General features: G+C 50.3%; 1 protein-coding gene across 1 annotated transcript; it reads right to left on the bottom strand.

The window, feature by feature from the left end:
* Positions 1-11,834: 11,834 nt before the first annotated feature.
* gch2 (GTP cyclohydrolase 2) lies at positions 11,835-66,206 on the bottom strand. The gene is made up of 6 exons (XM_038813110.1): positions 65,546-66,206; positions 47,119-47,228; positions 35,315-35,370; positions 21,974-22,005; positions 16,596-16,680; positions 11,835-15,615 (listed from the first exon to the last, which is right to left on the bottom strand). The coding sequence occupies exons 1-6, from the start codon at positions 65,847-65,849 to the stop codon at positions 15,489-15,491; spliced, it is 714 nt and encodes a 237-aa protein (XP_038669038.1). The 5' UTR covers positions 65,850-66,206; the 3' UTR covers positions 11,835-15,488.
* Positions 66,207-72,089: the final 5,883 nt, after the last annotated feature.

Here is a 72,089-nt window from a genome sequence, read left to right as displayed (position 1 = left end):
CAGGGGGTTTGGGTCTTCCGAACCTGATTCATTATTACCGGGCGGCGAATGTGGAGAAGGTACGTAGCTGGGTCAGAGGGGTTGGCTCCCAATGGGTCAGAATGGACGAGAGTTTGTGTGGGGAGTTGGGATTGAAGATGCTAGCAACAGCTCCGCTCCCGACGGCCCCCGGGAGATACTCAGGGAGTCCAGTAGTAATAGCTTTGTTGAGAATTTGGAGGCAGTTTCGCCAGAATTTCGGGCTGGAGGCACGGTCAAGGGAAATGCCGATTCGGGGGAACCATAGATTTGAGCCAGGTAAGTGGGATGGAAATTTTCGGAGATGGGAGGAGAAAGGAATTAGGACACTAAAAGATTTGTTTCTTGGGGTCGGTTTGCAGGATTGAAGGAGCCGGGAGCGAAGCATGGGCTGGAGCAGGGGGAAATATTTAGATAAATGCAGATTCGAGACTTTGCCAGAAAGGAGATACAGAGCTTACCAGTAGAGCCGGCTTCCACATTGCTGGAGGAGGTGCTGACGACAGGGGGACTGGAGAAGGGGGTAGTATCGGCGGTTTATGGGGCTATTTTGGAAGAGGAAAAAGGGCGCTGGAAGGGATCAAGGCAAAGTGGGAGGAAGAGTTCAGAGAGGGTATGGCGGAGCGGTTCTGGTGTGTGGTGCTCCAGAGGATGAATGCCTCCACCTCATGTGCAAGGTTGGGGCTGATACAGCTGAAGGTGATGTATAGAGCACACCTCACAAGGGCGAGGATGAGCCGGCTCTTTGAGGGGGTAGAAGAGGTGTGTGAACGTTGTGCGGGGGGGGGGGGGGGGGCGGGGGAGGGGGGCTAATCATGTTCATATGTTTTGGTCCTGCCCAAAGCTGGAGGATTACTGGAAGGAGGTTTAGTGGTGCACGTGAAACTGGACCCGGGCCCTTGGGAGACCATATTCAGGGTGTCAGACCAGCCGGGGTTGGAAACGGGTGCTGAGGCAGGTGTTCTAGCCATTGCCCCATTGATCATCCCAAGGCAGATCCCGTTAGGGTGGAGATCAACCTCTCCACCCTGTGCCCTGGCGTGGCGGGGGGACCTGCTGGAATTCTTGACTCTTGAGAAGGTCAAATTTGAACTGAGGGGACGGATGGAGGGGTTCTACAATTCATGGGCATTATTCATTATGCACTTTTGAGAATTGGATCACATCGAACATTAGGGGGTTGTGGGCTGGAAGGGTTGGGGGGAGGGGGACTGTATGTGTTAATGGTAACTATGGGTGATTCCTGATTCCTCTTTGTCATTTGTTCATGTTAACACGCGGGCTAATGTGTGGGAGGATGGGATTGTTGTTATTGATATGGGGATTGACATTGCATTCGTTACTGATTATTGTTTATTGTTGGGCGTAAATTTGGGAGAAAATGTGAAAAAGGAGAATAAAAATCTTTTTTAAAAACAAGTAATCACAAGGATAAATATGGGTTGATTATGAAGAGTCATCATGGATTCCTAAAACTGGGTCACTGTCTGTGCGGAGTCTGCACGTTCTCTCTGTGTCTACGTGGGGTTCCTCCGGGTGCTCCGGCTTCCTCCCACAAAGTCCAGAAGACGTGCTTGTTAGGTGAATTGGAAATTCTGAATTCTCCCTCACTATACCCGAACAGGCAGCGGAGTGTGGCGATTAGGGAATTTTCACAGTAACTTCATTTAGGTGTTAATGTAAGCCTATTTGTGATACTAATATGGTTTATTATTAAAAGGAAAATCATGATTTACTAATAGTTTTTTAAGGAAGTAACATTAAGGTTGATGAACAAAATGCTATTGATGTGGTTAACACGGGGCAGCACGGTAGCATGGTGGTTAGCATAAATGCTTCACAGCTCCAGGGTCCCAGGTTCGATTCCCGGCTGGGTCACTGTCTGTGCGGAGTCTGCACGTCCTCCCCGTGTCTGCGTGGGTTTCCTTCGGGTGCTCCGGTTTCCTCCCACAGTCCAAAGATGTGCGGGTTAGGTGGATTGGCCATGATAAATTGCCCGTAGTGTCCTAAAGGTTGGGGGGTGGGGGGTTGCTGGGTTACGGGTAGAGGGTGGATATGTGGGTTTGAGTAGGGTGATCATTGCTCGGCACAACATCGAGGGCCGAAGGGCCTGTTCTGTGCTGTACTGTTCTATGTTCTATGTTCTATGGGGCGGGATTCATTTTCAACAGCAGAGCGTTTTACGATGGCTTCAGCGGGCCGCTGGGATCAGCGATCCTGCGGCGCACAACGGGCCAGCACAGGCACCACGAGAAGCGTGGGGGGAGCGGCCCCAGACCAGCGTCGGATACGCGGACCGCATCATTGACGCCGCGTCGCTTAAGTTGCGCGAGTGGTGTTCACTGCTGACGCTCGCAAGATGGCTGCCTCCCGCCGTGCTGCCCTGAGGTTTAGGGACCATGATCTGGACACGTGTAGTGAACCACTGAGTGCACCTGTATTAGGGGATGTAAGGTAGGACCTGTATTACAGGTTCGCCGGTAGCCCCTGTCGGCTAGCTCCGCCCACAAGGAGCCGTATAAATATGCGCGTCCTCCTTCTGTTCAGCCATTTTGCCAGCTGCAGTAGGAGGCCACGCATCTGACTGTAATAAAGCCACAGTTGTCTGAGTCTTTCGTGCAATTGATCGTTCATCAATTTATTACAGTCAGATTTACTAAGAGATGGATATCAGAATCAAACCAGATCCCCTGCAGCTGGATCCGCACTCACCCGACGCCAGAAAGGACTTTAATCACTGGCTGGCTTGTTTTGAGGCCTACATCAACGCTGCGAACCCCACGCCGACGGAAGCTCAGAAGATTCAGGTTTTATACTCCAGGTTGAGCTCCAACGTGTTCCCGTTGATCCAGGACGCCCCGAGTTACGCGGAAGCGATGGCACTCCTAAAAGAGAACTACGCACAGAAAGCAAACACGCTCTTCGCCAGGCACATACTCGCCACTCGCGCTCAACTCCCTGGTGAGTCTATCGAAGACTTCTGGCGGACTCTAATCCCACTCGTACGGGACTGTGACTGTCAGGCAGTTACGGCCACTGAACATTCCAATCTCCTCATGCGCGACGTGTTTGTAACGGGGATTGCGTCGGACCCCATCCGACAACAACTGCTGGAAGGGGCCACACGCGACCTAACGGAGACGAAAGCTTTAGCGCTCTCCATGACGGTCGCATCTCGTAACGTCCAGGCCTACCCCGTTCGCTACGCAGCCCACCCGTCCTACCCCTCCTGAACCCCGCAAACGACCCCCCCCGGCTGGGGCCCTGCCAACTCAATATGCCTGCGCCGTCCGCCAATCCGTACGCCCCGGGGGTCCCCGCTGCTACTTCTGCGGTCAGCAGAAGCACCCCCGCCAACGCTGCCCGGCCCGTGCCGCCACTTGCAAGTCCTGCGGTAAAGCTGTGTGCCAGGCCTGCGCAGTCGCTGCTATCCCGCCTGCAAGCACTCCCTCCCCCCTGCCGAACGCACAATGGGCGCCGCCATCTTCTGCTCCCGGGGCATGTGAGACCAGTAGGCGCCGCCATCTCCCCCCCCCAGGTCCACGTGCGGCCAGTGGGCTCCGCCATCTTCTCCTCCCAGGGCCCGGTGCGGCCAGTGGGCATCCCCCCCCCTCAGTCCACATGCGGCCCATGGGAGCCGCCATCTTGCCACGCCCCTGCAACGTGCGCTCCATGGCCGCCGCCATTTTGTTCCCTACAAGACCCCTGGACGCCGCCATCTTGTCTCCCCCACGGGGCTGGAACGCCAGATCTGGGTCGCCGACGCTCTCCATCTGAAACCTCGGGTGACCACCCACAGCTCGCCTCGATGACACTGGACCAATCTCGTTCTCACAACCTGGCCACCGCTTCGACGACAGTGAAAATCAACGGCCACGTGACTTCTTGCCTGCTGGACTCCGGGAGCACCGAAAGCTTCATACACCCAGACACGGTAAGGCGCTGCTCCCTCGCGGTCCATCCCGCCAACCAACGGATCTCCCTGGCCTCCGGATCCCACTCTGTCCCGATCCGAGGGTTCTGCATGGTCACCCTCACTGTCTAGGGTGTAGAATTCAGCGGTTTCCGCCTCTACATCCTCCCCAACCTCTGTGCTGCACTATTGCTGGGCTTGGATTTTCAGTGCAATCTCCAGAGCCTCACCCTCAAATTCGGCAAGCCCCTACCTCCACTCACCGTTTGCGGCCTCGCGACCCTCAAGGTTTGACCCCCGCTCCCTCTTTGCCAATCTAACTGCGGATTGCAAGCCCGTCGCCACCAGGAGCACCACCAGGAGCAGACGGTACAGCACCCAGGACAAGACATTCAGCGGCTGCTTCGGGAGGGTATCATCGAGGCCTGGAGAGCTCAAGTGGTAGTAGTAAAAACGGGGGAGAAACACAGAATGGTCATGGACGAAAGCCAGACCATCAATCGGTACACGCAGCTCGACGCGTACCCCCTCCCACGCATATCTGAGATGGTCAACCAGATTGCGCAGTAATGGGACTTCTCGACAATTGACCTGAAATCTGCCTACCACCAGCTCCCCATTCGTAAATCGGACCATCCATACACTGTCTTCGAGGCGGACGGTCGGCTCTATCAATTCCTTAGGGTTCCCTTCGGCGTCACTAACGGGGTCTCGGTCTTCCAAAGGGAGATGGACCGAATGGTCAACCGGTACGGTTTGCGGGCCACGTTTCCGTACCTAGACAATGTCACCATCTGCGGCCATGACCAGCAGGACCACGACGCCAACCTCGTTAAATTCCTCCACACCACCACTCTCCTCAACCTTACGTACAACAAAGAGAAGTGCTTGTTCAGCACGACCCGCCTAGCCATCCTCTGCTATGTGGTCCAGAGTTCTGGGGCCCGATTCCGACTGCATGCGCCCCCCTCATGGAGCTTCCCCTCCCCCACTGCCCCAAGGCCCTCAAACACTGCCTGGGGTTCTTCTCCTACTACGCCCAGTGGGTCCCAAACTATGCGGACAAGGCCCACCCGCTCATACAGTCCACTCAATTCCCCCTTGCGGCCGAGGCGCAACACGCCTTTGCCCAGATCAGAGCAGACATAGCCAAGGCCGGGATGCATGCAGTAGATGAGGCATTCGCCTTTCAAGTTGAAAGCGACGCTTCAGACATCGCCCTCGCCGCCACTCTAAACCAGGCAGGCAGACCCATGGCATTCTTTTCCCGTACCCTTCATGCCTCTGAAATTCGGTACTCCGTCCAAAAAGAGGCCCAAGCCATCATTGAAGCTGTGCGGCATTGGAGGCATTACCTGAACGGCAGGAGATTCACTCTCCTCACTGACCAACGGTCGGTAGCCTTCATGTTCAACAACACGCAGCGGGGCAAAATCAAAAATGATAAAATCTTGCGGTGGAGAACCGAGCTCTCCACCTATAATTACGAGATTTTGTATCGCCCCGGCAAACTCAACGAGCCCCTCGATGCCCTTTCCCGACGTACATGTGCCAGTGCACAAGTAGACCGACTCCGGGCCCGACACGACAGCCTTTGTCACCCGGGAATCACACGACTGTACCATCTTGTCAAGGCTCGCAATTTGCCAAACTCCGTCGAGGACGTACGGGCTATCACCAGAGACTGCCAGGTCTGCGGATAGTGCAAGTCGCACTTCTACCGGCCAGACTGTGCGTACCTGGTGAAAGGCTCCCGTCCCTTTGAACGCCTCAACGTGGATTTCAAAGGGCCCCTCCCCTCCACCGACCGCAACACATATATCCTCAGTGTGGTCGATGAATTCTCCAGATTCCCCTTCGCCATCCTATGCCTCGATATGACGTCTGCCACCGTTATCAAGGCCCTCAACACAATCTTCGCTCTGTTCGGATTCCCCGCCTACATCCACAGTGACAGGGGATCCTCATTCATGAGTGATGAGCTGCATCAGTTCCTGCTCAGCAGGGGTATTGCCTCCAGCAGGAAGACCAGCTACAACCCCTGGGGAAATAGGCAGGTAGAGAGGGAGAACGGGACGGTATGGAGGGCCGTCCAGCTGGCCCTACGGTCCAGGAACCTCCCAGCCTCTCGCTGGCAGGAGGTCCTCCCTGATGCACTACAATCCATGCGGTCACTACTGTGCACCGCATCAAATAACACACCCCATGAACGTATTTTTACCTTTCCTAGGAAGTCCACCCGAAGTGCTCCCGACTTGGCTCGCAGCTCCAGGACCGGTCCTTCTACATAGGCACGTCCGACTCCACAAGGCGGACCCCTTGGTGGACAGGGTACACTTGCTCCACGCCAACCCCCAGTATGCCTACGTGGAGTTCCCCGATGGCCGCCAAGATACTGTCTCCCTCAGAGACCTGGCTCCCTCAGGTTCCACTCCAACACACTCCCCCACCCACACGCCACCCTTCCCTCCCCCGGCGCTCCCAACATTAACCCCACCAGGTCCATCCTTCCTTCCCCTGCCCATGCAAGAGGATGAGGAAGATTTCTGCACGCTCCCGGGGTAATCCAACTACTGGCCAGCACCAACACCGCCAGCACCGACATCGGTGACACCAGTACCGCCAGCACCGACACCATTACGTCGCTCCCAGCGAACCGTCAAAGCACCGGATCGACTGAACCTCTGACGGGCACCGGACCATCACAATCGACATTTTCTTTCCTTCCCGACTGTAAATTATTTGCAAAACTGTATATAGTTCCACGCCACCCCCGCCGGACTCATTTTTAACAGGGTGTGAATGTGGTGAACCACTGTGTGCACCTGTATTAGGGGATGTAAGGTAGGACCTGTATTACAGGTTCGCCGGTAGCCCCTGCCGGCTGGCTCCGCCCATAAGGAGCTGAATAAATATGCGTGTCCTCCACTGATCTGCCATTTCGTCAGCTGCAGTAGGAGGCCACGCATCTGACTGTAATAAAGCCACAGTTGTACCAATCTGAGTCTTTCGTGCAATTGATCATGCATCAACACGCTTCTGGATGGAGTGGAGGACAGGGGTGCTGTCTTGTGTCCAGACCGGGTCACCACAACCCGTGCAGCACCGTCCGGCGTATGTGGAGGGAGGTGGGCCAGGCCGTCAGCGCCATGGGGCACACCCCACGGGCCAGCGAACAGTGCTGCAAAATGCTGCACGACCTAACGAGGGCAGCCAGGGTGAGTACACAGCAACGTGCCCCTAGCACCACCACCTCTACCCCCCACACATCTGAAACCAACCCCCCCCCCCCCACAGGTGGATGACACAACTCCCTCCCTGACCCACATGGGTTGCACCCACCCATGCTAGCCGCATTGGCCGGGTGCCCGTGCTCCTATGCCATCATATACCCAACAGCTGCACTGCATGCATCGGACCGCCTAACACTGATGTTTGCTTTCCCCCCAGGATAAGAGCGGCCACAACCACAGCGAGCAGGAAAAACCGGAGGGGGTCCACCCCCACTGCACCCCCTCACCGTCCATGAGCAGAGGGCACTGGACCTCGCAGGTGGAGCCGAGGAGCGGGCGGTTGCCGGTTGCCAGGTCGGAGGGGCACCACCAAGTGAAACTCCCCTGCCTGACTCCACCCCCTCACCCCAGCCCCCACTCCACCCCCTCACCCTAGCCCCTCACTCCACACCTCACCCTAGCCCCCCACTCCACACCTCACCCTATCCCCCCCTCCACCCTCACCCCAGCCCCACCACACCTCACCCTAGCCCCCCACTCCACCCCCTCACCCCAGCCCCCCACTCCACACCTCACCCCAGCCCCCACTCCACACCCTCACCCCAGCCCCCCACTCCACACCTCACCCTAGCCCCCCACTCCACCTCCTCACCCCAGCCCCCCACTCCACACCTCACCCCAGCCCCCACTCCACACCCTCACCCCAGCCCCCCCACTCCACACCTCACCCTAGCTCCCCCACTCCACCCCCTCACCCCAGCCCCCCACTCCACACCTCACCCCAGCCCACCACTCCACCCCCTCACCCCAGCCCCCCACTCCACACCTCACCCGAGCCCCCCCTCCACCCCCTCACCCCAGCCCCCACTCCACACCCTCACTCCAGCCCCCCCACTCCACACCTCACCCTAGCCCCCCACTCCACACCTCACCCTAGCCCCCCCTCCACCCCCTCACCCCAGCCCCCCCACTCCACACCTCACCCTAGCTCCCCCACTCCACCCCCTCACCCCAGCCCCCCACTCCACACCTCACCCCAGCCCCCCACTCCACCCCCTCACCCTAGCCCCTCACTCCACACCTCACCCTAGCCCCCCACTCCACACCTCACCCTATCCCCCCCTCCACCCTCACCCCAGCCCCACCACACCTCACCCTAGCCCCCCACTCCACCCCCTCACCCCAGCCCCCCACTCCACACCTCACCCCAGCCCCCACTCCACACCCTCACCCCAGCCCCCCACCTCACCCTAGCCCCCCACTCCACCTCCTCACCCCAGCCCCCCACTCCACACCTCACCCCAGCCCCCACTCCACACCCTCACCCCAGCCCCCCCACTCCACACCTCACCCTAGCTCCCCCACTCCACCCCCTCACCCCAGCCCCCCACTCCACACCTCACCCCAGCCCACCACTCCACCCCCTCACCCCAGCCCCCCACTCCACACCTCACCCGAGCCCCCCCTCCACCCCCTCACCCCAGCCCCCACTCCACACCCTCACTCCAGCCCCCCCACTCCACACCTCACCCTAGCCCCCCACTCCACACCTCACCCTAGCCCCCCCTCCACCCCCTCACCCCAGCCCCCCCACTCCACACCTCACCCTAGCTCCCCCACTCCACCCCCTCACCCCAGCCCCCCACTCCACACCTCACCCCAGCCCCCCACTCCACCCCCTCACCCCAGCCCCCCCACTCCACACCTCACCCGAGCCCCCCCTCCACCCCCTCACCCCAGCCCCCACTCCACACCCTCACCACAGCCCCCCCACTCCACACCTCACCCTAGCCCCCCACTCCACACCTCACCCTAGCCCCCCCCCACCCCCTCACCCCAGCCCCCCCAATCTACACCTCACCCTAGCCCCCCCCCCACCCCCTCACCCCAGCCCCCCCACCTCACCCTAGCCCCCACTGCATACCCTCACCCCAATCCCACTCCACCCCTCACTCCTTACCCTAGCCCCCCCTCCACCCCCTCACCCCAGCCCCGCACTCCATCCCCTCACCCCATCCCCTCACCCCAGCCCCCATTCCACCCCCTCACCCCAGCCCCCACTCCATCCCCTCAACCCAGCCCCCACTCCACCCCCTCACCCTAGCCCCCACTCCACCCCCTCACCCCAGCCACCACACTCCATCCCCTAGCCCCAGCACCCCCCACCCTCACCCCAGCCCCCCACTCCACGCACTCACCCCAGCCCCCCCACTCCACCCCCTCACCCCAGCCCCCCCCACTCCACCGTCTCACCCCAGCCCCCCACTCCACCCCCTCACCCCAGCCCCCCACTCCACCCCCTCACCCCAGCCCCCACTCCACCCCCTCACCCCAGCACCCCCCACTCCACCGTCTCAGCCCAGCACCCCCTCTCCACCCCCTCACCCCAGCCACCCACTCCACACCCTCACCCTCGTCTCCCCACTCCACACCCTCACCCTTTTCCCCCTATCTAACGATACGGGCTGTCCTGTGTCTTACAGGACCATCCGCCGGTCGACCAGGGCTGTCTGGCGTACCACGCCCACAGCCAGTGCCTGGTCCAGTGGCCAGTGGCCCCCAGGGACGCAGGGCACGGCGGGGAGGGCAGCCAACGCTGAAGCCCTGCCACCGACTCAGAGACCCAGGACACGGACACCCAGGACACTGACGCACAGAGGATGGACACACAGAGGACGGACACACAGAGGACGGACACACAGAGGACGGACACACAGAGGACGGACACACAGGGGACGGACACACAGGGGACGGACACACAGAGGACGGACACACAGAGGACGGACACACAGAGGACGGAGACACAGAGGACGGACACACAGGGGACGGACACACAGAGGACGGACACACAGAGGACGGACACACAGAGGACGGACACACAGAGGATGGACACAGTCAACAATGCCACTGGGGGTAGCGGCTTGGTTGGGTGACCTGTGTGACTCTCTGCAGTTGGAGAAGATAAAGTATGAGTTAAGGGACTCTGCAGAGGGGTTTGAGAAAAGATTGGGGAATGTTTGTGACCGTGTTTGAGGAGCTGTTCGTCACGGGGGGTGGGGGGAAGAGTGTGAAAAAGTTGTACAGACTGTAAAATTGATTGCTGGGAAGTCTGTTTGCCGGGGTGTTTACTTGCTGTAATCTTTTTTTCTTAAATGTATTACAAATATGTATCAAAACAGGTTACAGCGAATAAACACCCCGGGAAACATGCTTCCCAACAATCAACTATACAGTCTGTACAGATTTTCCCCCTTTTTCACCCTCCCTTCCCCGAGACGAGCAGCTCCCCGAACACGGTCACAAACCGTCCCCCACCTTTCCTCAAGAGAGCCTCCCCCTGAAGAGTCCCTTAACTCATACTTTATTTTCTATAATCGCAGAAAGTCGTACAGGTCACCCAACCAAGCCGCTACCCCTGGTGGCGATGCCGACAGCCACTCCAGCAAAATGTGCCCCGGTGCAGAGAGGCGTAGGCCAAGACATCCGCATTACTTCTCTTCATGAGCTCCAGTTTCTCTGAAACCCCAATATCGCCACCAAAGTGTCCGGTTCCACCTCCTCCTCTATTATTGTGGCTAAGACCGCAAACACGTCCACCCAGAATCTTCCCAATTTTTCACAACACCAAAACATGTGCGTGTGATTCGCTGGCCCCCATCCACACCTCTCACACTCATCTGCTACCCCCTGAAAGAACCCACTCATTCTCGCCCGAGTCATACGGACCCTGTGCACCATCATAAACTGAATCAGGCTCATCCTTGCACAGGAGGAGATCCCGTTTACCCTACGCAGTGCCCCACTCCATACTCCCCAATTGATCTCCCCTTCCAACTCCGCTTCCCATTTCTCCTTGATCTTCACCACCCGCTAGACTCCCTGCTCCCACATCTGGAAGCAGCAGTCACTTTAGCAGGGTGTATCCCGGTAACCTAAGAACCCCCTCCAGACCTTTCGCGCAAACTCCCTAACCTGCAGAACTCACTGCCCCTTGGCAGCGCTACCCTCTCCCTTAGGGGAATCACGCCCCCCCCCGATCGGCGAGCCCCCTGCGGCGATTCTCCAGCCTGCGAGGGGCCGAAGTCCCGCCGCTGAGAGGCCAATCCCGCCGCTGTGGTTTGAACCACCTCTGGTGGCGGCGGGAACGGCGGCGCGAGCGGGTCCCCGGGGGGGGCGGGGGAGGGGGGTGATCGGTCCCCTCCATGGCGGAGGGGGAAGAGAATCCCCCAGCGCGCATGCACAGGTGGTGACGTCAGCAGCAGCTGACGCACCGGCGCATGCGCGAACCGGCGAATGCCTTTCGGCCAGCCCCGGCGCCGGGCGTCAAAGGCCGTTGGCGCTGGTTTTGGCGCCAGTCGGTGTGGTGCCAACCACTCCGGCGCGGGCCTAGCCCCTCAATGTGAGGGCTTGGCCCCTAAAGGTGCGGAGAATTCGGCGCCACTCCGCTACGCCGGGACCCCCCGACCCGCCGGGTAGGGGAGAATCCCGCCCATGACTCCAGATCAGGAATGGCCAATAAATGCTGTCCCGGCCAGTGACTCCCACATCCCATGAATTAATTTTTTTTGAAATTAAATGAAAAAGTACAATTTATAAGTAAGTTCTAATGACCCGTATAACTGAGAAGGACATAAATTATCCTAATTATAATAATCATGAAAAATAACTTGTTAAATTGATGCAACTTTTATTTTGGCATATTTATACAATTGGCACACATACTTTAACAAAGTTAAACAATGAGCAAAAGAATCAATAAAGTTCTGTGTTAAATGTTTTCACAAATGTTCATTGATTATAGCATCCCCAATTCTAAATCTTTTATATTGCACACATTTAAAAAGGCACAACACATTTCCAGAAATATAAATAGTATGGTTAGAATTCTCCAGTCGTCGGGATTCACTTTTCCTGTTGGCAGCACACCCCGCCAGTGTGTTTCATGGCAGTGTAGGGTGGTTAAAATGGGAAATCCCATTGATAAGCAGGAAGATAGAATACCGCTGCCAACGAACGGCGCGTGGCCGAGGAACACAAAGCTGGGGGACCGGAGAATCCCATCCTATGCTTTTCTTAAATAACTAAACTTTTTTTTTCATTTCATATTGATAGGACTATAATATATAGAATGTGGTACAGCAACACATACTGACATCCCGTATCAAATAACTGCAGCAGAAAGACAGCAAATCCTTTAGAAAAATGGTTTAACGACAATGTAAAATGTTTATCACTTAACACAACAAATGGGATCATGAAAAGAACATTTAGCTCATAGTACCTGACAGAACATTGAAGTGCTTATTTCTAACTTCAAGACATTTTACATATTATTAGTAGTTAAGGCCATAGTGTTATTCTGAAATATGAACTAATTGCAAAGCACTAGTTGGCAATATCATTGAAAAGTTTTATTTTAACAGGTGGTGTCTCGGTATAGTGGTGGCACTCTCGCCTGCTTCAGACCCCACTCCAGAGACTTGAGCACATAATCTAGGCTGATACTGGGGAACTGCTTTAGCATCAGAGGTGCTGTCTTATAAATCCCTTCTGGGCGTATGCAAAAGAATCTTGTCATAAAGAATATTTATCCCTTAACTAATGTCTAAAACAGATATCTGATCATGTATTGCACTGCTGTTTGTGTGAGCTTTTGTGTACAAATTGATGGTTGTGCGCTCTACATTACAACAGTCGCACTACACTTCAAATGTACTTCATTAGTTTGAAAGTGCTTTGTACCATCCTGAGATCATGAAAGGTGGGATAATGAATGCAAGTTCTTGCTTTGTATTCAGTCTTGACCATAGATTGTTGATCTCAGTATGGGCTGTGTTGATCATGGTGTTCCTGTTTACTCATAAATGCATGGATTACATCAAAATAATAAATGCCAAGTTCTGCAAAAAACGTGCATGATAAGAATTTTAAAACTTATTGTTAGTAGATAATTCATCCAAGAAAAGAAAATGCTGAGTTTGCTTGATTTTCTGTTTAGTATTGTAATATGCAACATTAAGACAGTGAATCATAGAATCATTACAGGGCAGAAGTAGGCCATTCGGCCCATTGAGTCTGCATTGACCCTCCGAAAGAGCACGCTGACTAGGTCCATGCCCCCATCCTAGGCCCATAACCCCACCTAACCTTTTGGACACTAAGGAATAATTTAGCATGGCCAATCGTCCTAACCGGCACATTTTTGGACTGCGGGTGGAAACCGGAGCACCCGGAGGAAACCCACGCAGGCACGGGGAGAAAGTGCAAATTTCACACAGACTGGGCTGGAATTGAACCCAGTTCCCTGACACTGTGAGGCAGCAGTGCTAACAACTGTGCCACCATGCTGCCCCTTTGAGACAAAAACATCCATGAAAATGTATTTAGCATGCTTGTATCAAATTATTTTATCTGCTTTTTATTGGAGGCAATTACCTATTTTAAATAAACACAGTAACATCCTCATTAAAATTCTGGAATAGAAGAATTGATAAAAACACATTGGGGTAAAATCCATCTTGGATAGGAGGAAAAAACAGGTGATAGCACAAAACACGGAACAGGTGATAAACATGGCCGCCCATTTCACACTGTAAAATCAATAAAGAAACAGAATTGGCCACTGAAAGTATGTGTGGGTTGTAAAATAAGCTGCTAATTTGCCAGCACCTATTTTGCACCATCGCCAAAGCAAATTTCTCCCCCATTTGTATAACATCACAAGTTGCAATTTCTAATATATGGATGCGTTAAAATATGCTCCATGGTAAATTATAAATGAAATTGGAAGTACTGTTGATAATTTTATACACATACGCATATGAAACAACAGCATTTTTATTTCCAATTTGTTCTCTTTTCCTCTCCTGAAGGCACATTTTTTTTTACTAAGCTACATTCCCCTGGAAAACTGCTATTCTCCAATAGTTAATCAATCAACATTTCTTTGTGAGATAATCCAGACTGATTGTTGACAGACTATTCAACAGCGCACAGAACCACAATCAAAGCGAATACTGCCCGTACTTCCTTAGTTAGAATCAGTTGAGTGACCAGTAATAGAAAACCTGACTAATCTTTCCCTTCACTAGCTCAAGATTATGGAGAATGTAGGGTTAAGTGGGGTTATAGGGCTCGGGTGGGGGAGTGGGCATAGGAAAGGTGCTCTTTCAGAGGGTTAGTGCAGACTCAATGGGCCAATTGGCCTCCTTCTGCGCTGTAAGGATTCTATGATTCTATGAAATCATGTTGAGAGCCTTGAAGTCAAGAGACAGCGACGATGTCCAATTCTTCAATCTGGGCTGATTAGTTCCCAGGTTCCTGAAGTTTGAGGCTATTGCCCAACCAGTTTTGATTTTTTTAACAAGCAAAAAAGATTGTTGCATTGAGAGTTGTTGAATATTTCTTGTTTTGTAATTGTCTGAACTTGCTGTCAATCAGTTTTCCCTACCCAGTAAATTAAACAAATCAGCTGCCAATAAACATTAAGGGCTGGATTCTCTGTTCTGGAGTCTAAGTGCTCTTGCCGACAGACGATCACTCCTGGTCTCCGTTGGTGCTAAGAGTGCCTCCCAGGTGTGATTCACTCTCTTTCTCCATGCAAATTTACGCACGGAGGAGAGCTTGCCGGATTCAGTTGGAATTCTGGTATCCGACTACCATTTAAGCGGGCAGACCGATAGGGTGGTCTGATGATGCCCCCCCCCCCTCCCCCCTACTCCGCTGACAAGTAGGGGCATCCTCCTCCCTCACGGGGGAGGATGAAGAATTGGGCTTCCAGCCCGTTAATCTGATGCAAACAGATGCAAAGCACCGATTGGCTGGTTGTCTCCGGCGATGCAGGGCGTGTAATTTGCTGCCGCTGCCTGTGGGGGCTGGAAGTCACCAATCCAGTTTTCCGGTCGATGCTGCAACTTGCAACGGCAATGGAGAATCTACCCCTAGATCTGCCACTATTGGTTAAAGCATTTTTGTATTATTAAAGGTAAGCTTCCATGAAGCCAGAAGATGTTAAATGAAACAGTAAAATTAGATACCAAGTATTTAATTAGTTATTTACAACTACCTACAATTTCACACACAAATAAATACTCATTTCCCCTGCATAAGAACATAAAGGAAATTATTTCTGTATAGAATCCTGACAAGATCCTGGTCCCTACTTGAACCTAATGTGTTGTTCGGTTCAGCATGATACATGAATCAACATTGTTTTTTAAATGTTCGGACAAACAGAAGTTATTGCTTCAATGTAATCCACTTCCCATGGTAGGTCAGCAGGTTTCCCTAATATCGCAGCAAGAGACAGAATGAGAATGATTCTTCTACTCCTTTGCCAGTGTGAGGAATTCTTCCCTTGTCTTTTGGTCCTCACGGAAAACTCCGAGCATTGTGCTAGTCAAGGTCTTGCTATTAATTTTCTGCACACCCCGCATCACCATGCACATGTGCCTGTATGAACAACATTTTAAATTAGTTACTAATCAATTTTAAATATACATTAAAGCTACAGTTATCTCTTCACGTTGGCGCGATAAAGATTGCTGGGTCATTGCCCCTTACTCTTACCTTGCCACTATTAATCTGGTTCACATGAGGCCTCTCGTCGTTATTGTGAAATGGTTTTATAGTTCATTTAGGGGTTAAGGCCACATGAAGCTCTAATCTAATTTAGAGCATGAACTCCATGAACAGACTGGTTAACTGTGTCTACCTGTTTAAGCGTCATTTCTAAACACACTTGAAAAGATTCACTGTCTTTTCCTGCTTCATTTTGCATTTTGTGTGGTTGGTTTCTCCACATATGTACCGTTACTGCTTAGCTGTTCAGCCATCAAACTGTGATGTCCCAGAATTGTTTGCTATTCTGTGCTGTGTTTATCTGATTCGGGCTGGGCTCTTGTTGCAGTTCAACACTTTTCTCAGTAATGGTAAACTAGGGAGGGGAAAGGTCAGCTAAACTTTCTGCACCCGTTGATCTCAGTGCAAAGTCAATGAGGACAAAATCGAACTTTATTGTGATTACTTCCAGGCCACAGGGGGAAGGGCGCGCTTTCGCTGTGAGAATGATATGGGAAAGCTGAGAGTTCAACATTTTAAATTGCAGATGAGTGAAGTTTTGGGGCTGTGAACCATGATTATGTCTACAACTGCATTCACACGAATGAACAAATTTGCAATAGAAGGGGTCACGAACAATGGGAGTTTACTGTCTTTAATCATTCTGTGGAATGCAACTCCGTTTATGATGGATAAGTATATACAAACATTCTTCATCTGACCCATTCTTAAATAGACTAATGTAAAAATCATTTACGTTAGTTTTTTTTTATAGATGCAAAGCCTATGTTACCCTCTGTGCCCCAAAAGGACAAGATAGACAGTATGTAACCAAAAAAAGTAGGCTTAAATAAAATAAAGAGAATGCTTACGTTGCTTCTATGACAACTGCTACTCCAGCTGGCTTCAAAGCTTCTGTAATGGCCACAGCAATTTGCTTGGTCAGTCGTTCTTGAACTATAGTGGACAAAGGTAGGAGAGATTTTCAGTGCCCACCCCCAACAAATAGCTACAGTTCTGGGGAAGGATCATCAACCTGAAATGTTAACTCTGTTTCTCTCTTCACAGATACTGCAGACCTGATAAGTATTTCTGGCAGTTTCTTATTCAGATTCCTAGCATTTGCAGCATTTTGGTTTTGAACTCTAGGAATATGTTGCTATTTACAAAAACATGAATGCATGTCTTGCAACTAAAGGCTAAATTAAGGGGCGGGATTCTCCGATAATGGGGCTAAGTGTTGACGCAAGCATAAATGCCGGAGCGTTTTACGACGGCGTCATCTGGCTCCTAGGAGCAGCGATCCTGCACTGCACAGGGGGCGAGCACGGCACTGGAGCACTTCATGCAGCTCCAGCTGCCAATACGGGCGCCAGCATGGTGGGCGCGGGTCCGCGCATGCGCGTGGGTTGCCTTCTCCGCGCCGGCCCCGGGCAACATGGCGGAGCCCTACAATCCCGGCGCAGAGGAACACAGCCCCGCCCCCACCCCACCCTGGGATTAGCCCGCCCGCGAATTGGTCAGCCCCGATTGCGGGCCTGATCACCGTGGAGGCCCCCACATGGAGTTGGATCCCCCCTCCCCCACACCAGGACGGCCCGCGCAGCATGACCGCCAAGGGTAGGACCACACGCAAACGATGCTGGAGGGAACTCAGCCAGTTGAGCGTTGAGAATTGCCGGCGGGGGTTGGGGGGGGGGGCCGCGTTGAGCGGTCCCCAGCCGGCGCCACGGCGACCGTGCCGGCACCATTGGCGCCGATTCTCCGGTCGCCGGAAAATCGGCAGCCCAGCGTCGGAGCGGCGTCGCGGGATTCGCCACCCCCCCAACCGATTCTCTGACCCACCCGGCGCGGGGGTCGGAGAATCCCGCCCAAGGTGTTTGATACAACAGAGAGGATGAATGAAAGGAGGCATTCAAGTTGAATGTAATGGACAGTTTGGAAGTACATCAAAGTTAGAGGACCACTTGGAAAAATAATGCATATGAATATTATGTTTGAATTATGGATGCAAGGAGAATATTTCCTCTGGTCACTTTGTGTCAATGGCATGCTAAACATAAAAGAAAAACCTTTAAAAGCAAATATGTAAAAATTGTTACGGGGAGGTTTGTTGCGTACATGATCGAGCACGGGATGGAGTGGGTGAAGAGGAATTATCATGGGCAGTAACTCATGTTTCTGTGCTGCAAGTTTTCTATGTAATGTGTAAATTATCCTTGCAAATGAGCCATGCAAGGATAATATGGTCAAACGTTATTAAAGAGCAGGATATGCCCATCATTCAAAGAACATTTCAAAAAGAAGGAATGTCAACTTTTTAGTCGTTATGGAATTGGAAACAGTTTTTAATGAGGAGTTTAGGCATGGCGTTACAAATATCCATTGTGAGGTTTTGGAGTTTACTGAACGTTGTGTTGAATGAGTGCATAATGACTTTTTTAAAAATTGAGTTGTCAATTTTTTTTTCCCAATTAAGGGGCCAATCCACCTAACAAGCATATCTTTTGGGTTGTGGGGGATGAGACCCTTGCAGACAGGAGGAGAATGTGCAAACTCCACACCGACAGTGACCCAGGGCCGGGATCGAACCTGTGAGCTCGGTGCCGTGAAGCAGTAGTGATAACCACTCCACCACCATGCCGAGTGAATAATGACTTAAATTGTGAGATATGAATTTACTAAAATACGTATTGAAGATTCATTCTGGGACCAATGATTAACATTTTTATTTAATTTCCTACACTTTGGAAATTAAGATCTTCAATGATATGGACCAGGAAGTTCTCCAAGATCCTATTCCAAAGGCAATGTGGATAATTATGATTACTTCCAAGTGGGCAAGTTCCTAGCTTAGTTTAAGTCCATGCATGTTTGCTGCAAGTACATCAGGACTAGCATAACCTCAATGAGATCCATCAGATTTCTATAAAACGATAAAGCGAGATTCCCAGTGGACTTACACCTGCAGTGCGTGGAGAATGAAAGAGGGATTGTCTCCACAAACTATAACCAAAAGTAACTTTGGAATGTTCGCCTTCAAGGATGTTTTCATGTCTTGGCAATGGGGCTGCCAAACATGCAATCATCTTATCCCATAGTATATAGACTCCTTTAAGGACATGTTCTAATTTGTTTCCAAAAGGAGATTAAAGTGAAACAGGGTACTCATAAAAGGGCTAAATAGTTATGTAGGCAGTAAATAGGATAGATACAGTTGGTTGCGTTGATTTTTTATTTATTAATTCACAGAATGTGGGTATCGTTAACAAAACCAGTATTTCTTGCCCTTCCCGAACTGCCCTTGAGAAGGTGAGAGTGAACCACCTTCTTAAAATGCTGCGGTCTGTGTTGTGTAGGTACACCCACAGCTTGAGTCAGAGGTCCTGGATTTTTACTCAGCAACAGTAAAGGAACAGTAAGTATGGTAGCGAGCGGGAATTGCCGCACGTTTCCTGGTGTTCGGCCCAGCGAAACCAGCAACATAATTCAACCTTAATTGGTCCACTTAACGAGGCTTCACCAGCCTCTTGCCGCAAATAACGCCTCGCCAGCTGATTTGCCAGGACCCCACCCGCTAACAAGGTCGAGCAGCATTTAAATTGCACTTGCCTAGCCAACCCCAGCCACAGGCTACAGGCGTTCGAGATGGTGCCGGCAATGGGTGGCACCGAGGCCAACATTGCTAGGGTGGCGACTGCAGTGGAGAGCCTGGTGCACGACATGCATGAAGGTGTCTAAGGCATTGTGTCGTCGGTGACGGCCATGCCTGGGGGTCTAGGCAGAATGAATGCCTTGCTAAGGGATGTCACCCAATACCAGGCTGACCTTGATGAGTTGCTGCGGGACATGTCCGCTCTCAGATGGGATCTGGCCGAGGCACTGCGGAGCTTGTCCCAGTCGCAGATGGGCATGGCTGAGATGCTGCAGAGCATGTCCCAGTCACTGAGGAGCATCACTGAGGGTGTCAACACCATGGTGCAGGGGCAGCCAGGGCTCAAATGACCTGTACTCCGTCCAAAGGTAAACCCCAGGGCACTATGGGCACCGATCAGGAGAAGGGGATGCTGGGTGCCAGGCCGGACTCGTCCCATGGAGTGGCAACCAGCTCCCTGAAGTTCCACTTCTCTTATGAGGCCACGTCTCCAATACACACACAGGACAGGGCGGCACGGCTGTGCAAGTGCTGCCGGCAAGTGAGCTGTGGCCCTCTGGCCCTGGAGGACGCTCACCAGGGGCAACGAGGGTCATGGGGCAAGGTAAGCAGTTGGCTGCCTCTACCTCAGATGTGCACCCTGGGGAAACACCAAGACGTAGTGGTGGAGCTAGGAGGGCCAGGCACGTTGAGGATCACTAAGGGCACTGGGGTAGGGGATGGGGGGGTGGGTTTGTGGGGTGAGGGGGCGGCACTATCAGGAATGGGTATTGTACAGCACAGTAAACAACTTTTTGCACAACCACAATGATGCCTCTGTTACTTTCTGGTGCAATGCGGGCTGACTCCCGGCCCGCCCGCCGCCAGGGGTCCCCCACCCCCAGCCGAGGGTCCCTCACTGAGAACTGGAGTGGCAAGTCCTGCACACCCGGGCTCTTTGTGAGTAAAGATGGCTACTCACTTCCTCAGCTCCCCACAGATGCTCTTCTGCCAGATTGACATTTTTTTGAAAGGAGTACTAATCTGCACCAGCATGAGCATTTGCTGGGGAGGCCACTGAACGATACGAGGCAGTTGGATATGGGGTGGCTCTTGTTAATTGTATAGAAATAGGGCTTAGGGAGCGGGCTGGTTGCATCGCAAACTGTTTGGCAGCCGGAGCGGATCTCGGTTTTGGCCTCTCCCGCTATTCATGGGCCTCATTATGCTTGAGCGTGAGAATAACAAAGCCTCAGATTTTAAACCTGCCCTGAAAATATTGCTTTGAAAAATTAGGGAAATCAAGAACTTGGAACATTCCTGCTGGTAATGTTCTGGTTACGTATTTTAAACTGTGGGAATATACAAGATAATTAAGGCAGGGGAAAATTGACTGTGTGAATGGAAGTAGTGTATTTGATACATTGATGAGCTTAGCAACACTATAAACAGATGTTTACCTAAGGCAATGATTTTCAGGTTAGGTTATGGGGCTATGGTGGATAGGGCTGGGTGGGTGGGGCAGTTAGCCTGGGTAGAGTGCTCTTTCAGAGGGTTGGCACAACTCAATGGGCTGAATGGCCTCTTTCCCACTGTAGGGATTCTATGATCAAGTTAGTAACAATGGAGAACAGAACACAAATAATCTTGAATAGGTTGTTAAAGATTCAAAAGAAGGGATACAATGTGTGAAGAAGAGGTGTCACAGAATTGTTCATAAACTGAGTTTAGTTTGGTTTTAAACTCTAAAAGCTAAAATCAAAGATGAAGGTAATTAAATCTGGGAGAGTGCAGTTCTCAAGAAGTTAGGTCAGAATATGGAAAGATCCAATGGAAGAAACATATTTAAGGAGATACTGAAACATATGTAGGGAGTTGGCTTTTAGATCTCAGACAACAGCTGTTTAACTCCCAGCAAACTGTCTCTGAAGAAAGCCTGTTTGGAAAATCCACCTGCTGGTTTACTGCAGGACCAAATCCAGAGGTACCTGCACTGTATGGTAACAGTTATTGGATGTCTTATTTGATTGCATTTGCCCAGCATTGGCATGAACCCAAACAATTCTGCACTGTAGGGATTCTCCGATTCTATGATAACTCAGGATTCTTCTGGGGTGCCTGTCATTGCATCCAAACTGGATAGTCTAGTAGAGGTGATGTGGCTCAGGGCAGTTTTGGGTTTCATCCCCATTCCCCCTCCCCACCACCAACTCCAAAATCAGAAACAGGATTATGCTGCCTCGGGGACTACATGAAAAGTGGTTTTTTAAAAATAGATTATTTTATGAGTATTCCAATACAGATCATTGTCTAGATCACTGGATAGTCCTAACATCTACTGCTTGGTTTGCCAGTATGCCTGGTCTTGTGCGAACCATGACACCAATAGAAAGGAAAACTGAGTGGATACAGGATGGGCACCCAATCTGCAACCTTTATCCAATGTGATCCCATATCTGTTGTAAGCAAGGTTTGGATTGTACAAATTTAAAGGTAGGTCACCATATTGATAAATGAGGTAATGCATTTGATTAAGAGAGAATCAAAGGGCAGTAATGCATAAAGGTCACCGACATAAGGAAATAAAAATCCAAATTGTATTTGAGCTAATAGTACCTTGAAGTCTTCTACTGTAGATTTCAACAATTCTGGAAAACAAAATATTGTGTTCAGTTTTTTAGTTGCAGTCCTGCTGTGCAGCTTTAACTTTCAGGAAGATATTCATAATTCTATAAAGAAAAGGTAAAAAGGTGACTCTTTCTAAACTTAAAAGCCCGAAAGGTAGTCAGGCACCGTGGCCGATAGAAGCTGGAAGACCCTATTCTCGGGTTCTACCCAACTTGCACTGCCTCGCGAGATCTAATACAATCTTGTGAGATGTTGCAATGTGAATCGTGCCCATTGTGGGCAGGATCAGCGTTTGGCATATCTGCATATTAGAGCGAGACAGATATCCTCACTCTAATAAGCAACTTCTCGAGGAACCCGAGATGTTGGGATATATCCCTTTTTGCCTCGGAGACCTTGGGCGAGTACCGTTCAGTACGGGTCTCCACAAATGGGGACCAGATTGAATGGCACTCATGGGGGTCTCCCAGGGTATCGGAGTACTCTGACACTGCTGGTGCCACCTGGATGCCAGCCTGATGCTGCTGAGGTGCCAGCTTGGCACTGGCAGGGGCACTGCCAAGGTGCCAAGCTGGCAATTTACACACGGCTACGATCGGGCTCCGGGTTTCCTGCCTCAGTGCAGAAAACAGGGTTATGTGCAGTCTCGGTCACGTGTTCCCCAATGAGGCTTCCTCTCTAACTTGGGTGATATTAGATAGCATTGTTGTTGGGGCAGCACGGTGGCGCAGTGGGTTAGCCCTGTTGCCTCACGGCACCGAGGTCCCAGGTTCAATCCCGGTTCTGGGTCACTGTCCGTGTGGAGTTTGCACATTCTCCCCGTGTTTGCGTGGGTTTTGCCCCCACAACCCAAAGATGTGCAGGTTAGGTGGATTTAACATGCTAAATTGCCCCTTAATTGGAAAAAAATGAATTGGATACACTAAATGTATTTTTAAAAAATGAATAATGTTTATGTTCGCTGAACATGATTTCAATTGACTTGAAAGCAGGAACATTTGAGTTTTTATAGTTACATGTGCATCAAATTAGTCAAATACAAATCAATGGTTGTTTTTTATTGGTATCATGGAAAAAGATCCCATTTTTGCAGTATAATTTAATATATTTTTAATATATCGTTAATCTCTCATTTCTTTACTGGGTGCAATTAGACGGGCAAAAAATGATTTATTTTATTTTCTATCGGCACATATGTCGATTGCAAGGCATCACAACAAACTGGATTTATCAAAGAAAATATTCTGTCTCCCCAAAAGGATTAAAGTTAGGCTTTTCCATCTTCCCAGTGTCATGATATGCAGACACACACATAATGATATACAGGCAGGCACAGATAAGCAGCTAATAAACACAGAGAACAGGACATGACCAATAGGCAGACAGGACACTCAGGGGTGGGATCTGACTATAAAAGACACGAGGCACTCACACTCCGCCTCTTTCCACTGATGAACATCTAGAGAGTCAGTCAAGGGTGTTGTTACAATCTCACACTTCCACCACGTGGCTAAGAGCTAGTCTGGTTCAGTCAGACAGAGTAACCACACTTAAGTTAGCAGAGAGTCAAACTCACAGAGAACTGTGCTAACTGTGCTATTAGTTCAATAAACCTGATTGAACTAACTTCAAGGTCTGGAGTATCTTTTTGATCTAAGCTGCATCCAGTTGCAGTCAGTGTTATACCAGTGTACCTAACACGACACCCAGTATACAGTTTTTCACTGCCTTGTAATGGAGACGAGTCAGAGTATTTACATTCCTTTTTGTTGCTTGGCCGGGCACATTTTTATTCAAGGTATAAGTTGGATCCCAGTTTTGGAATGAGTTTTCAAAGCTGCACATGTGCAGAAGACGTGGCTGATGACACTGTGACAGACCCCATCACAGAGCTCCATGAAAGATATAACTGTTACCGTTTGATGACCAAGACGATGATCAAGGCAATAATTGAACAGGCCATTGCTTTGCTTAAAATGCTGTTCCGGAACATTGAACATTCTTGTATCAGTGTATCAGGCACAGTGGTGATATGTTGCACTCAGCACAACCTGGCATTACAGAGGGAAATGGACCTGATGCTAGAGATTGACTGCTCATCAACATTGGAGGAATAGGAGGAGGAAAATGACAATTGGCGGGCAGAGTATGCCATTCAGAGATCCCACTGTTACTTGTGCATGCGAGTGAAACCTGGAAAGTTCTTAACAGGCTAGATTCACCTGCATGCAGGGCAAGGAGCATTGCCCTCTTGGCATTTGATCCCTGTGTAGCGGGTGCAGCCTCAAGCAAAATTCAAAGCAACATTCATATCTCCTTGCCTCATGTAAGCCCAAGTTACCTCTCCCACTCTGACTCCCACATTGATTGACTATTTGGAGCTGAATGGAATTCAGCTCAATGTGCAATAGGGCATTAAAAACTTCATGACACTTTGCAGATGGTATTCGAGATGTAACAACAGTTGTATTATGAAGTCGCAGTCCATGCTGCAAGCTGTAGACACAGCATGGAAATATCTGTCAGTAAAAAGCATATTGGCAGGCATCTTCACAATCGTCTTATCTTCCAATGAAATATTTTTCCACTATAGATGGCACAATGCAATGGCGCTTTAAGCAACATCAAACTCTATTTATACCTAATGCCAATTTCTTAATCTGCCAATACTTTATTATGCACCCTGATAAGAAAACTCTTTGGAGGCAGCCAAAATAAACTATTGCCAAATTTAATTCCTTACAAAGGCTAGCACTGTGGTTTCACAGTGCCAGGGTCCCACGTTCGATTCCCTGCTGGGTCTCTGTCTGTGCGGAGTCTGCACATTCTCCCCGTGTCTGCGTGGGTTTCATCCGGGCGCGCCGGTTTCCTCCCACAGTCCAAAGACGTGCAGGTTAGGTGGATGTATGCTAAATTGCCCTTAGTGTCCAAAAAGGTTAGGAGGGGTTTTTGGGTTCGGGGGAATAGGGTGGAAGTGAGGGCTTAAGTGGGTCGGTGCAGACTCGATGGGCTGAATGGCCTCCTTCTGCACTGCATGTTCAATGTTCTATGATTAGAGCATTTCATGGGTATCTTTTAGCCAGTGTTTTCCACTTAGTGACATGGAGGGTGGAATTTGACCCAAGCAACAGGGGTGTCTGGTTGGAGAGCTGGAGAGTGCTCTGTGTCAACTCTGTTGGGAAGGGCGCACAGAATTAAGTGTGGATCAGGAACTTAAGTGGCCATCACTGAGTCTTCTCTGGGATTATCAACCTCGGGGATGTGGCAATCTCACCCACTAAGAGCTGACGGCCAGTCAGAGGCTGGCACCCCTCCTTTGCAGCAAGTGGCACTGGAAGCAGCGGTAGCTGCGGCCATTGCACCCATCTGAGGCCCAGCATCAATGAGGGACCCAAGATCATTGGTGAGTGAAGGGTGGGGATGGTGGGGTGGGGTCATGGGAGGGTGGGAGATGGGCAGGGTGGAGGCAATGGCAGCAAGATGGCTTTCTGCAAACTAAGAAGCTATGAAATGTTGGAATTTTGAAGAATACATCAAGAATGAAATCCAAGCCTCCAGCAGCAGGTTGGTTACGTGCAATGAAAGAATAATCCCTCAGGGGCACAGCTTTGTGTGTTCAAAATGGCAATGTGACAATTCCTGTTTGCATTAGCAGAAAAGTATACCCTGCCAAAATATGGGTGTGTATATGAGCGAAGCATGGGAAGAACAACATTGTGAATGCTCAGTGATATTTAGCAGCGTGAGAGCAAATTCTGTGTGACCGGCGTAATGTGGCCAAATTCTTGGTATTGTAAAAATAACTGACTTTCTTCCATGACAGACATTATTCAACTATTAAAAACCTTCTGCTCGGCTGTTCTCACATCCTTCGGCTGTTGGAGCACAGCATGATCTCTGTCCACTTGTCACTTTGTGTGGTAGCCACCACTGTTGTATATATCACATAGATGAGATGTAATACGGTAAGGCTCCTGTACTACAGGTACGGGGGTAGATCCCAGCCTGCTGGCTCCGCCTAGTAGGTGGAGTATAAGTGTGTGTGCTCACTAAGCTGCAGCCATTTCGGCCATTGAACATTCCGAACACCTAATCAGGGACGCTTTCGTTACGGGCATAGGGTCGGCGTACATCCGCCAGCATCTCTTAGAAGGGGCTACCCTCGACCTCGCGGCAGCCAAGAAACTCCCGACCTAACAGTCGCCTCCCGTAATGGATAAGCGTATGCCCCCGACCGCACAGCGCTCCCCTCCTGGACATCGTGGACCCCCACCAGCGACCGCCCCATCATTCACCCCACCAGCGACCCCCCCCAGCCAACCACAAGCCTGCGTCTCGTGGCAGCCAGCCAACCCCGGGGGACCCAAGTGCTACTTCCGCGAGCAGACAAAGCACCCCCGGCAGCGCTGCCCGGCGTGGAGGGCACTCTGCAAGGCCTATGAGAAGAAAGGACATTTTGCTGCGGTGTGCCAGGCCCGGTCGATCGCCGCTGTAACCAGGCCCATTGTTCCTGCACCCCCCATGTGCGATCCGTGGGGGCCGCCATTTTCGTCCCCGCAACACACGTACGGCCCGTGGACGCCGCTATCTTCCTCGCCTCAGAACACGTGCGGCCCGTGGGTGCCGACATCTTGCTTGCCTCAGGACACGCGCGGCCCGTGGGCGCAGCCAGCTTCCCCCCTCAGGCCTCGTGCTGCCCATGGACGCCGCCATCTTTAACATCGCCCGCCACGTGCGCCTCGTGGGCGCCGCCATCTTCCCCGCCTCAGGACCCCTGCTTGTCGGGAGCCTCATTGGCCGCTCATCGCCTGCAGCCGCCCCCAACCAGCCAGGCGCCGTCCAACACCAGCTACAGCTCGCCTCCATCACGATCGACCGGTCCCGGCCGCACAACCTCGCAACCGCGTCGACGACGGTAAAGGTTGATGGGCACAAGACATCATGCCTTCTTGACTCCGGGAGCACAGAGAGCTTCATCCACCCTAATATGCTAAGGCGCTGCTCCCTCATGGTACACCCCATCACACAACGAATCTCCCTGGCCTCCGGGTCCCACTCCATGGAGATCCGGGAGTACTGCACCACCACCCTCACCATCCAGGGCATAGAGCTCAGCGACGTCCGGCTCTACGTCCTCCCCAACCTCTGCGCTGCCTTGTTACTCGGCCTGGACTTCCAGTGCAACCTCCAAAGTCTAACTCTGAAATTCGGCGGGCCCCTACCACCCCTTACTGTATGCGGTCTCACGACCCTTAAAGTCGACCCCCCTTCTCTGTTTGCAAACCTCACCCCGGATTGCAAACCCATCGCCACCAGGAGCAGACGGTACAGTGCCCAGGACAGGACCTTCATCAGGTCTGAGGTCCAGCGGCTACTGCGGGAAGGCATCATCGAGGCCAGCAACAGCCCCTGGAGAGCCCAAGTGGTAGTTGTGAAAACTGGGGAGAAACACAGATTAGTCGTTGACTACAGTCAGACCATCAATCGGTACACACAGCTTGACGCGTACCCCCTCCCACGCATATCTGATATGGCCAATCAGATTGCACAGTACCGGGTCTTCCCGACAGTGGACCTGCAATCTACCTACCACCAGCTCTCCATTCGCAAGGCGGACCGCCCGTACACTGCAGTTTGAAGCGGATGGCCGCCTTTACCACTTCCTTAGGGTTCCCTTCGGCGTCACTAATGGGGTCTCGGTCTTCCAACGGGAGATGGACCGAATGGTCGACCGGTACGGACTGCGGGCCACCTTCCCGTACCTGGATAACGTCACCATTTGCAGCCCCGACCAGCAGGACCACGACGCTAACCTTTCCAAATTCCTCCACACCGCCAAACTCCTCAACCTTACATACAGCAAGGAGAAGTGCGTGTTCAGCACCAACCGCTTAGCCATCCTTGGCTATGTGGTACAAAATGGAGTTCTAGGGCCCGACCCCGATCGGATGCGCCCCCTCATGGAACTCCCCCAAGGCCTCAAACGATGCCTGGGGTTCTTTTCGTATTATGGCCAATGGGTCCCTAACTATGCGGACAGGGCCCGCCCACACATTCACTCCACCACTTTCCCCCTGATGGCCGAGGCTCACCAGGCCTTCAACCGTATCAAGGCCGACATCGCCAAGGCCGCGATGCACGCTGTCGACGAGACGACCCCTTCCAAGTCGAGAGCGATGCATCAGACGTCGCTCTGGCCGCCACCCTCAATCAGGCAGGCAGGCCCGTGGCATTGTTTTCCCGCACCCTCCATGCCTCCGAAATTCGTCACTCCTCCGTCGAGAAGGAGACCCAAGGTCATAGAAGCTGTGCGGCATTGGAGGCATTACCTGGCCGGCAGGAGATTCACGCTCCTCACTGACCAACGGTCGGTTGCCTTCATGTTCAATAACACACAGCGGGGCAAGATCAAAAATGATAAATTCTTGAGGCGGAGGATCGTGCTCTCCACCTACAATTACGAGATTATGTATCGCCCCAGTAAGCTCAACGAGTCTCCCCGATGCCCTATCCGGAGGTACATGTGCCAGCGCACAAGTGGACCGACTCCAGACCCTGCTCGACGCTCTCTGTCACCCAGGGGTAACCCGGTTCTTTCACTTCATAAAGGCCTGCAATCTGCCCTACTCCATTGAGGAGATCAGGACTATCACCAGAGACTGCCAAGTCTGCGTGGAGTGCGAACCGCATTTCTACCGGCCAGACCGCGCGCATCTAGTGAAGGCCTCCCGCACCTTTGAACGCGTCAGCGTGGATTTCAAAGGGCTCCTCCCCTCCACCGACTGAAACATGTACTTCCTTAACGTGGTCGACGAATACTCCAGATTCCCCTTCGCTGTCCCATGCCCCGATATGACGTCTGCCACAGTCTTCAAAGCCCTCAACACCATCTTCACCCTGTTCGGTTTCCCTGTCTACATCGACAGCGACCGGGGATCCTCCCTTATGAGTGATGAGCTGCGTCAGTACCTGCTCAGTAAGGGCATTGCCTCGAGCAGGACGACCAGCTACAACCCCTGAGGAAACGGGCAGGTGGAGCGGAGAATGGGACGGCCTGGAAGGCCATCCATCTGGCCCTACGGTCCAAAAACTCCCGGTCTCCCGCAGGCAGGAGGTCCTCCCCGACGCCCTTCACTCCATCTGATTGCTGCTTTGCACTGCGATTAATGCACCCCCCCCCCCCCCCCCCCCCCCCCTTGTCTTCCCCAGGAAGTCCACCTCCGGGGTTTCGCTCCCAACGTGGCTGGCAGCTCCAGGACCCGTTCTCCTCCGAAAGCACGTGCGGCTCCACAAGGCGGACCCATTGGTCGAGAGGGTACAGCTACTCCATGCAAACCTGCAGTACGCCGACGTGACGTACCCCGACGGCCGCCAAGACACAGTCTCTCTCAGGGACTTGGCGCCAGCTGGGTCCCCACACCCCCCGCCACCCTTCCTCCACCCAGCGCACCTCACCACAGCCCCCGCTCCAGGACTATCCGTCCTTCCCTTGGTCCCACCCGGGGATGAAGATGAGGTCTACACGCTCCCGGAGTCACCGGCGACCGAGCCGACGCCTGCATCGCCACCGGGACTGCGGTGCTCACAAAGGAGCATCAAGGCACCCGATCGGCTGAATTTTTGAACTTTCCCCAAAATGTTAACCTTAAAATGCATGTAAATATTTTTTCCACCACCCCTGCTGAACTTTTTTTTAACAGGGGGTGAATGTGGTAGTCACCACTGTTGTATATATCACATACATGGGATACAATACGGTAAGGCACCTGTACTACAGGTACGGGGGTCGATCCCTACCTGCTGGCTCTGCCCAGTAGGCGGAGTATAAATGTGTGTGCTCACCGAGCTGCAGCCATTTCAGCAGCAGCTGCAGAAGGCTACACATCTCTACTTTTGTCTCGTCGTAATTAATAGTGCATCACTTTGTACCAAGGAGGGTAAATGGAACTCCAAAGCAAAGTGTGTCCCAACTCCCAGAAAGGGTAACTCTTACAGAACATCCTGAAGAAGTGCCTCCAAAACAACTTTTTAAAAAGGTGTTGCTGTGCATTCTTCATCAATCTTCTCCAGATTGGGGAAAAAAAAGTAAGCAGTCCTTTTAGATGCAGTACTCTCAAAGGTCTGTGGCCGTGTGATATTTTCCATTCAGTGCTGACAGTAAACTCTTACTGACTGGCACAATCTGGACCAGCCAGTCACTAGGCAAACTTAATAAAGCGGACCTTTCAAAAGGTTGACTGACCTCAATGTCAGAACTTCACTGTAAACTTGAAGAGGCTTATTAGTAAAACTCTGATCTGTATAAAGTACTTTACCAGTTGACTGTGATTATCTGCTTTTAGTTTCTGGAATTTATTGACCCCCAACAAGGTTGTTCACTCAGCAAAAAATATGTTTGGCTTGTGATTTGTGTTGCACTGGGTAACATGTGAAGTAGTCTGCAGCTTGCTTTGCAAAAGCTTAGAAAATAGGCCGACTGTCATATATCAACAACAATATGATTTTGTCTCATAGCACAATGATACAGCTTCTTAGACCATCAATTGATAGTACCAGGGTGGTAGGAGATCCCTCCGTTTCCGTTGGTGATCCCAGCTATTTCATTGTAGGCAGAAAGCAATTTCTTCCCACAGGAATGAAAGGAACATCAGAGAGAGCAATAACTCCTGACACTCCTAAAAACTGGACTGGCATCACTGTTAAGGCTGTCTGGCCAGGCTATTTATGCTTAGGAAGGTGCATGAGGCTGGAAGCTAAAAGACAAGTTTTACTGCAGCAGAAGACTCCATACAATTTCCCTTGGAAATCCATCTCTGGCATGCAGAGTTCAGAGCCTGCAAGGGTCAGCTACATTCTTTTCACTTCCAGGCTGTAGCCAGTCCTGAGAAGCCCCTTTTACGAATTCAGTCAGAAGCATCATTTAAACAAAACCCCAACTCTAAGCCTCAGTGTGTGGCCTCAGAGTTGAGCAGAGAAAAATCAAATCAATAATTAATTTGCTCAACTATTGGGAGCCTTACGTCCATCCGATTCCTCTTAAACAGCAAACCTGCGCTTCTTTTAAACACTTTGTTACTACATCGCTGATTAAATCAAGTTGGCAGCCAGCCGACCCATACAGCCTTTGTTGAAAATTCCCTCTTTCCGAAGTGCTGCAATGAATGGTGATACATCTTAGAAACAAGTTCTTTAAAGCTGTACCCACGCTTTCAAAATCTTCAACATCGATCACAATTCCACACTTCCAACTTTACTGGGACTCACCCAATGGCCCACACCAGCAACAAAAATGAAGTATTTTGGAGGAAAGGATTTTTAAGATACAGCATTGCTTTGGATGTGTGGTGAATGTGTAACCACTATAAATTCACACTGTGCATTACTGTGTCCCTGTGGGCTCCATCTGTAAGCCGTTGCGCGGCTCTGCCCACAGGGGGAGATGAGGAGCATGTACAGGGCCCCGTCCTTGGCTCTGCCCCCAGCAGGAAGTATAAGTGCTGCGGTCCTACGAGTCCGCCCTCAGTTCAGTTTAGTCGCAGGCAGGCTCAATTATAAGCCGATTAAAGCCATAGTTTACTTCACTCGTGTCTTTGAATGAATTGATGGTCGCATCAGGATGTAAATGAAAAATCAGAAGCAGCAACAAGTAAGCACACATATTTACTTAAGTGGGCCAATTGCAGATGAGATAATTACACAACAAGATATTGATGAGTCATCAGTCAAATTTGAGGAGGTTTTAAAATCCTTTGACATTTATTTCAGCTTGAGATCCAACAAATTATTGGAAAGAGCTAAATTCAATGAGAGAGCCTGGGGAACCTGACAAATCTTTATAAATGATCACTACAAGATGGCAAAGGAATAGGAATATAGAGACTTAATAGAACAGTACAGCACAGAACAGGCCCTTCGGCCCTCGATGTTGTGCCGAGCAATGATCACCCTATTTAAACCCACGTAACCCGTATACCCGTAACCCAACAATCCCCCCATTAACCTTACACTACGGGCAATTTAGCATGGCCAATCCACCTAACCCGCACATCTTTGGACTGTGGGAGGAAACCGGAGCACCCGGAGGAAACCCACGCACACACAGGGAGGACGTGCAGACTCCACACAGACAGTGACCCAGCCGGGAATCGAACCTGGGACCCTGGAGCTGTGAAGCATTGATGCTAACCACCATGCTACCGTGGTAAAGGCTGAGCTCATCCACACCAGAACCATGGTGGGTTTTACAGCTGATTCACTCTCTGACCTCGTACAGGCTGAAGATAATCTTACCCAGACAAGGCATTCCAGATAGTTAGACTGTCTGAGCTCCGTGAGTATCTCAGGCCTATCCTAAGGGGAGAAAATACAACAACATGTGGCAGAGGCCAATCCTCATTCTAACTTGACAGGGCACAGAGACGTAGGGATAATCGGAAAGCAATTATTGAACTGCCCAGCCCAGCGTTGTGGTGTGAAGCACCCTCACAGGGGAGATCAGAATCCTGCCAGGGTAGCCCAATGCTTCCACTACACTAGAAGGGGACACTTTGGTAAATTATGCAAGTCAAAACTCCAGCACTGCACAGATAGCCCTACAGTCATGCATGAGGTTGAGACCAAAAACCCAGATGCCACATAGCCATGCTTCTTGTGTGAAATGCAATTCTTCATTTTTGACATCCTGGTCATCTAACAAATTTTAAATTAGATGATCAGGGTATCAGCGCTGCAGTCCTGTCAGACAAGGAACCATGACTGAAAGGTCTCTGGCTTCAAACAATGGGCACTCCAATTTACAGCACAGGGGGAGCCCAATACAGGTCTCGATCCTCAAATCACTGAGGTATGGCCGCAAACAGATCTTTGAGCTGATATACATCATCTGTGACCACCCTTTCTCTCCTGAGTAGGGATGCCTGTGAAGTCCTGGGTCCACAGTAGCACAGTGGTTAGCACTGTGGCTGCACAGCGCCAGGGTCCCAGTTCGATTCCTGGCTTGGTCACTGTGTAGCGTCTGCACGTTCTCCCTGTGTCTGCGTGGGTTTCCTCCGGGTGCTCCGGTTTCTTCCCACAAGTCCCAAAAGATGTGCTGTTAGGTAATTTGACATTCTGAATTCTCCCTCTGTGTACCCAACAGGCCCCAGAATGTGGCGACTCGGGCTTTTCACAGTAACTTCATCGCAGTGTAAATGTAAACCTACTTGTGACAATAATGATTGCATAAAAAACAGTGGAGGATGTAAAGCCAGCCACAACAGCACGACCCTGAGTACTCAAAAACTAATGCGTATTCAGATTGGGTTTCGTCTTCAATCTCTCTTCTCTCTTTGTGGAGCTGGTTTGCCCATTATCATTCCAGGTCCAGGCACGTTTCCAACAGTCTGATCAACCTACTGCCCAAAATTGGCAACCTCTGGTGAGAGTAGTACCAGAAATGGCTCAGCATTCCGAGAAGATTCTACCTCTGACTACGACAGTATATCACAGCACATCAACTGCCATGCGCACACTGCAACTTCCAGTCAGCATGACATTACCAGCAGGGTAGCACAGTGGTAATCACTGATGCTTCACAGCTCCAGGGTCCCAGGTTCGATTCCCGGCTTGGGTGACTGTCTGTGAGGAGTCTGCACGTTCTCCCCGTGTCTGCGTGGGTTTCCTCCGGGTGCTCCGGTTTCCTCCCACAGTCCAAAGATGTGCAGGTTAGGTGGATTGGTCATGCTAAATCGCCTCTTAGTGTCCAAAAAGGTTAGGTTAGGTCACTGCGTTGCAGTGGAGGGTGGAGGCATGGGCTTAAGTGGGCTGCTCATTCCAAGAGCCGGCGCAGACTCGATGGGCTGAATGGCCTCATTCTGCGCTGTAAATTCTTTGATTCTATAACCATAAGGGATGATGGAACTTGGCTGAAGTCTGTCACCATTGACAACAAAACACAGGCGGACATACCACTCAGCCTTCTGCTCACCCCAGGAAAGCTTGTCCTTTGACTCAGAGACTTCCAGATTGTCCACAAAGAAAAAGGAAAAGCACCGCCAAGGAGAAGAATACCATCTTCATCCATCCCGCAAAACACAGTCAAGAGGAACAGAAACCATGCATCGGCTAACAGCCAGACTGAGCAGGCATGGCTCAACATAAAGCAATGGGAGGAAAAGAATGAAAATGTACCCAAATGTCAGTCCAACCTCCACCTCCAAGCCAACAACAAGAATCAGAATCAACACAGCCTTCCCCTCTCCCGACTGATTGCCAAATGAGATGTGGTACAAGGCCTCCAGACCACCTGAATCTCAAACCTCAAGAACTTTAAGTGGAGAGACGGGGTTGGCAGAATGTTGTTGATGCTCGTACGAAAACAGCAATAATGTTAGAATAGCATGGAAGTTGTAAGACTAAGGTAATTGCATAAGACAAGTAACAATGTAAGACTTGAAGTCAACCAAACCTTGGGCAGCACGGTACATAGTGGTTAGCACAATTGCTTCACAGCTCCAGGGTCCCAGGTTTGATTCCCGGCTTGGGTCACTGTCTGTGTGGATTCTGCACGTTCTCACCGTGTCTGCGTGGGTTTCCTCCGGGTGCTCCGGTTTCCTCCCAGAGTCCAGAGATGTGCAGGTTAGGTGGACTGGCCATGCTAAATTGCCCTTAGTGTCCAATATTACCCATAGTGTTGAGTAGGGTTACTAGGTTATGGGGATAGGGTGGAGGTATGTGGTTGGGTGGGGTGCTCTTTCCAAGAGCCGGTCCAGACTCGATGCGCCAAATGGCCTCCTTCTGCACTGTAAATTCTATGATTCTATGAAGCCCATGGGCTAAGGGCTTGAGGGTGGGGGTGGTAATAGAAGTGTCTGGTTCATATAGGGTTAGTGTGGGTCTCAGTACGTTACTGCTTTCAGTGATGTAAGAAGTCACATGACCTAGAGTCAATGTGCTGTTGGCCAGATACATGACAAGACCTGGGATGGAGATAGCTCCATACCTGTACCCTTTAGTATAGTTGTATATAGTTACTTGTGAGCAGGACTGGAAATTCCTGCCAAAAGTCAATGGTCAGTTTGCTAGGTCATCAAATTTTCCATCCCCACCAGTGACGGGTCCAGTCAAGGCTTGCTGTTAACATACCATACAGAAGACTACAAAGCCTTTAACAGACATGGTCTGAAACTGATACCATCCCAACAATTTTACTTTAAATAGCACCATTTGTAATCTTAATATTCCCATATTGATAGCCATAAACTGCCCCTTAACTGAACTAAATTTGCATCTGTTATGAAATACCTTATCTTATCATCAAATGTAAAAGAAAATGTTTGGCACTTTACCCACCTTGCTAGTTTGCTTAGTCCAACTACCTTTTTATTCGGTAGGTAACCTATGTGTACCTGCAATGAGAAATAAATAAGGTAAGAATAAAAATAACTTTGTCCTCAGCTGACATAGAGTACACTTCCCATATGGGATAGCATCAGGTCTGTAAAAACTTGGATTTGTTGGAAGGACGCAATCTTCCCAAAAGAGAACAAAGTTCTCGAGCGAGCGTATTTAGCCACGTGTTTCCCAGCACTCGTAGTGCCGAGAAACACATGGCTATTCAATGTTACTCCCTTTGAATAAGGGGCCTAAATGGAGAATGCACGGACGAGGCCGCACATGGCTCAGCTGGCAGGAACTCCCCATTGTAGCAAGAGAACGCCATTTTTAAAACTCCCCCGTTGTAGCAGGAGAATTTCCAAGGCCCACAAAGAAATACCCAACCTCCCCCCAGCTCGAACGCAACATGGGAGGGTCCCCCGGGCACCACCCTGCCCAAAGGGCATGACGCTGGTGGCCACCGATCCTCTTGGAAACCTCCAGGAGTGCCATTCCGTCTGGTCCTCGTTTGTGGGGACCAGTACCAAACGCTGCCTGCCTGAGGTCCCCGGGGCGAAGGGATTGAATCCCAAAGCCTCAGGTACCTCGGGAATCTGCACATTAGAGTATGGCTGACTGCTAAGAAGTGACTCCGCCCATTGTGGGCGGGATTCTCCTTGCAACATCTCATGAGATTGCGTTGAATCTCGCGAGGTGTTGCTGGGTGGATCCTGGGAGTGGGCTCCCGGCTTTCACCGGCCACGCTGCACCGCAGCGAGATGCTTTTCCAGCACACCGTAGCCGAACAATTGCGCCCGAAATGAAGAAACGCCTGCTGAATGCAAAACATAATGCTGGAATAGCTGGTAAAAGTTGCCACTGAATGATCAGGCTCCTGTAGTAAAGGTATTGGTGTTGCTGTAGCAACCAATGTGTGCTGCAGGTCATGAATTATAATTTTAGTGGACTGATGGCCAGATGTTCCCAAAAAGGCCAGCTATTTTAAGTGTATTTCTGCACCTCATTTTTTTTACCCCTGTGCCTATTGGGATTCATTTGTAATAATGTATTTATTCTTTTTCCATGGGATGTAGGTGTCGCTGGCAAGGCCAGGATTTGTTACCACGTCCCCAATTTCCCTTGAAATTAGTGGCTTGCTCAGTCATTTGACAGTTAAAAGTCAACCACATGGCTGTGGGTCTGAATTCACACGTAGGCCGGACAGCTGAGGCCCCATTGCAACAATTAACCATCGCACATTTGCATAATCATCAAAACATACATACAAGGACAGACAATGAATCATTACACCATAATAATAGTTCATAAGAAAGATGATCTGGTCGGCGTCAATTCCGCAGTGGTTGCCTATTCACTTCAGAGATTTGGTTGCTCTTGACCTTTGAGGTACTCTCCAGATATTCAAAAGTCTCTACCCTGGAAGGTATTAGAGCCTCTTTTGCAGAAGGAAGGCTAGTAGCAGCAAGGGGTTCTTCAGCAATCTCAGTTTCTGCTGATTGACCAGAAGTCGCAGTCATAGGATGTGGGCTGGAATTCTCCCGCAGTTTGCTGGCAATGGGACTCACTGGTCCCACCGGCGCACCTACCCCCACCCATGAGTTTCCCGGCAACGTGAGATGATTTCAATGGAATTCCCATTGACAGCTGCGAAACAGAGCATTTTGCTGCTAGCAAATGGCATACTGGCTCCCGCAGCTGAGAAGCACACGGTTGGGAGGCTGGGGAATCCCACATTGGTAGTATGGATGGAATTTTCTCTCCGGATGTAGCGGCAGAGAGCAGGTCACGCGCCCAGTACGCTGACGTCTAAGCTCTGGGCGCGAGAGAGATTCCTTTATTTTGAAGCTACCTGCAATGCTGGTGTAAGCTCCAGAGCCTCTGATGAACAATCCATGCAGAAGCTGAAATCAGGAACTCAGCAGTATAAATACGATTTCTTGCGGTATGGGTTTATTAATTTGCCAATGCAAATTATGATGTAAAGCTCATGTGTGTTATATGCAGGGAAGAACTGGTAAAAGAAAATGTAAAACCCACAAAAGTTCAAAGGCATGTGAAGACTATGCATGGCGAGTTTGACAAAAAACCTCGATTTCTTTCAACGGAGGCAGTGAGAACTTAAATCATAAGCTGAAGTCCTTAGCAGAAATGTAACATTGAATCAGAAAGCAAGTGAGATTGTGAGGACCAAGCAGGCTCACCTGTCACATTAAAGGTAAGTGAAAATGATGGGTCGTGAAGTTTGGGCGACGTGGGTCGCGAGGGTCGGTTGCTGTGAATTGCGAAAATTGGCCGGTTGGTTACAATGTGTCGCGGGCAAAAAAGTTTGAAAAACACTGCATTACTCCACCGGTCCCCATCCCCCTATATATTGTACGATGTTCAAATGTTGGGAAAAATCTTGAGCTGCCCCCCCCCCCCCCCCCCCCACAACTGTTCGATGGCAGGAGGGGGACATTTAATCATTCATCTGTGGCCTGGATGGGTCCACAGCCTCTAATGGGTGTCATTCCACCAACAGAAATCGATAGAAATTCCGGCCTTGACAGAAACTTTGGATCCTCACTGTCTTCAGGTGATGTCCCGGAGGACTGGAGAATAGCCAATGTCGTTCCTTTGTATAAGAAGGGTAGCAAGGCTAATCCAGGGAATTACAGGCCGGTGAGCCTTACGTCAGTGGTAGGGTAATTACTGGAGAGAATTCTTCGAGTCAGGATCTACTCCCATTTGGAAGCAAGTGGACGTATTAGCGAGAGGCAGCACGGTTTTGTGAAGAGGAGGTCATGTCTCACTAACTTGATAGAGTTTTTTGAGGAGGTCACAAAGATGATTGATGCAGGTAGGGCAGTGAATGTTGTCTATATGGACTTCACTAAGGCCTTTGACAAGGTCCCTCATGGCAGACTGGAACAAAAGGTGAAGTCACACGGGAATCAGAGGGTAGCTGGCAAGATGGATACACAACTGGCTAGGTCATAGAAGGCAGAGGGTAGCAATGGAAGGATGCTTTTCTGATTGTAGGGCTATGACTAGTGGTGTTCCACAAGGATCGATGCTGGGACCTTTGCTGTTCATAGTATATATAAATTATTTGGAGGAAAATGTAATTTGGTCTGATTAGTAAATTTGCGGAACACACAAAGGTTGGTGGAATTGCGGATAGCGATGAGGAATGTCAAAGGATACAGCAGGACTTAGATTGTTTGCAAACTTGGGCGGAGAGATGGCAGATGGAGTTTAATCTGGGACAAATGTGAGGTAATGGATTTTGGAAGGTCTAATACAGGTAGGGAATATACAGTGAATGGTAGAACCCTCAAGAGTATTGGCAGTCAGAGAGATATAGGTGTACAGGTCCACAGGTCACTGAAAGGGGCAACACAGGTGGAGAAGGTAGTCAAGAAAGCATACGGCATGCTTGCCTTCATTGGCCAGGCATTGAGTATAAGAATTAGCAAATCATGTTGCAGCTGTATAGAACCTTAGTTAGGCCACATTTGGAGTATAGTGTTCAACTCTGGTCGCCACACTACCAGAAGGATGTGGAGGCTTTAGAGAGGGTGCAGAAGAGATTTACCAAGATGTTGCCTGGTATGGAGGGCATTAGCGATGAGGAGAGGTTGAATAAACTTGGTTTGTTCTCACTGGAACGAAGTACGTTGCGGGGCAAGCTGATAGAGGTCTACAAATTTATGAGGGGCATAGAAAGAGTGGATAGTCAGAGACTTTTCCCCAGGGTAGAGGGGTCAATTACTAAAGGGCGTAGGTTTAAGGTGCGAGGGGCAAGGTTTAGAGATGTACGAGGCAAGTGTTTTTTACACAGAGGGTAGTGGATGCCTGTACTCACTACCGGAGGAGGTGATGGAAGCAGGGAAGATAGTGACCTTTCAGGGACATCTTTACAAATACATGAATAGGATGGGAATAGAGGATACGGACCCCGGAAGTGTAGAAGTTTTTAGTGTAGACGGGCAGCATGGTCGACGTTTTTTTGTGCAAAGAAATTACTGGAGGTCCTTGAAGAGGGACACAGAGGGCGCGATTCTCCCACACAGGGAGAAATCGTAAGGCTGGCGTCAAATCCGGGCGGGTTTGACGCCAGCCCCCCCCCCCTCCCCGACCGGGAACCGATTCTGGTCCCCGGTCGGGGCTAGCATGCCGCCGCCGTAAACTCCGGCATCGCGGACTTAACGAATTTCGTTAAGCCCGCTTGCCAGAGTTTGCGCCGGCTGACGCGTCATATGACATCAGCCGCGCATGCGCAGATTGGAAGACTCCAACCCGCGCATGCGCGGATGACGTCATCGCGCATTTGCGCGAAACCCGCGCATGCGCGGGCCGGGATGCCCCTCAGCCGCCCCGCGAAGTGATACAGCGGGGCGGCGGAGGGACAAAGAGTGCGCGGGAATCGGACCCGCTGCCCGCGATCGGTGGGCACCGATCGCGGGCCCATGGCACCCTTGGCACGGACGTGGTACTGCCGTGCCAATCGGTGCCATGGTTTTAAAAATCGGGACTTTACGGCCGTTTTTACGAACGGCCGGACCAGGTGTGTTTGCCGTTCGTAAAAACAGCCATAAAGGGCTGGGAACTCGGCCCATCGGACAGCTGAGAATCGCTGCTGGCCGTAAAAAAACAGCGGCAGCGATTCGTATCGGGAGTCGGGCGTGGGGGGGGGGGGGGGGGGGAGAATAGCGGGAGGGCGTCGGAACAGCGTGGCCGTAAAATTTTACGAGCCACGCTATTCTCCGCACCGTCGTGAGTGCGGAGAATTGCGCCCAGAATGTTTCAAAATATTGTTTATGTTATAAAGAGAGGAATCTGTTAATGGAATGCTCATTGTATTAAGATTAAGAATATACAGGTGGAGAACATCGATTAAGTGTCTGAATTCTGGTACATTGGTTGTTGATTATGGAGGATTTACATTCTTTTTTTAAAAACTTTTTTTATTCTCCTCCTTTTTCACATTTTCTCCCAAATTTACACCCAACAATGATCAATAATCAGTAACAAATGTAATGTCAATAATAACGATCCCATTCTCTGACCAAACCCCAGACATTAGCATGTTAACATAAACAAATGCCAAAAAGGAATCTGGAATCACACATAGTCACCATTAACACATACAGTCCCCCTCCCCCCAACCCCCCCTAATGTTCGATGTGATCCAATTTTCGAAAGTGCATAATGAATAACGCCCATTAATTGTAGAACCCCTCCATCCTATGATCTAAAGAAATCCATCAAAGATGCCAAAAGACAGTACCGGACCAAGCTCGAGTCCCAGGCTAGCCACACGGATCCCTGCTGTCGATGGCAAGGTCTGCGAGACGTAACGGGTTACAAGATGAAGGCATGTAAAATCGTCGGCACCAATGCTCCCCTCCCTGATGAGCTCAATGCATTCTATGCACACATTGAACAAGAGGTCAGCAAGAGCGAGCCCTCCACCCCAGAAGCTGGGGATGAACTTGTATCTGAGATCACCATTGCAGACGTCAGAGGAGCCTTCTTGAAGGTCAACCCTCAGAAAGCCACTGACCCGGATGGGCACTCAGGTCTTGCGCGGTTCAGCTGGCGGGGGTATTCGCAGACATCTTCAACCTCTTTACAACAATCTGAGGTCCCTATCTGCTTCAAGAAGACGACCATCACCCCTGTACCAAAATAAAGCCAAGCAGCGTGCCTTAATGACTATCGTCCAGTGGTTCTGACATCCATCATCATGAAGTGCTTCGAAAGGTTAGTCATGGCATCGAATCAATTCCAGTCTCCCAGATTGCCTTGATCCACTACAGTTAGCCTACCACTGCAACAGGTCCACAGCAGACGCCATCTCCACGGCCCTGCACTCTACCCTGGAACACCTAGATAACAAAGGCACCTATGTCAGACTCCTATTTATCGACTATAGCTCAGCCTTCAACACCATCATTCCTACAAAACTCATCTCCAAACTCTGTGGCCTTGGCCTCGGCTCCTCCCTCTGCGACTGGATCCTGAACTTTCTAACCCACAGGCCACAATCATTAAAGATAGGCAACAATACCTCCTCCACGATCATCCTCAACACCGGTGCCCCACAAGGCTGTATCCTTAGCCCCCTACTATACTCCATATACACCTATGACTGTGTAGCCAAATTCTCCTTCAACTCAAATTTCAAATTTGCTGATGACACCACCGTCATGGGTCGGATTTCAAACAATGACGAGACAGAGTACAGGAATGAGATAGAGAATCTAATGAACTGGTGCGATGACAATAATCTCTCCCTCAATGTCAACAAAACGAAGGAGATTGTCATCAACTTCAGGAAAGGTAGTGGAGAACATGCCCCTGTCTATATCAATGGGAACGAAGTAGAAAGGGTCGAGAGCTTTTTGGGTACACAGATCACCAACAAGCTGTGCTGGTCCCCCCCATGCCAACACTATAGTTAAGAAAGCTCACCAATGACTACTTTCTCAGAAGACTAAGGAACTTTGGCATGTCAGCTACGACCCTCACCAACTTCTACAGATGCACCATAGAAAGCATTCCTTCTGGTTGTATCACAGCTTGGTATGGAGCCTGCTCTGCCCAAGACCGCAGGAAACTACAAAAGGTCGTGAATGTAACACAGCCCATCACGCAAACCAGCCTCCCATCCATTGACTCTATCTATAATTCCTGCTGCCTCAGAAAGGCAGCCAGCATAATTAAGGATCCCACGCACCCCGGACATTCTGCCTTCCACCTTCTTCCGTCAGGAAAAAGATACCAAAGTTTGAGGTCACGTACCAACTGACTCAAGAACAGTTTCTTCCCTGCTGCCATCAGACCTTTGAATGGACCTACCTCGTATTAAGTTGATCTTTTCTCCACACCTTGCTGTAACTGTAACATTATATTCTGCAGTCTCTCCTTCCTTCCCTATGTACGGTATGCATAGTTTGTACAGCATGCAAGAAACAATAATTTTCACTGTATACTAACACATGTGACAATAATAAATCAAATCAAATCAAAAATGATGACACAGGACACAAGCACACAGGGGACAGACGGACACGACACAACGACACAGGACACAAGCACACAGGGGACAGACAGATACGACACAATGACACAGGACACAAGCACACGGGGACAGACAGACATGACACAACGACACAGGACACAAGCACACAGGGGACAGACAGACATGACAAGACGCCACAGTAAACAAGCACACGGGACAGACGGACACGACACGATGACACAGGACACAAGCACACAGGGGACAGACAGACATGAAAGAACATGACACCAACACGGAGGAGACGGACAGACAGGACACCGCACCCCAGGGGACCCCCGACCACAGGTCTGATGCAGACACTGAGGTTGCATCACAACTGTCCCCCAGACCCTCCGCCACCACAGAGACTCTCACCTCGGTTGGCCATTTTAGTGATGAGGTTTCTGGGACACGAACTGGTGTGCACCACACAACCGCTCCGGTACAGCAGGTGGAGGTAGGAGCAGCCGAGGGGCCTGACGGTCGGAGGTCAGCCCAGCCCCAGCAAACAGCTGACACCCAGACGGGTGCCAGGTTCCTGGAATTCCCTCAGCCACCCACAGACCCGATAAAGTCAGGGACCCAGGGATTATTGAAGGGGGTGACGGCCGGTTTCCAGCACCTGCAGACACAGGTGGAGGAGTGCATCCGCGTCCAAGAGCAGGAAATGGTGCCGGTCATGAGTGCTACACAGGCTAACGACGCACGGGTGGCGTACGCGGTGGAGGCAATGGTGGCGATGGTGTTGGGCATGGGTCTGAGTTTGCAAGGCCTGGGGCTATCTGTGCATGAGGCCTCTGCGCCCCAGGACAGGGCTGCCCTCTCACAGGCACCTGAGCCAGAGCCAGCTGAACATCGCAGAGGCGCTCAACAACCTGGCCCGGTCTCAGCAGGCCATCGCTGAGAGCATCAGCGCCATTGCCCTGGTGCTTGCCGGAGTTGTACAGAGCTAAACAGGGATGGCCAACTCCCTGAGCTCCATGGCTGCAAACGTTCAGCCCCTGGTCGATACCAGCATGGGCCTCCAGGACTGGCAGCGCCAGGTGATGGGGGTGCCCCGGGTGCTGGATCCGCTCACAACCCCGTCCCATGGAGAGCCCCGGGCGCCACCGGGCACCCCGAGGGATGAGGAGGTGCAGGGGCTCGTTCCGGGTCCCTCTGCATGGGAGGTCCCGGAACTCCACGCCACCTCGGGAACCCCCCCCCCCCCCACCTACCGTCCCTGGTGCATCTGGCGGGCAATGGGCAGAACAGGGTGGCACCACAACATCCCAATCACCCGAGGTGCTGCCGGGCCTATCCAGGCTGGGCCGCCCCAGGAAACGGCTGCTAAAGGAGACTCTAGTCACAGAGTAGGGGTTACAGGAGTCCGCCTCGAGTTCTGCTATACCGTCTGGGGGAACACCTAGACATTGTAAGAAGGCCCGTAAGGCCAGAAAGGTAGACACTGAGTAAGTTGGCATGGGTGCAGGGCACAGAATAGTTAAATGGGCTAGGGCACATGTACAGGACGTCCGATATTAAACGCCTTTCATACCTATGTATGCTGCCTCTGTGCTCTCTCCGATGTGTGCGGGGGTGCAACGGGGACTGGGTGCCAGGGTTGGAGCGGGGTGCAGCGATGGAATATTGAGTTCCGGTAGGCGTCGGGCGGCATTCTGTTGCCGTCCATCCCCCTTGTCCCGTGCATCGGCGCCCCCCTCACCAATCTCTCATCTGGAGAGGAGTGCGCTTTGTCCTGATCCTCTCCTGCCTCCTCCTCCAGCACATCGCCCTCTGCTGGGCTACGTTGTGCAGGACCAGCAGACCACAATGATGCGGCTGTCCCTCGAACATGCCAGGGATGAACGATTGGGCCAATATAAAAGAGTCATGCACACTGCCAGAGTACCTGGCGCAGATGTGCATGATTGTAATCTTGTGGTCACAGACCACCTGCACATTCATTGAGTATGTACACTTCCTGTTCATGCACATGACCCTTTCATCCGAGGTGGGCCGCATGGTGATGTGCACTCCATCGATCGCACCCTGGACCATGGATATCCGAGCAAAAGCGACGAACCCCGATGTGCGGGCATCCTCGTGGGCGCGGTCCACAGGGAACTGTATGTATTGGTCCGCAATGTCATACAGGGAGTCATTGACGGCCCGGATGCACCTGTGCATCGATGGCTGTGAGATGCCAGACATGTCCCCACTTGGTGACTGGAACGACCCTGTCGCGAAGAAGTTGAGGGTGACAGTCACCTTGATGGTCACCGGGAGGGCATGTCCACCCCCAGTCCCACGTGGTGCCAGGTATGCCATAAGGTGGCAGATGTGGCCGACAGTCTCCCGGCTCATCCAGAGTCTCCTTCTGCATGCCCTGTCCAAGAAGTCCTCGAAGGACATGCGGCGCCGGTAGACACAAGGCCTCATCGCACGCTTCAATGGCCGTGGCATACCATCCTCCTCCTCCTTGGTATCCTTGTGCTGTGGCTGCCGCTCGGCGTGGTGCTCCTCTTGCGCCTCTCTGGCGTGTGACCCTTCCGCCTGGGTGGCTTGCACGTGCCTGACTGCGGCCCGCTCCTCTACAGCAGGCTCCGCCATCTCCCTGTCACGCCCCTGCTCCAGCTCCCTCTGGGACTCATGCAGGGCAGCAGCCCCCACCACAACAGCCAACAACGCTGGAAAATGGCTAAACATTGTACGATCTGCAGGGGGTTGGTATAGACAAAGTTTCATCATCGGCATACCCCCGCCTCCACAGCCAGGTGCCATGGGTTACATGGTTGGACACGACTGCCAGCACGTGCCCCAACACGCCCCCTCGGTGCCCTGAGACCTGTTAGCCGTTCCCCCTGCCAGGGACACCGTCTGGTGGCACTGACCTCACCGGGAGCTGCCATGTGTGCTCCACTGGACCTTCTCGCTGGTGGGTGCCGCCAGCTGGGGGGGCATGGGGGTTCTGGCACAAGTGAGGACAGCCAAGATGCCTGAGCCATGACGGGTTGGGTGGATATCCGCGTGTCCGCCATCATGGCGTCTGGGCCGTTGGATCCGCCCTGTCATGGCGGGCCGTGGCCGCCCACAGCCTTTGTCTCCCCCACCGCTCCTTTGCCAACCACCCACCCGGCAGCGTATGTGTGGGAAGACCCCACCCCCCCAACCCCCGGGGGGGCTCCCTCACACCGCCCTCAACCACGGCCTTGTCGCTTCCCCTCCAGGGGTCCCCACCCCCAACGCCGTCAACCACCTCCTCCCACAGCATCAGCCAGCACGACTGGTTGACGCTTTTTTAGAACATATTACAATGGCGGCATCATGACATCCGGTCATGCCGGCGGGACTTCGGCCTATCCGGCCCGGAGGATTGCTGGCCCAACGGAGAATTGCCACAACGACCGCTTGCCATGATCCGCCACGCGCGCCCTTTTTTTTCAGCTTCGTAGAATTGCGTTCCGGCGTCGAAGCGGCATGGCGGGATTCACGTGGCACCCCGGGCTTCTCCGACCCGGCGCGGGCTGAGAGAATCCGCCCCATTGGCTTTCAGAATCCATGGTTAAAAGGTGCAGTTGATTGTCTTTTAGCCAATTAATTGCAGACCTGCCTGTCCTCCAGGGGTTTCCACATATTCACAAAGATGCTCCAGTTAAATGCTGGCTTCTTGAAAACACCTTCACTTTTTGACAAATTATCCCTCCACACACACACACTGACACCCAACTACTTGGCAGTTAAGGCAGGCAAGTGGGATGTGTAGGTATCTCTTTCAGAGAGCTAAGCTGTGGCAGAGAAATCTCGTGGTGCAGTGGGTAGTGTCCCTCCCTCTGAGTCAGAAGCTCCTCTGAGGTTGAGTCCCACTGCAGGACTTAATGACCAAGGAAGGCACGTTCATAATGCGATCAAACAGGTTGAATGTGTCAACCTGCAAATCCTTCCAAACATGGCAATGCCTGGTGGTAAGAGCTGGAGAGACCCCTGGTCAACCATGCTTGATGCGGATGGCGTCCTTTAAGTTATACGTCTCTGGACAGACTGGCGACCTGGCTGGCAATTGCTCACCATGGAAACAGATGAAAGTCTGCCTTAGTGCAGAATGGAATTGTAATGGAAACTGGGGCAGTGGGTCAAATGCCTCCCTTCTGTGGTGTTAAATAACACTTTACTATGAACTACTTTACACATATTGATTGCGTGCAGTTCTGGTCGCTGCATTATCGGAAGGATGTGGAAGCATTGGAAAGGGTGCAGAGGAGATTTACCAGGATGTTGCCTGGTATGGAGGGAAGATCTTACGAGGAAAGGCTGAGGGACTTGAGGCTGTTTTCGTTAGAGAGAAGAAGGTTAAGAGGTGACTTAATTGAGGCATACAAGATGATCAGAGGATTAGATAGGGTGGACATTGAGAGCCTTTTTCCTCGGATGGTGATGTCCAGCACGAGGGGACATAGCTTTAAATTGAGGGGAGATAGATATAGGACAGATGTCAGAGGTAGGTTCTTTACTCAGAGAGTAGTAAGGGCGTGGAATGCCCTGCCTGCAACAGTAGTGGACTCGCCAACACTATACGCATTCAAATGGTCATTGGATAGGCATATGGTCGATAAGGGAATAGTGTCGATGGGCTTCAGAGTGGTTTCACAGGTCGGTGCAACATCGAGGGCCGAAGGGCCTGTACTGCGCTGTAATGTTCTATGTTCATACACACTTCGTATCATGTACTAACCTTGCCAAAAAATGGAACTAAATGATGCTCACAAAGTGAAAACATATCGATATTTTTCACAATAACTATTTCATCGTGGTCCTCATCAAAAATAGCATCATTCAGAATATCTGAAAAAGACAGAAAGAAAGATTTGTACAAGACAGGTGCTGAAGTTAAACTAAGGGAACAACTTAGTCCTAGTTCTTCATATCAATTAAATAATTTATGCCATTTACCAAGAAATTAAAACAACATTTAGACTGGCAACATTTTATATCGAACATAAAATGCAAATTTAAAGGTGTATAAATTCCAACACATTGTCCAATAGCTTTATTAAACATTTCTCAGCACTGGACTCTTCCAAGAAGACATATTCGGGAGATTAGAACCTGTGACGTTAAAGGAATAATAATCTGCAAGTGCAGACAGTGTATGTTCTAGGCAGCAAGACAAGAAATGAACTGACTACATGTAATATTTTAAGAGTCTCAGAAAATATGACGCACAAGCCTTGAGAAAAACAATGATAGTGTGATACAAAATACAAACTTACCTAGTCAGCGAGCAGGGGCTGGGAAATCCATTCCTGGCAGGCCGTGGGAGTTGGATCAGGAGCTCGCTGTGCATGCATAGTACACTATTTGAAGTTCTTCAGGCTGAAGACATGGGCCCAGTGCGCTTGTGCTAAAAGGGAAATGGTGCCAAAAACCCAATCATGTGATAGGGACGGAGCACCTTTGTCCAGAGAGGGGACTGGGATATATCACAAAGAAATTCCCAGACAGGGGTCAGGCTGAGGTACCAAAGAGAGAGGGGCAGAGAGATTTCCCAGTTAAAAAAGAGGGGCAAAGAAAGAGTCTCCAGGCAGAAAGAAAAACTGGAGGCTTAAAGAGGCGGGGGCTCAGGAGAAGTCCCGGTGATCAAAGAGGTTCAGGAGAAACTCTGGTGATCCTTTCTCCCTCTCAGAGTCCATCGTGGCTGGTCCACGTTTGTAATGACCAATAGTAATTGGCGCCCAGCTGACATCCTGCTAGTGGGCGGAAAGATTGCGGGAGGGGTGAGATCAGAGTTTAATCTCGTTAAAATACATTTAAATCAGCTTCTGGGCGACATCCAGTTTCAGCCGGCAGGAAGGGCCCGGAAAGGTCACAAACAGTTTTGCACCGGGATCAAATTGTTGGCCTCACACCAAATTTTCCCGACATAGTAAGATTTGCGCCAGAAGCAACACAGCCGGTAAATCACTCCCTCAATTTTCTTCTGCTCCAACGGTTTTTGGATTTTAATGCCCGGTTTCAGGGGCAGTTTTTCAACAAGCTGATATAGGAAGGCATAAGGAAGGTGGGGTTGTTGAAAACTCCGAAGAAATCCACTGGGAGGAAGGGGACGAGCAAAACTTTGCCATCGAGTGAACAGGTGAGCCCAGCAACAGGAAAGATGGCGGAGGCTGGATGGGACCGTTCCTCTCACAGTGGAAACTCTGACCGAGGTGATGGCCGGAGAATTCGAGAGGCAGTTCACTCAGCACATGGAGGTGCTGCAAAAGGAGATGATGGCTGCGATGAAGGAGTGCCCCGGTGAAGGTGGCAGTGTCAAAGACATTGGCTGAGGTGCGGGAGCAAGGAGATAAGACGGGGGTGGAGGAGGCTCTGTCGTGGCACAGAGACCAGTTTACCACTATGGGTGAGGAGCTGCAGAGGGTGGCGGATGTTAACAAAGGGCTCAGAGCCAAGGTGGAGGACCTGGAGAACAGCTCGAGGACATAGAACTTACGAATTGTAGGCCTGCCTGTAGGGGTGAAAGATCAGAGGCCGAATGAGTACTTCGCAAAGATGTTGGCAGAGCTGTTCGGGAGGGGGGGGGGGGGGGGGGGGGGGGGGGGCATGGGTGAAGAGCCCTCCTGGTATGAGCTGGACAGGACCCATTAGTCGCTCAGGCCCAAGCCGAATGCAAATGAGCCAGCGAGGGCAGTTAGAATTTGCTTCCTTATGTTTCATGAAGAAGGTCCTGAGTTGGGCAAAGCAAAGACTTGAGGTGAAGTTGGAAGGCGTTACTTTTGGATATACGAAGACTTGGCGATGGAGTTGGCGAGAAAGCAGGTGGCCTTCGGACGGGTGAAGGCAGCACTCTACAATAACAGTGTGAGGTTCGCCGTGGTCTTCCCAGTGAAGCTGAGGCTGACCCCCAATTCGAGGGACATCTACTTCAAGACGGTGGAGGCGGCAGAGGTGTTTGTGAAGGCTGAAGGACTGGAACAGAAATGAGAGATGGAACTGAGATTGGGTCTTGGACTGAGGGAATGGGAACTGTGCTTACCCTTTATCTCTCTTTTTAGGTTGTTTGCGGTTCTGTATTTGTAGTGAAAATAATTGGGTGTTTGGGTTGGTTGAACGGGAAGGGTAGTTTACCTTTGTTACAGTTTACAGTTGATTACAATTAGATTGGGCTTTGGAGTTAATGGCAGTTTTCTGGGCCGCTGTTGTTGCGCTGGTTTTGTTTCTTTGTCTTTGTTTTCAGGGGCTGGGTCATGGGGAAGGGGATTAGGAGGAGGCGGCCTGGGCTGGGGCCTCCTCACTAGCAAGTGAAGGTTGGCTAGTGAGCAGGAGTGTTGTGGGGTGAGGAGTTGCGGTCCTTGGAACCTGGTCGAACAGGTTTTGATGGGGCTGGGAGGTGTGAAAGGTGGGGGGTTGATACTGGGAGAAGCGTTTGCAAGAGGAAGTGAATGGGAGAATTCTGGGAAGAGGGAGAGGTTCGACTGTAACAAAGGGATGGGGCAGGTAGAGGAGAGGTTGGTGGCACTGGCGCACGTATATGGCTCCAACTGGGATGATACGGGGTTTGTGAAGAGGGTGCTGGGTGCCTTCCCAGATCCCCATGAGTTGATAGTGGGGGTCGTATTGGAGTATGGTGCAGGAACCGAAGGGGAACAGGTCTCGGCCCCGCTCGCTGGGAGAGGTGTTTGCAAGAGGAAGTGGATGGGAGGATTCTGGGAGGGGGGAGGGGTTCGACGGTAACAAAGGGATGGGGCGGGTCAGGCCTGAACAGCAGATCCCAGGGTTATGATGAAGGTGGATAGGAGGGGTGGGGGGATGAGACTCCACCCCGGTCAGAATCTTCACAAGGAACGTGAGCAGGTTAAGGGGCCGGGTGAAGAGATTGAGGGGTTTTGCGGTGACGAGATGCAGGGGGGTGCCGAAGGCCATGGCTGAGCTTATGAGGGAGATGGGAGGAGTGCACCTGTGAAGGTTCCTGTACCCGAGGGGAACGTGAGTATTCGTTTTTCTCCCTGGTTCACAAGGTGAACTCGAGGATAGACTTTTTCATGGTGGGTGATGCACTATCAATTATGACAGAGTAGAATGTAATCGGGGCTTTATTACACAGAGATGTGTGGCCTCCTACAGCAGCTGACAAAATGACTGCTGTTCGGAGAGCACACACATTTATACTCTGCCTACTGGGCGGAGCCAGCAGGCAGGGCTCTACCCCCCTACCTGTAGTACAGGAACCATACCATAATACCACTATATACAATATAATACAACAGTGGTGACTCCCACAGTGGGGAAGGTGTTATTGGCTGGGATGAGGAGATCGCAGTCCTCAGCAATTGTTATTTTGGATTATGCTCCTCATTAATTGGATATGATTGTGGAGAAGGGAATGGCCCGGAGGCTGGGGTGGAGAATGGACGTGGAGTTGTTCACGGACTGGAGCATTTTTTTATTCTCCATTTTCACATTTTCCTTCAAAATTTACACCCCACCCACAGACAGTAAATGGTAACAAATACAAAATCAATCCCCTTAACAATAACAACAATCCCATCTTCCCACCACCCCAAACAATGGCCCACCTGTCAATATATGCATCCAATAAAATAAACCCTCTCACGGTGGAAACAAAAAACAAAGGAGAAAAAGAAAAAAGGAGTCCGGGACCGCCCATGGTCACCCTAGAGTCCACTCTCCCCACCCCCCCACACTCAAGGCCGTCCAACCTCTGAAAGAGTACCGTACATGATACCCAAGAGTTGTAAACCCCCTCCCCATCCCTCCCCTCCAACTCCTCCCGCCCACTGCCTCTTGTAAAACTCCTCCCCCCAACCTCGGTTCCTTCCCCCCAACTTTCCACCTGGCTAGACCACTCGGACCCTGTTCTGCTAGGCTCCGATGGCCGCAGCCCCTCCACCCACCTCACTCCCGTTCACTGGCGGGTTTAAACCGGCCAGCGCGGAGGCCCCCGCCCGGGTCCCTTTCCCCCTTGCCTGGCCCTAGGAAAGCCCAGAAATCCCCTTTTAGCACACACACCCCACATATCCACCTACACCCCCAAAGAGCCCTCACTTCGAGTGAAAGTCCCATCACTTCCCTTGTCCAAATATATACAACATTGGCTCCTTTAGCCCGTGCACCTGCACACAGTGAAACAAAAAAAGATAAAGAAGAAAATACAGTCATGAGGTTACATCGGCGCATGGCCATTTCTCAATTTCTCAGTTCTGCCACAGTCCTTCTGCCTTCGCAAACTTCTCCGCTACTTCCGCCGTTCCAAAGTCCTTGAGCTTGTAAGTCACCCTCAGCTTCGCTGGATATACAATGCCGCACTGCACCTTGTTAATGTACAGTGCCCTCTTCACCTGGTTGAAAGCAGCCCGCCTCCTCGCCAGCACCACCGTAAAGTCCTGGAATACACGTCTACCAGCTCCAGCCCACTGCACCACCCGCTTCTGCTTGGCCCAGCATAGGACCTTCTCCTTCACACTGTACCTACGGAAGCACAGAGTCACTACCTTTGGCAGCTCACTCGCCTTTGGTACAGGCCTCCATGGCCGATGAGCCCGATCCAGTTCATATCGGGAGGGATCCTCCCCCTCCCCCAATAGTTTCGCCAGCATCGTGGCAAAATACTCAGTCGGCTCCAGCCCTTCAACTCCTTCAGGCAGCCCCACAATCCTCAAATTCTGTCGCCTGGATCTATTTTCCAGGTCTTCCATTTTTCCTCACAGATCCTTGTTAATCTCCATCACCTTCCGCATCTCCTTCCCCATCGAGGTAAGTTGATCACCGTGCTGCAATTATGTCTCCTCCGCTTCCTTCAGAACAAAGAAAATTACAGCACAGGAACTGGCCCTTCGGACCTCCCAGCCTGCGCCGATAAAGCGCCTCCCCTTGCTCCCGCACCTCCGTCACTGCGCTCACCACTGCTGTCATCACCGGGGGAAATTGCCTCCTCCACCAGCACACTCAAAACCTCCCTCATCTCCTTCCTCATTGTCTCCATGTATTTTGTAAACTGCCTTTCGAATTCCGCAGCCATCACCGTAGTTATTTCTTTAGCCGTAAGCAATGCGGCCTGCCCTGGTGCTCCAGCCTCCAGTTTCTTTACCGACCCCGCGGTGACCTTTCTACTCCCTGACGGACTTTCAGCTGTTTTCACGGCCGTTTTTTTTTTACTGATCCTCGACATATCCCTTCCCTGTGCTTTCTCCTGACATTTATTGCCTTCGCTGCCCCTAGGACCGGGCGTTAACTCCCGACAACGCCGTTCCCGAACGGGAGCCCTCCAACACGCGGCTGCCTCCCGCCCGCCGTCACCGGAAGTCTGCAGCGGACTGGAGCTTTTGTGATAAGATTGGGAAGGTGATTGAGGAACATGTGGGATTAATTGCACGGGGGATGTCTCACAGTCGGTGGCTTGGGAGGCTTGGAAGGCAGTAGCGAGGTGGAATGTGATTTTGTTCAAGGTTAAGTTGGACAAGGAGGAACACCAAAAAGTGATAGAGGAGATTTTAGAGGTAGATGGGAGGTAGGCAGGGGACCTGGACTCGGGTCACTTGGCCAAAAGGAAGGAGCTGCAGGTGAGGTTCGACCAATTGTGCACAGGGAAAGCAGTGCGCTAGTTGAGAAGGATGAGGGGGTGGGCAACGAATACGGGAAGGTGGCTGCGAGGGGAATAGTTCAGGTACAGGATTGGATGGGCAAGCTAGTGATAGCCCTGGAGCAGATCAATGAAGTATTTGAGGAGCTTTATAAAGATCTATGAAGCCAGATGCCATAGTTCGCTTGTGCGGCGACTATAAACTCAGTGAATACGGCTTCCCGACTCGACCGATACCCAATGCCTCACATAGAGGATCTCTACGCGCAGCTTGCAGACGGACTCTCGTTCACAAAATTAGATATGGGTCACGCCTATCTACAGTTGGAGCTGGACCCTGCCTCCCGGCCATATGTAACGATTAATACACACTGGGGCCTGTATGAATATACACGTTTGCCCTTTGGGGTCTCCTCTGCCTGCGCTATTTTTTAACGTGTCATGGAGGGCATTTTGATAGGTTTACCGCGTGTCGCTGTCTACTTTGACGACGTTTTGATTAGAGGGACTTCGGAGCAGGAACATTTGGAAAATTTGGAGGCTGTCTTTAGACGCTTTTCGGAGGCTGGAGTCCATTTACGTTGTACGAAGTGCGTCTTTCAGGCGAAGGAAGTAGTCTACCTAGGTTATTGGGTGGACCGCGAAGGTTTGCACCCCGTCGCAGAGAAGGTGCGCGCAATTCAACAGGCCCCCGCCCCGACAGGCACTTTGCATCTTCGTTCGTTTCTCGGCCTTGTAAACTATTACGGGAAGTTCTGTTGCACCTTCTGCAAAAGAAGAATCACACCTGGGTTTGGAGTCAGCCACAAGAAACCGCTTTCCGGCGAGTAAAACAACAATTGTCGTTGTCTGGGTTACTAACCCACTATGATCCTGGAAAGCCTTTGCTCATCACATGTGATGCATCCCCATATGGGATTGGGGCTGTCCTGTCTCACAAGATGGAAAACGGGGCCGAGTGGCTGACAGCTTTCGCCTCTCGCACATTGACTGCAGCGGAAAAGAAGTACACGCAGATCGAGAAGGAGGGCCTGGCGGTGGTCTTTGCGGTGAAATGCTTCCACCAGTACGTATATGGCTGCCACTTCACTATCGTGACTGATCATAAGCCTCTGCTGGGACTTTTCCAAGAAGATAAGCCAATACCGCCCATTGCTTCTGCACGGATCCAGCGCTGGACTTTGTTGCTCACTGCATACGAGTATTCTCTGGAGCACAAACCAGGAACCCAGATAGTGAATGCCAACGCACTGAGCCAATTGCCTTTATCGACCGGCCCCATGTTGACCCCCACGCCCGGATGAGGTGGTTGCAACCCTAAATTTTACGGACGCCCTGCCCGTCACGGCATCACAGATCCATGAGTGGACCCAGATGGAGCCAGTCCTGTCAAAGGTTCGGCACATAGTCCTGTATGGTGGGCAGCATAGACAGCTCCCAGGCGAGTTGCGGGCATTTTCCTCCAAGCTGTCCGAATTCAGCGTGGAAGACGGCATCCTCTTGTGGGGGACGCATGTGATTGTCCCGGAAAAAGGACAGGAGCTGATACTAAGAGACTTGCACAATGGGCATCCGGGTGTGACCAAAATGAAAATGTTAGCCCAGAGTTATGTCTGGTGGCCAGGCCTCGACACTGACATTGAGAAGGTGGCCCAAAACTGCTCCATTTGCTCGGAACATCCGAAGCTTCCGCAGGCCATGACCCTACATCACTGGGAATGGCATGGGTGGCCTTGGGCGCGCTTGCATGCGGATATCGCCGGCCCTTTTCAAGGATCCATGTTCCTTCTACCAATCGATGCCCAGTCTAAATGGTTAGAGGTGCATAAGATGGCAGGCACAACGTCCTGCCCAACAATCGAGAACATGCATTTGTCTTTCAGTACGCATGGCCTCCCCGAGGTGCTGGTCACGGACAACGGCACTCCTTTCACAAGTGAGGAGTTTGCGAGGTTCATGAAGGTAAACGGCCATATCCGCACCGCCCCATACCACCAGGCTTCAAATGGGTTGGCAGAACGCGCAGTGCAAACATTCAAACGAGGCCTAAAGAACCCGGGTCGATGGACACGAGACTGGCTCATTTTCTGTTTTCATATCGGACCACCCCCCATGCGGTGACTGGTGTAGCTCCCGCGGAACTCCTAATGGGTCGGAGACTTCGCACCCGCCTTAGCATGGTTTTCCCGGACATTGGCGCAAAAGTACGCCGCACACAAGAACAGCAGGGACATGGTTTTTCTCGGGTGCCACACTCAAAGCCTGCGCAGGTCGTTGCAGAATCGCGTGGAAATAGAGATGCCAAGATGACGGAGGCAGTAGACTCCGACTCCGAGATGGAGACACAGGGCGCCTCCGAGGGGGAGTCCTCAGGCCCACGGGCCGTGGAATACAAACGTTACGGCGTTCATCACGGAAGCGCCGTTCTCCGTCTCATTACACGCCTCCCGATCCAGCGCCTCGTGCAAATGGTGTCCGGCCTGAGGCAAAACGAGTCCGACGCCCTCCTTCGCCAGGGTCTTCGGTGGATTCCTTGGACTTTTGGGGGGGGGGGGGGGGAATGTTATCACCTGCCTGCTTACCACTGGCTGGGGACTAATGGCAATCCCACAATCCTTTCAGAGTGTGAGCTTCCCCAATGAGGCGGCGGGGGTGGGGGAGAGAAATCATTAGCAGATTCCCTACATAAATAAAGCTGGCCAGTTTGGAACCAGCTAGAGGAGAGTGAGCAGCAAGGGAGTTGCTGATGCTGCTGCTGTTGTGTGTGTATTTATATATATATATATATATATATATATATGTAATTGTGAATAAATGTTATTTCTTTCTATCCTTCAATTCGTGCTGGATTCTTCGTGGCCCTCACAAAATCGCCCAGTTTAAGGTGTCATTATTTGCCTCATGCAGCTTGACTGATAAGTGTGTTGTGATGTAAAAGTCTGATACCCATCTTTTATGTGGTAGATTTAATTACCTATTTGTATTGTAACAGCTGATACAGAGAGATTAAGTATCATTTTAAGTAGATTTATTTGTTAATCACCAAGTTAGGAATCTGCTCAAGCTTAAAGGTATTGTCGTCAAACATAAGCTGCTGAAATCATCTGTCGAGCCTATATTCAGTTTGATGGAGCGGTGACATGTTGCACTTCCAGTTGATTGTTTTTATATTAATCATACACACATTGCATACAATGGCTAGGGGTCAAATGAATAAAGCAACTTTTATGTATTTAATATTATGTCTTGGCAAAAAATCATTTAGCAAAAATACTTAGGTCCAGTTATCCCTCAAATGCGAATGAATTCAAGCTATTCTACAGAGTGACAAATTCATGAAATCAATACCCAAAGCAACTGAATAAAAATTAGAAGATTAGTTTCTGACATTAATTTTTGTAGGAGTTCTTGCATACTGGCTCAAAAGCCACAGACATTTTAAAAACCAATTTTTGTTTCAGTGAATCAACATTTTGGACAGGTTGTCAAGGCAGATTGTAAATTAATATAAGCGCAAGACTCAATCTATTGAGATGAGGAGTGAATGGGTCGCTGTGGATGCAGTCTCCCACATAAATGTTGCTGAAATCAGGTCTCTTTAATAGTCCTCCTCCACCATTCTTGTTATTAACATCACATCACTGTTGGGGTTGAAATGTAGGTTAAGCAGTGCTTTAGACAGATGAACTTTCCTTCAGTCAATGTTCTCATGTCTTCGACACAAAGGTACTTCCCTAGTTTGTGAATCAGTGATCTGACGCTCTTCCTTATGTGATGCGGTGAGACTAATCATTCATAAGATATATAATATAATCTTTAGTATTGTTACAAGTAGGTTTACAATAACACTGCAATGAAGTTACTGTGAAAAGCCCCTCGTCGCCACACTCCGGCGCCTGTTCGGGTACACAGATGGACAATTCAGAATGTCCAATTCACCTAACAGCACATCTTTCGGGCCTTGTGGGAGGAAACTGGAGCACCCGGAGGAAACCCACGCAGACACGCGGAGAACGTGCAAATTCCGCACAGACAGTGACCCAAGAGGGAACTGAAGATGGCACCCTGGCGCTGTGAAGTAACAGTGTTAACCACTGTCCTACAGGCAAGCTGCCATTAGTTTCAATAGTCGCTGTGGAGATAAAGCATTTTTGGAGGTCCAAAAACATATGGAGGCTAGTTTTCAGTTCTTCAGTGTAGCCGAACAGGTGCCGGAGTGTGGCGAGTAGGAAATTTTCACAGTAACTTCATTGCAGTGTTAATGCAAGTCTACTTGTGACAACAAAGGTTATTATTATTATTGTTCTCACTATCGGAGATTCACCTACAAGGAGCAAATGCTGGAAAGTCAGGTTTGTGTGGTGAATGGTCTGTGTTTCCCGCCCCCCCCGCTCCCCACACTGTGTGCCTAAACTCTGAATGTGTGCTTCAGGTGGGTGAGGCTCCTTACTTGGAGTGCAACATCAGAAAATTACCTGTTACATTTCAACGTCTCAATACAGGACCTGTAGAAAATAATCACATTTATTTCAACTGAAGAATTGACTTGTTTAAAATAAATGGATTCATGCCTCCATTAAAGTTATATAGAGGGGAATTTGATACATGTACATTAAGGACTGCTACCATTACCATTGCCTGCAAGTTTCATCTATTACCTAATCACAATTGTAATCATGCTCTCATCTTTGACAGCTTGCTTGATGAAATAGACAAGAAATTGCACCATGCAAATCTGTGTGCAAAGTAACTATTCTCATGGATTATATCGAACACCTGAGGGAATTTCCAGGCTGTTATTTTTCTTTCACTATGAACAAAGAAGCAGCAAAAGGGGGTTCGACATTCAGCTGTATCAGCGCAGGTGGTGGAAAATAGCAGGAAGCCACAGGAATTATGTTGAGGGAGTTTATAATATTTATAACTGGCTGGATTCTCCATTCTGAAGTGCTACCTCCAGTATAGAATCACGGGAACTGCGCATGCCAGGAGAAATTAATGTCATGCAAATGGGCCACCACGCAGTCCATGTGCAGCCTGCACAATTCCCTACTGCCGTCTGATTCACTGGGGTCGGGATTCTCCTTCACAGCCTGACAAGCTGGAACAGCTTTCACTGGGGTCGGGATTCTCCTTCACAGCCTGACAAGCGGGAACAGCTTTCACTGGGGTCGGGATTCTCCTCCACAGCCTGACAAGCTGGAACAGCTTTCACTGGGGTCGGGATTCTCCTTCACAGCCTGACAAGCTGGAACACCTTTCACTGGGGTTGGGGTTCTCCTTCACAGCCTGACAAGCTGGAACAGCTTTCAAGCGCTGCATTCAGCACAGACTGTCATCCCAGCCAAGGTGATAGCTGCTAAAATACCTGCTCCAAGGTTCCTGGAGTCAGAGATCGACCGAATGCTGGACACCATTGAGGAGAGGAGGGGCACCCTTTTCCCCAGGGTGTGGTGGAGACCCAAGCCCTCCAATCTCAACAACTCCTGGGATGATACCTATGCAGAGACCCCCAGACAGAGGTGGGCACGGCAGCACAGTGGTTTGCACAGCTGCTTCACAGCTCCAGGGTCCCAGGTTCAATTCCCAGCTTGGGTCACTTTCTGTGCGGAGTTTGCACTTTCTACCCATGTCTGAGTGGGTTTCCTCCAGGTGCTCTGGTTACCTCCCACAATCCAAAGATGTGCAGGTTAGATGGATTGGCCATTCTAAACTGCCCCTTGTCTCCAAAAAAGGTTTGGTGGAGATAGGGTAAAGGTGTGGGCTTAGGTAGGGTGCTCTTTCCAAGGGCCGGTGCAGATTCGATGGGCCAAATGGCCTCATTCTCCACTGTAAATTCTCTGATTCTATGAGGTGACAGAGGCTGTCAGTGCTGCCAGCCTCTCCAGGAGGACTGACATGCAATGCTGTAAGAAGGTGAACAACCTCCTCAGAGAAGCTTGGGTGAGTAACCACCTCTGTCTCCCTGGCATCATTTCAGTCCCCCACTCTTCACACATGCCCCCAATCCCCTACCTCTGCCCCCAATCCCCTAAAGGCCAACAACACTCCACCTTCCTTAGGTCCAAGGTAGCAGAATTTGCTGACTGCTACGAGTGATGTATAGTATTTTTAAATAATATTTTATTAAGGTATTTGAAAAATTTTATAACAGTAACAAAAACAATGACATCAACATGGGAATATAAACATTTCCCCCCCCCAGCCCAATCTTCACACACCTCAACCATACAACAACAATCCGCTCTGCCACCCTTCCCCCCCCCCCCCCCCCCCCCCCCCCCGCCCCCCCCCCCCCCCCCCCCCCACCCTTGAAATACCACATCTGCTGACATTTTTTTCCCCGAGAAAGTCGACGAACGGCTGTCACCTCCGGGAGAACCCTAACATTGACCCTCTTCAGGCAAACTTTATTTACTCAAGACTGAGAAACCCAGCCATGTCAGTAACCCAAGTCTCTACACTCAGGGGCTTCGAGTCCCTCCACATTAATAAGATCCGTCTCCGGGCTTCCAGGGAGACAAAGGCCAGAACATCGGCCTCTTTCGCCCCCTGAACTCCCGGATCTTCCGACACTCCAAAGATCGCTGTCTCCGGACTCGGCACCACCCGTGTTTTTATCACCGTAGACATTGCCTCAGCAACACCTGCCAAAACCCTCTAAGCTTCGGGCAGGCCCAGAACATGTTGACAAAAAACTTGCTCATCCGAGCCACTATCATGTGTGCCCGGTGGACTACCTTAAAATATATCAGGCTAAGCCTCACGCACGATGAGGTGCTATTAACCCTGCTTAGGGCATCCGCCCACAGACCCGCCTCTATCTCCCCTCCTAGCTCATCCTCCCACTTGCCCTTGAGCTCCTCCGCCTCCGAAAGCTTCTGGTAAATATCCGATACCTTCCCCTCTCCCACCCAGGTACTGGAAACTACTCTATCCTGTATCCCCCATGGCGGCAGCAGCGGAAAGGCCGGCACCTGTTTTCTCAGGAAGTCTCGCACCTGCAAATACCTGAAACCATTCCCTGCTTGCAATTTAAATTTATCCTCCAAAGCTTTCAAGCTGGGAAAGCTCCCATCTATAAATAGATCCCCCATCCTTCTAATTCCTGCACTCTGCCAACTCCAGAACCCGACATCTAGCCTACCTGATACAAACCTGTGGTTGTTATAAATCGAGGTCCAAATCGATGCTCCCTCTACTCTCTTATATCTTCTCCACTACCCCCAGATCCTCAGGGCCACCACTACCACCAGACTTGTGGAGTATTGGGGCAGCACGGTAGCATAGTGGTTAGCACAATTGCTTCACAGCTCCAGGGTCCCAGGTTCAATTCCCGGCTTGGGTCACTGTCTGTGCAGAGTCTGCACATTCTCCCCGTGTGTGCGTGTGTTTCCTCCGGGTGCTCTGGTTTCCTCCCACAGTCCAAACATGTGTGGGTTAGGTGGATTGGCCATTATCAATTGCCCATAGTGTCCAAGGTTGCCCTTAGTGTTGGGTGGGGTTGCTGGGTTATGGGGATAGGGTGGAGGTGGGAACCTTGGGTAGGGTGCTCTTTCCAAGAGCCGGTGCAGACTCGATGGGCCGAATGGCCTCCTTCTGCACTGTAAATTCTATGATGAGGCCAGCGAGAACGGCAGAGGTGCCATTACCAATGCTCCCAGACTGGTGTCTTTACATGACGCCGCCTCCACCCTCTCGCATGCCGACCTCTCCCCCACTACCAACTTCCTGATCGTGGCTACATTAGCCGCCTGGTAGTAATTGCAAAAGTTCAGCAGCACCAACCCACCTTCCCCCCGACTGCGCTCCAGCAACACTTTCTTAACTCGCGGGGTTTTACTCGCCTACACAAAGCCCAAAATAACCTGATTCACCCGCTTGAAAAAGGCCTTTGGGATGAAGATGGGAAGGCACTGAAAGCAAACAGAAATCCGAGGAGGACCGTCATTTTCACGGTTCGTACCCTCCCCGCCAGTGACAGTGGGAGCATGTCCCATCTCTTCAAGTCCCCTTTCATTTGTTCCACCAACCGGGATAGGTTTAACTTGTGTAGTGCCTCCCATTTCCGGGCCACCTGGATTCCCAGATCTCGAAATCTCTTCGCTACCATTCTAAGCGGCAGCTCTCCCAATCTCTTCTCCTGTCTTGACTGGATCGCAAACATCTCGCTTCTCCCCATGTTCAATTTATACCCTGAAAAATTGCCAAATTCCCCCAAGATTCGCATTACTTCCCCCATCCCCTCCAACAGGTCCGAAATGTACAAGAGCAGATCATCTATATAGAGCGAGACCCAGTGCTCCACCGCATCCCCCCCCCCTACCAAAACTAGGCCTTTCCAGTTCCTAGCGGCTCGTAACACCATGGCAAATGGCTCTATGGCCAGAGCAAACAGTAACAAGGAGAGGGGACACCCTTGCTTCATCCCGCGGTGTAGTTCAAAATACCCCGACCTCATCCGGTTTGTACTCACACTCGCTACTGGTGCCTGATAGAGCAACCACAGCCAGTCAATAAAGCCCTCACCAAACCCAAACCTTCCCAGCGCCTCCCACAGGTAATTCCACTCGACCCGATCAAAAGCCTTCTCCTCATCCATAGCTACCACCACCTCTTTCTTTTCTCCTTCTGAGGGCATCATAATAACATTTAGAAGCCTTCAAACATTGGCCTTGGGTTGCCTGCCCTGAACAAATCCCATCTGGTCTTCCCCTATCAGCCCCGGGACACAGTCCTCTATCCTTGTGGCCAGTATCTTAGCCATCAGGTTGGCATCCACATTCAGTAGAGAAATCGACCTGTATGACCTGCATTGCTCCGGATCCTTCTCCTGTTTTAAGATTAATGAAATCGGGGCCTGCGACATTGTTGGGGTGAGGACTCCCTTCTCTCTTGCTTCATTAAATGTCCTCACCAGCAGTGGGCTCAATATCTCTGAAAACCTCTTAGAGAATTCCACCGGGCCCGGGGCCTTGGCCGACTGTATGCCCTCCAGAGTCTTTATTATTTCCTCAATCTCAATTGGGGCTCCCAGCCCCTCCACCAGGTCCTCCTCCACCCTCGGGAACCTCAACTGATCCAAAAACTGTGTCATCCCCTCCACGCCAGCCGGGAGTTCTGCCTCATATAATTTACTATAAATGTCCTTAAACACCTCATTCACCCCCGCTGGGTCCAGGACAGTAATATCGTCTCTACTCTTTACTTTACCTATCTCCCTGGCCGCCTCTCTTTTCCTCAGCTGGTGCACCAACATTCTGCATGCCTTTTTCCCCGTACTCATAGGTTGGCCCCCTTGCCTTCCTCAACTGTTCCACTGCTTTCCCTGTGGTCAACAGTTCAAACTCCACCTGTAACCTCCGCCACTCTCTCAGTAGCCCCGTGTCCGGGGCCTCCGAGTATCTCCTGTCCACCTGGAGTATCACCTCTACTAATCTATCCGTCTCAGCCTGTTCCACCTTTTCTCTGTGGGCCCGTAAAGAGATTAATTCCCCTCTGACTACTGCCTTCAAAGCTTCCCAGACCGTGGCTGCAGAGACCTCCCCCATATCCTTAGTTTCCAGGTAGTTCTGGATGGACTTGTTAACCCACTCACAGACCCCCTCATCCGCTAGCAACCCCATATCCAGTCTCCACAGTGGGCATTGCCCTCTCTCCACACTAACCCGTGGATCCACCCAGTGCAGGGCATGATCCAACACTGCAATTGCCGAATACTCAGTATCCACCACCTTCGGTATTAGCGCCCTGCTCAGAATAAAAAAGTCGATGCAAGAGTATACCTTGTGGACATGTGAAGAAAAGGAAGACTCCTTCATCCTTGGCTGTGCAAACCTCCATGGGTCTACTCCCCCATCTTTTCCATAAAACCCTTCAATTCCTTTGCCTCAGCCGGCCTCCTCCCTGTCCTGGGTTTTGACTGGTCCAATTCCGGATCAATGACTGCGTTGAAGTCCCCTCCCATGATCAGGTTATATGACTCTAAGTCTGGGATCTTATCTAACACCCGCCTCGTAAATTCCATGTTGTCTCGGAGCATATATGTTCACAAGTACCACCCGCACCCCCTCCAGCTTCCCACTCACCATTATGTACCTACCTTGTCTGTCGAGTGGTGTATAGTTAATCACAGCTGACAAATAACCCTGTCCCTTAACTACAATTTTCTTGACACCAATATTGAGGAAGAACATGTCAGAGGCATGGGTCAGACGATCCATGAATCTTTGGAATCGGTCTTCTTTTTGGGCAGCTAGTGCAAGATATTTTCTGAACAGGATATGCTGCACTTTTGCCTTGGCATTTAATCTTCATTGATTGAGGACTCTCACATCCGATCATGCCCAGTACATTCCTTCCACGTCAGCAGGGAAAGCATATGTCAGTAGGACAGAAAAAAGGATGCCAAAACAGATTGGCATGAAGACACAGCCCTGTTTCACTCCATTCTTGATCTCAAAACAGTCAGGACCATATGATACTACAAAGATTGGGAGATCAGCGATTTTCTCTCGCAACTGATAGAAGTTCATTCTAGAGGTATCAAATGAGATCTCCACAAAAGCAAGGTAGAGTGAAGGTCCATCAACACGATAGTTTGGCACTTTGCCACAACAACAACCATGGTGCCCCACAGGAGGGTACCACCTTACACAGTTCGCTCCGAGAACTTGGAGGAGAAAGCCTTCAACTTCCTTCATCATTATTAATGCTGGTCATCACATAGCACCAGATGCTGCAACTTGGCAAGTACAGAGTCGGTTTGCATCCAGTCACTAAACTGCATCGATCCCATATGGTGATGCATCGCAGGTAACATATGGTTTTGAAGGGTCGAAAATGCGTCAGCACACCCAAAGATGACAACTGCTGTTTCACCTTCTTAAATGCCTGATTCTGGGCATTATTCTTTTCCCAAGGCTGGTGCTTCTTGTGGAGCAAATGAAGGGGACCAAGGGCGACATGTGGCCCAATGTTTAGTACTGGGACTGCGGCGCTGATGTGGTGGTGAGAGACTTAAACATTGCGGGATTAGAAGAAGAATGGGTGACTGACATGAGGAGGAGACAGAGACCCCACCGGCATGATGGCGACTCCAACTAAAATGAGAGAAACTGAATGAAAACGAAGGTACCTCGAAGGTAGTGCAGCGCTCCCTCAGCTCTAATCGCAGGTTTGGAGCTGCAATCCACAACATTTTACATGCAGCAGACATCTGGGCTGGATTCACCGTTTTTGAGGCTAAGTGCCTGATGCGCTATCAATCGTACTAAAGACTCGAAAGGGTACAATAGAGGCGTTATTACAGTTAGATGTTTATCCTCCGACTGCAGCTGGTAGAATGACTGCTCAGGAGAACTCATGCATATTTATACGGCTCCTTGTGGGCGGAGTTAGTCGGCAGGGGCTACCGGCGAACCTGTAGTACAGGTACTGCTGTACATCCCCTAATACAAGCACACACACAATTACACAGTGGATCACCACAGTGCCGATGCCAGCGTGGGAACTGTGGCATTTTACGACACCAGAATCGGCACCAAACCCTCAACGATCCTGTGACCGGTGAGGGGCTAGCAGCACCGCCGAGTAAAACACCCGGCGCCCATGATATAAATGGCTGGAGAATGGCCGGGTCCACGGCCATGCATGTGCAAGCCGAAGACCTGCTGCAGTCGCGCTGCAAAACATGGCGCCTGTCGTGCGCGGGCCCGTCCTACCAAATAGTGTGCCACTCCCTACCAATCCCTCCATTCCTCGCAGATGCCCCCGCCCCCCCCCCCCCCCAGCCAGCCAGCACATCTCCCAGCTGACTGTGGCGGCACTAGCCACAAACCGCAGCTGGCACACCAGGTTCCCAACTGCTGATACCATAGGGCTCCCACTTCCCACTTGGTCGGAAACTTGGGCCTTCAGGTGATGCGCCAATGCCGTTCCAATGGCATGTGGCACGCAACGCAATGACACCAGTTTGGAGGGGGTGGAGGATAGAACCCTGGCACCGCCCCCAATTTCGGCACCGGGATGGATGCTCCGACTCCACCCGATCACGGTATCAGCTTCTGGGAATGGTGAATCCCACCAAAGGTTCTTCTTCCATTGCCCTTGCCAATCTGTGCTAAAAAAAAAACACATATACAGGCAGCTGTGGGTGTGACCAGAGTCAACAATTAGGTCATATGAATGGGCGACAACTTATATGGCCACCACCATCCTTCTACCTGATCCTCGGGAGTTTACTCACACTGCTGTCAGTCCTCACAAATATCAGACGGAATGGATCTTCCAACTCGCCCCTTTCAATCTGCATCAAACCAGTTGCTGCTGGCTCCTTAGATGCTCGATTGACAGTCAGGGCGGTGTTTGTGAGTGAAGATACGCTTTAAAAAAAATCGCGCGCCAACTCGGTTGTATTCATTTCTCCACAGGTTAAGTGACGTGCGCCATGGAGTGAACGACAACCACGCTTTCGAGTTGATTAAACTGCGCTTCACAAAATGCAACATAGAAAGCCAGCAGGTGCAATCGAATAGATTGAAAAGGAATTGTTTTTTTTTACCGGGAATGCTGTCCTGATAACCTTTGGTGAAGAACTGCATGGCTTTGGCGGCTCTCCTGGGGGTCTTCAGCAGCCCCTGCCTCTCGGGGTTCTCCCCGAGCCCCCTCAGGATGCTGGTGTAGGCTCCCTCCAGCGCAGCCAGTGCGTCCGCTCCGCTTGGCGCCTTCTCCTCCTTCCACTGCACCGTCACTTTCTTCGGCTCGAAAGCCTGGTCGCCAAAGCCCTCGAAGCAGCTGGCCACAAAGTTCTTGGCGCAGCACACGCCGTTCATGTCTGGAGTGACTATCTGTTTGGCGTACTCCATGCTGCCCGGGATTGCTCTGAGGAGACGCCACGCCAGGGAAGACCGACTCTCTGTCACCCTGTCTGCCGACCTGCGCCTCTCTATTTATACCTCAAGAGATTAACGGGAGACGAGTCTCGTTTACATTTTTCCCTGCGTTGCTCACACGTCAGCGCTTGTGCCAGTGCCACAGAGCCATATTAAACTGACTGGGGGCAGGGTTATGTTGCAGGAGGTGGGGGCGGTGGGAGGTAATTGCCCATCAGAGATGAGGATGTTTTCCATCCCTCCGGGGGGCAGTGCCACGCTGCTACTTCCATCACAGACTGATTTTAAATTGACAACCATCAGCTGTGGGTGACAGTGAGTGGACCTTATCGCATCCGGCCAGATAAATAAAAAAGCCGCGCCACCACCACCACCCTCTCCCCGTTAAACACAAGAACAAACGTCAAACCGGCCTCCTCATCTTTTGCTGTACATGATCTGGCAATGCTGGGATTAGATTTGATGACGACAGACTGCGTGCTGGTTTCTGATAATAGACAAAGATCAACAATGAAAGGCGCCTGTAAAAGGTGAATGCCAGCAAAAATACTGGGAAGAAGTTTGTGTATGGTACATGCGGGGTAAAAGAAAGGAATGCATTTGGGAGTAAACTCAATAATCAACAGAGGGTTTATTAGATGGTTGTGGACTGTACAATGGTTTGATCCAGACTGAGGGAAAGCCCGCAAGGTAGCCGATGAGGCCACCGACTATCAGTGACAGACTCTTAAAAATGACTAGTCAACAACACAACAACCCACAAATATAACATCCCTTCCCCATTACTTCTGAGGTCCAACACAACACATAACTATAATATTTTACATAGTCATTAAGACATGTATACAAGAGGCAGGCATTAAATCATTACACAGGTGTAATACAGCTAATTGGAAAGACAATCTGGCGGGCGTCTATTCTGCACTGGTTGCCTACGCACTTCAGGGGCTTGATTGTTCGATGACCTTAGAAGTACTCTCGGGTTCTTCAGTGGATATCTCTACCCTGGAAGGAGTTACATTCTCTTTTGCAGAAGGATTCTTCGGCAACCTCGGCTTCAGCGGATTGACCAGAAGTCACAATCGATCTGGTGGTATGGATGGTATTTTCTCTTGAGGTAGTTCTGGCACAAATGGTAGTGGCACATCCATACATGTAGATAACAACTGATCTACATGTCTTTTCCACACTAGCTCATCTTCAGTTTGTACTGTATCGAAGATTGGGCCAGTTTGAGCCAATACAGTTGCAGGAACCCACTTCTCGCTGGTCAACATTTGTTATCCTTCCTTAAACAAGAATGTTTTAGAATTACCTTCTCTTAAAATTTGTGACTGCTAATTGCATTTTACTATCTCTGACATCTCCTGTGGTAAAAGTAAATAAAATGTGGCGTAGTGGTATTGTCACTGGGCTAATATACCAGAGACCCAGTGTAATGCTCTGAGGACCCAATTTCAAATCCTGCTCTGCAGATGGTGAAATTTGAATTCAATTAAAAAAATCTAGAATTAAAAGTCTAATGATGACCATGAAACCATTGAAATCATAAGGTGTTAGTGAGGCTACAGCTGGAGTATTGTGTTCAGTTTTGGTCTCCTTACCAGAGAAAGGACGTACTGGTGCTGGAGGGTGTGCAGAGGAGATTCACTAGGAGAATCCCAGATTTGAGAGGGTTGGATTACAAGGAGAGGTTGAGTAGACTGGGACTGTACTCGTTGGAATTTAGAATAATAATAATAATCACTTACTGTCACAAGTAGGCTTCAATGAAGTTACTGTGAAAAGCCCCTGGTCGCCACATTTCGGCGCTTGTTTGGAGAGGCCGGTACGGGAATTGAACCCGTGCTGCTGGCATTGTTCTGCATTACAACCCAGCTGTTTAGCCAACTGTGCTAAACCAGCACCAGAAGGATTCGTGGGGATCTTATAGAAACATATAAAATTCTGAATGGAATAGATAGGATAGTTGCGAGGAGGTTGTTTCCACTGGCGGGTGAAAGCAGACTAGGGGGCGCAGCTTCAACATAAGAGGAAGTAGATTTAGTACTGAACTTAGGAGGAACTTCTTCACCCAAAGGATTGTGAATCTATGGAATGCTGACATAGCCTGTAATGCCCACATCCCATGAACGAAGAAAACAAAATGTAATTCTCAGCTTCCTCTTCAGGAGTAGTAAAATACATCACCACAAATCTATTTAGATGCCAACGCAATGAACCTTGGTGCTTGTTGACTTTTGATGGATGTCAATGGCTGGACCAAACAATCAGCTAAACCATTCATGGATGGAGGGCAAGGTGCTGATTTTATGTGTTGGATACTACTCATCTTCAAGTAGTCCTTAATTCCTAAACCGTGAAATGTGGGTCATTGTCACTCACAATTTGTTCTAGTCCCAAATCTGGCAAAAATTTAATTGAGCTTTTTGATGGTTTGTTCTACAGTCGTTGACTTTATGAGGACCACCTCAGGCTGCTTGGAGTGTACATTTATAACAACCATGAACATGTGCCTCTCGTATGGACTTGCAAAGTCAATGTGTAAATGATGCCAACACATTTTAGGCATTTCTTATGGATGCAATAGGGACAATGGCAGTTACCCACGCATGTGGCTGGCAGTCCTGCTTTTTCCTCGATCTGGGTGTTTAATTCCTGGCCACCAAAAGTAACTTTGTGCAGGTTCCTTCATTCAAACTATACCTGGTTGTCCTTCATGTAATTGTTCCAATACCCTTTGTTACAGTTTTGGAGGAATTAAACAACATAACGGGCTACAAAGCAAAGCCGAGTAGAATCTATGACAGCAGCGCTCCCCTCATTGATTAATGCAATGCATTCTGTGCTCGGTTCGAGCAGGAAACCATCAAACCATTGTCAACTGCCCCATCAGCCTCGGAGACAACCATAGCTACCATCACAGCTTCCAAAGTCAGATTGGCTTCTCGAAAGTGAACCCTCGGAAAACGTGCAGTCAGATCCTGCATGGGCCAACTGCCGGATGTGTTCGTGGACATCTTCAATCTCTCCCTATTCTGTTCCGAGGTTCCCACCTGCTTCAAGAAGACCAACATCATCCCAGTGCCAAAGAAGAACCAGGCAATATGCCTCACTGATCACAGTCCGGTGGCCATCGACCGTTATGAAGTGCTTCGAGAGGTTGGTCAAGAGACACAATTCCATATTCCCAGAATGTCTTAAACCACTGCAATTTGAATACCACCGCAACTGGTCCACAGCAGATGCCATCTTCCTGCACCTACACTCATCCCTGAAGCATCTCGACAACAAGGACTCCTATGTCAGACTCCTATTCATTGACTACAACTCTGCCTTCAACACCATAATCCCAGCCAAGCTCATATCAAAGTTCCAAAACCTAGGATTTAGCTCCTCCCTCTGCAATTGGATCCTCAACGTCCTGACCCACAGACCACAATCAGTAAGGATAAGCAACACCATCTTCTCCATGATAGTCCTCAATACCAGGGTCCCACAAGGCTGCGTACTTAGCCCCCTACTATACTCCCTATATAAACACGACTGTGTGGCAAAATTTGGCTCCAACTCCAACTACACGTATTCTGATGACATAATTGTAGTAAGTCGGATCTCGAACAACGATGAGTCAGAATACAGGAGGGAAATAAAGAACCTAGTGGAGTGGTGTAATGACAACAATCTCTCCCTCAATGTTAGCAAAACTAAAGAGCTGTCCATTGACTTCTGGTAGCAAAGTATTGTACGCATTCCTTTCTGCATCTATTGTGCTGAGGTGGAGATGGTTGACAATTTCAAATTCCTAGATATGCCCATCACCAACAATCCATCCTGGTCCACGCACATCAACGCACAACCAAGAAAGCACAACAGTATCTATACTTCCTCAGGAAACTTATGAAATTCAGCATATCCACATTTACCCATTCCAATTTTTACAGATGGACCATTGAAAGCATCCTATCTGGCTGCATCACATCCTGGTATGGTAACTGTTCGGCCCAAGACTATAAGAAACAACAGAGAGTCATGAACACTGTCCAGTCCATCATGCTCCCATCTTCCCATCCATTGACTCTGTCTACACCTCCAGCTGCCTTGGGAAAGTCGACAACATAATCAAAGACCCCTCCCACCCGGGTTATTCACTCTTCCAACTTCTTACATCAGGCAGGAGATACAAAAGTCTGAGAAATAGCACCAACAGATTCAAAAACAGCTTCTTACCTTCTATTACGATATTCCTGAATGACCCTCTTATGGACTGATATGATCTCTTCACATATCCACTGAATAGTACTGCACTCCGTATGATTCATCCAGTTCCTGTGTCTATGTATTTACATTGTGTATTTATATATGTCCTCTGTTTTTTTTCTCATTTATGGCATGTTCTGTCTGGACAGTACTTTTCACTGCATCTCAGTAATGTGGCAATAAAACAAATCCAATCCAATCCCTCATTTTCCACAACTGGCATAAGCCCTGTTCTGTCAACTCAGGTTTATGGAAATATATGCTTTAATTCGGGATGCATTCCTATCCCATCCCCTTTAATTCTGTTTCCAGTACTTTCGCCATCATGGGATCATTTCTGGTCTGTTGTTGGGCACGAGCTGCAGTCAATGGGGCATGTGAATAATAGAATATATTTTCACAACTGAGTGGTATCTGACCAGCAGGTAAAGACGTTGTTGGCCGTGGGACCTTCATAATAACCTCCATCTTGTGTAAACCCTTGCTATTCATCACATGAACTAAATATTTGAAAGAAGTTACACTTAATCTTTCCTCACATGAAGACCATACTTCTGAAGGCATTTCAATGTAACTTCTAAGTTACATAAATGTTCCTGCTCTTTGGTACCAGTAATCAGTATATCATCAAGGTAACACAGCACCCCTGTAGACTGCTAAGGACCTGGTCCATTCACCACTGAAATCAAGCAGGTGCTGATGTTATTCAAAAAGGTAATCTCTTGTACTGAAATAGGCCTTTATGTGATATAAAGATGAGCAGGTGTTGAGATTCAACAGCAACATTCATTTGCAGATAGACCTGCGATAGACCAATCATGCTGAACCTCTATCCTCTTTCTGGGCCGGCAAAGAAACCCTCAATCAATTGTAGTGTGACCTGCACATAGAACTGGATTGATGGTTGTTTTGAAATCTCCACAGATGCGTATAGTGCTGTCCTGCTTCATTACAGGCACAATAGTGGTTCCCCAATCACTAGTAGTGAGGGGTTCCAAGACTCTTGCATCCACAAGACTCAACAGTTCAGATTCTACCTTTGGACATATGGCACAGGGTACTGCTTTAGCCTTGAGACTCTTAGGCTGGTTGTTCTGCTTGATCTTAAATAACACTTGTACTCTTTTCATGAACCCATGTTTGAGTCCTCAAATATACTTCTGTATTTCTATATGTTGTTCTGCAGGTGCATCTTAGAATCAACTAATCTGTTCACAGCATTTGCGTTTAAAGTTATCTTTTTCAGCTAAGGGTAGCTAAATTGAATTGGAAAGATTCATCAGATTAATATGGAGTGACAGCTTTGAGTTTTGCCCACTTAATGCTACATTGAGTACGATGCATCCTTTTAGAGGTACTATTTCCCTGGTGTTCAGGATAAAATATGCTGGCTTTAATGTAGGTGATTCAATTTTTGTTCATAGGGAACCTTGGGAAGTTGGGAGATGGCAACCTCGTTTCGACCTCCATTTATATAGGCTGTCCATTTAATTTTGTAACTACCCAGAACCAATGTGATTCACCTTGAACTGGAAGTACATTTAACTTCAGTTCCTCGTCAGATTGATGTGCTGTGACTTCAGTGTTGTTATTATTATTTTTCTTCCATACTGTTAATTTTCTGAATGGAATTTGCTTTGTTTCTTCTTTTCTGTGTTTTTCTTTGAATGTTCTTCTCTGCAGAAACTGGTTTGCTCCAGCAAGCTCTTGCTGTGTGGCAAAATCTGCCACAACTTTTGCAATAGCTGTCCTTGTTCAAGCAATTAGTCTGTGCATGGTCCATTTTTGCACAGCAATGACATGCCTGTTGCTGGGTAGACATCCTCTGGGTGACAGCCAGTTTATGGATCCTTATGCCTGCCCTGAGCTGAGAAGTCTCCTTAGCATCAATCTACATTGAAATAGCTATATCTAATGCTGTTTTCAGACTTAAATTTCATTCCATAAGCAATC

This window comes from Scyliorhinus canicula, chromosome 1 (genome assembly GCF_902713615.1).
Source record: "Scyliorhinus canicula chromosome 1, sScyCan1.1, whole genome shotgun sequence".
Lineage (NCBI taxonomy): Eukaryota > Metazoa > Chordata > Chondrichthyes > Carcharhiniformes > Scyliorhinidae > Scyliorhinus > Scyliorhinus canicula.
Note: the sequence above shows the minus strand (reverse complement) of the source record. Positions and strands in the feature narration are given on the sequence as shown.

Excerpts from the sequence above, each read along its gene's own strand:
- gch2 (XM_038813110.1), bottom strand. The coding sequence starts at position 65,849 with ATGGAGTACGCCAAACAGATAGTCACTCCAGACATGAACGGCGTGTGC. Across the intron at positions 47,229-65,545 it reads TTATCAGGACAGCATTCCCG|ATATTCTGAATGATGCTATT; the intron begins GTAAAAAAAAAC and ends TGTCTTTTTCAG. Across the intron at positions 35,371-47,118 it reads TAGTTCCATTTTTTGGCAAG|GTACACATAGGTTACCTACC; the intron begins GTTAGTACATGA and ends TTCTCATTGCAG.